Below are 71,739 nucleotides of genomic sequence, written 5' to 3'. Positions count from 1 at the left end.
GGCAGTGTCAAAGAATACCAGGATGAGTGTCTGTAAGAATAACAAAGTGTCTCTCTCAGGATAGGCTGTTGAAGCACTTCATTCTCAGCTGTGTCCTGTAGACTACGTGGGTAATTGATGCCAAGAGGGATACTCTCCTGGTCATATATCATGGTCTCAGTTACTTTGTACTTGAACACACGTGACTAGGGATTCAAGATGTTAAACAGTTTGGACTCAAGAACTTACCTGCCTCACATCATACATTAGCTTAGAAGGTCCTCGAATTCTTCTTCTTTAGGCCAGCTTTAGAATTTCAGTGCAGAAGAATGGCTGTAGGAGGTGTGGTCTATATCTATGACGGCATATGTCACAATATGGCTATGATGGTGGGGAACAGGGACTGAGCTGAGTTCAGCTTAAAGATAGCTTTCTTGCTCCATCAGGGATTCACTCTATCTGTAGAAATGTTCATCCTCAGACTTCTGTTTTAGACTAAGCATAGTTTTTCTTGACACTATGTCCACATATATGCCTGTTTACTGGTGTTTATCTACCTACAGAGTCTGATCAGAAGGCATCATCCCAACCCTCCACGACACCTGTTGAGGAGGAGAGAATGAAGCGTTTGGAGAACCTCAAAATTGCCCTCCACAAGATGCAAAAGGAGAGAGATGAACTCAGGAGAATCCTGGCGGATTACCCAGGAAAGAATTTAAATGACAGGTAGTCACAGTGCAAGTTCTGTTAAATCCACATTTCCTCACATCACAGTAGGCTACAACTCCAGGGTGGGCTCATGGTCAAAATCACTTTCCTGATTGCATCAGAATGTGAAGATCAGATGGGAATGAGATGGTGGCACAGGCTATTTTAATTCCTACAAACGTAAATCATAGCCTGTGGCCTCAATTACATACTGGGAATGAGGGTAGTAGTGTGTGAGCTCTCAGTGTGTGGTTTAAGTAGCCTGGACAGTTGTTGGGTTGTGGGAATTTCTAAGTGCTCTGGTTATGAGCAATCATTGTTGTAATTGACGTGGAGGTGCTTTGGGTTCAATAGGTCCTGTGAAGAGCTGGAGGGACCTAATCCCTCTTGCTGCCTCACATGTCTGACTGCACTGTCAACAGGGGATCATTGCTTTTCTCAGATTTTATTGATTGTATTTTGAGATAATGCCACATTCTTGTATTTATTTGGCATTCTAATTGTATGAGAGAGAGAGAGAGAGAGAGAGAGAGAGAGAGAGAGAGAGTTTTGTGTGAGTTTGTGTGTGTGTATGCATGTGTGAGTGCGTTTTTGTGTATAACTTAAGATCTGGGTATCCTGTGTTCTGATTTGGCCTGAGAATTATCCTATGTCAATTTCCATGGCATGATAATGATGTGGCTGAGAGCCTCACTTTGAACAGTACAACATTTCACATCTGGTCAGGTGGACACACCTGGGAATCTCCTGGTGTGTGTTATAAATTCTTTTCCCTGTAAATACTGTCCATGTTCCTTTGGGTTTTCATGTAGCAATAGATTCTATGATTGAGAATTGTTACCTAAGAACAGGAGAATAGGCTTCATGGGTTTAAGTTGGAGCCTGGATGGTGGCACAGGACCCTCGAATGTTCTTGGCAAGCTAGTCTATTCCTTCAAACCCTGTCAGGGAGCTCAATCAAATCAGCTCCCTGCTTTTGTTTCCTGGCACTGCTGTCCCCGCGGCCATAATAATAAACTTAATAAATACCAAATGGACCCAGTACCAAGGAGCAAGGGTGTGGCATGTCCTAGGCTGGGGTAGTTCAGGATTCAGTCTAAATTCATATAATTCTTGTATCCTTCATTCATAATGTTATTTGATCCTTGGACCACGCCCTGCCACAGGAACAAGTTTGAGTCCGAGATGCTCATGATGCAGCACGAGGAAGTGATGACCGACATGAAGAAAATGAGCGAGCAGATCAATACCGCTTTGGTCAAATGTAAAAACCTTACACTGGAAAATGACTGGTACTGGTGAGTAACTTACAAGGTTGTGACCCCAGCACTAGGCAAGCATATGTCAGCCCATTCTTATCTTTGAAATAAAGTGAGGATCAGGCTTTATAGTGTTTGAAGCAGACCAGGAAGCCTGTCTCTAAGGAAGGCTCTAAGACATACAGGACACAGAAATATTGGCCTCCAAGGGACATTCTAATAAAAAGGACATATAAGCACACATAATGATTAAGTCCTCTTCTGGGAAAAACTTGAATCAATGGTGTCAGGTTTTTGAGAAGTGCCCTGAGTCTTCTGGAATGTTGCTCTTTTCTCCATTTGACCTGTCTCTAGGTTATGCTCCATGGCTACTGTGGACGTGGACTATAATCTGGGGCTCTCTTCGGATCAGGATCCTATAAGGAGGAATGGACTTGGAGAAGTGGGAGGAAGTTGGAGACTGGCTGGGATTCACCATTTTTTCTTTGTGTCTCAGCCGCAGCTTCTGCCCCCTCCTAACTGAGTGTTTTGAGCTGAAGAACAATGCCCAGAGAGCATGGAATGAGTACAAAGGGCTTCTAAGGGATCAGATTGCACTGGAAGAATCCACTAAGGAAACAACAAGGTTCTGTGGGGAAGCCAGTATGAAAATCCATGTAACAAGCAGCCTCAGGTAGGATGAATGAAGCATCAAGGGCAGGTTTTCCTGATATCTCAGCATAAACCAAGTCAAACCAATTTAACCTTTCTCTAACTTATCCAGACACTCTCCTAGGACTCATCCAGTTGTTCATTTCTTTGCCCATTTACAAAACTTTCTGTGATCCTAGCTTCATGCAAGAAACTGGAGGATTGACAACCAAGTCCTCCTGCTCAACTAGAAAATGCATTTCCTTAAGGGGGATCTGTTGATCACACATTGCACACTTACATGCCATTATGCTAGAGGGATGCCATGTGGTAGCCGTCTTTGTAGTGCACAGAACTGATTAGAGTTCAGTTCAATTGCCAAAAGAATGGCTCTCACTTTCAATTATGATGGGGCTTGTGGACTTTTTCTCCTTTTCCCTGTACATTGAAAATGGTCCCTTCTGCCTGTCCAAATCATGGTTTACAGTGACAGAGCTTGAGAAGCAGTGTGTCAGTCCTGTTCTATGTCAGTGTTTTAGTGTTCTTTCCTGTGTCTCATGTCCTGGAGCTGACTGGATGAACAGGGATGTAAGAAAGGCTTCTCTCAGGGTGAGGGTTTGTGTGAGATATGTGAGGGTTAGAGGGAAATTTTTCTCCAACTCTCTCAACCTCGTGTGCCCAAGAAGTGCATTCCCTACACAGGTTTACTCTATAACGGATGGATAGCAGTGTCTACGCTCTCACTTGACACATTTCCTTTGCCTAATCTGTATTCAACAACTGTGCTTCCAGAAGGATGGCCTCCTCATTCTTTTCTGCTTCTCACTTATGATTTCTGTCCTCTCTCTCTCTCTCTCTCTCCCCCTCCCTCCCTCCTTCCCTCCCTCCCCCTCTCCATTTCTCTCTGACTCTGTGTGTGTGTGTATGTGTGTGTGTGTGTTTGTGTCATTGGGCACAGATGTGTGAACATGGTTATGGCTATGGTACATATGTTACATTGGGAGTTGCTTGTTTTAAGTGTTTGAGGTATGGGTGCTTACATATAGAAGTGTGTGTATATGTGTGTTTGTGCATATGTGTGTGTGTGTGTGAACACAACAAGTTTCTGAACACAGACACATATTTATATATATTGTATTAGTCTATATGTACACATATAGAAATGTAAAAGAGAGAAGAAGAGGAAACACAATGTTTCCAATTAGGTTTAAACTGTTCTTAATGGGGTTTTGATTACTATTGAAATTATTACAGTGGGAAAACTATTCATCAACATTGACATTACTTGGAGAAATCTCAGGAATGGGGTACAGGGATGTGAGGAGAGGCTGCTGTGTGATGTCCATGTACCTGAGTGTGGAAACTGCTGACTCAGGGCTCTTCTGCCTCCTTTGCTCTCGGTGTACAGTAACACTGGAAGGTCATGTGCTTGTTGTGTCTTCTCAACATCCTGGTTATGTTAATAGTTACCTGCCACCACGTTCTGTCCAGAATCGCCTAAACTTGGTTGAATATACCTTGGCTTGGAGTTTGGTCTGGAATTTGTTAATTTAAAGATTAATTTGCTTAGAGTTGAATCTGCAAGCAGAAGATGTCCAGGAGTTATGCTGAGGTGTAATCACATTTTGCCTCAGACAGAAACTTAGGCTCAGAATAGTCCACAGCACTCACCCTGTGTTGGGTTGTGGCGCTCTTAACTATTGTTATTCAAAATCATTTGACTGAGTGAAAATCACCTATAAGGAGGGTTTAGAAAGTGATGACCCTCAGACATTGCTGGAGGTGTCAAATGGGTAGCCCTGTGAGAAGCCATGCACAACTTTTGTGCAAGTTCAACCTTTGACACAGCGATTCCAGAACAAGAAGTAGGTGTCAGCAGAGAAACTGTGGCACATTAGTGTGGTAGTGGTTCACCTCAGAGCAGCCATGAAGCAAAATTATCCAGAAGTCCACCAGTCAGAAAGTGAAAAGGTACAATGTTGTCCAGCCCTTCAATGGACTGTGTCTGAGTTTGATTATACCTGCCAGCATTTGACTTTGAATCAGTCAGCCTTATCTCACTCGAATTATATCTGATAGCATCCCATTAGAAGTTTTACCTTGGATTGTGGTTATGGAGATTTCCTAGCTGTTTGTGCTGGTAGTTTGACTCCCCTGTCAGGTACTGTATCCTAAATGGACCTCATATTGAAAAATGCAGCTCACTTTGCATGCACTGGGAAACAGTGAGCAGAGGACTGAAGAGGCTCACCTGCCCCCACCCAGTGCTCTGTTGCCTGAATCAGCCTCCTGTGCTCGGCCTTGTGACCTTGCTAAGCAGGCTTGGCTACCAGGACTAGATGTCACATTTCTAATTCCTGATTTTCAGGGGAATACACTTTATTGGCTGAGCTGTCTTTAGCCTATGCTCACTGTGTACTTACCCCATTCCAGGTTTTTTTTTTCTTATGCACAATAGTAGACCGGGTGATCCCTTCTATTATCATTAACTGGGAAACTAACCACATTCTTCAAAATACTCTGCTTGTCTGTGTGAACAAATATATTTGGGTGAGTTCAAAAGTGTGTATGTCTGGGTGTCTGTCTGTCTGTGTCTGTATACTTGCATGTCTCCATGGACAATATAATCTTCTACTGACCAGGATGAGGAGAGAATGGAGGAAAGTCTGCAGGACACACTGAATCAGAACAAACTGGTCACTGAGCAAAAGGCCTTGTCTGAGAAGATGCAGCATCATTTCGGTGTCACTGAGATGATTGAACGCACAGGATGAGAGGACCCAAGTAGATTCCCTGTGCTTATAAACTGTCTTATTGGGTGTGTGACTTTCTCCATAGTTCTCAGCATCTGTCAGCTAGGAGCAGCTCAGAATATTATTTCTGTCGATTTTAAAAGAAATTTCATCCATGAAATGTATGTGTACTGATCCCTCCAGTCTGAGCTCTCTTGTATTATCTGAGCCCAGTGACTTTAAGTCTCCCCACAAATAGTTTTACGATACCCATAAACAAAGGAGTGGTTTATTTTCTGCATGAGTATTTCCTTTAGAGTTCAATGCCTACCCTTGGCAAGATTTCCATGCAGCATATTCTTGCCAAATATAATATCACTTCAGTGTGCATGTACTTCTTGAGATGTTGTTTCTCTGGGTCTTTGCAGATATTGAGGTTTTAACTGGACCCCAGGCATATTCCTGCACTGGAGGAATAATGATAGTCTTCATTTCAGTGATGGACAGGCCTCCAAGGCCTTCCTATTGTTTTCTAGGTTGGTCACATCTCTCCTCATCTGACGTTGAGACATTGCTAAATGATTTTAAAATATAATATGTATAGACGTTTGGAATTATCTGCTGTTACTGTTCAATTTTTAGCAGTTTTAAAAGCTGGGAAAATATGCAGGCCTGTGGGATCTCTTACCCTTCTACCTGGCCATGAGAAAATGACCTCAGATGAAAGATCATCCTGGATTATCCTGCTGAATTGTGCGCTGTGTATGGGAGAAGTGACATGGCAGGTCCTCACCAGGTCTTTTCCACCCCTAGGTCTGAACACTCCAGCAGACGCTTGCCCATGGCCCAGACCAGGACTACAGCTCTCAGAGACAGACCTGTCCACCAGGAGCACTGAGGGAGCAAAGATTGACAACTCCTCCCGCATCTCAGTCCTTGTAACCATTCCAATCTTGGGCTGCATTTGAAAGACCTTGAGATGTGGCATGGAACATGCCTCACGTTTAACCCTTTGATGACTTGTCCATCAACAACCAACCACCCCAAATGAGGCGTCTACATTCCTCTTGAAGAGATTTTACCATCTTACCTGCCGTTGTGCTGTGTTTCCAAGGCCAGCAACAGGCTGGAGTTATATGTTGAAAAATCAGCAGGAATTGAATGCTGACTAATTTACTTGTTATATTTGGTTTTTAGTTTGAAGTTTGGTTGTTTTATGCATTTGGTTTTATTTGTATAAGTTTGAAGTTTTGTTATTCATTTGTTAACTTTAGTGTATTTAATTAATATTAATTAATCAATATTCCTAAGGCTACATACATTGAACTCATTGACTCCCCAATTTAAAATGTTCTTGAATAAATTAATGTTTGTCTATAAATAAAAATGTGACCTTTAACCCTTCACTCACAAGGCCGTCCTGAGTCGTGTGTGGTTCTTCCTCCTGTAACAGCCCAAGTGTAAGGCAACAGTGGTTTTCTGCAAGTCTCATGCAGCGTAGGGTTCATCATCAGTTCACAGCCAGCCAGAGCTGCACAGGAAACTGTGCTCTTGATGTAGACAGTGTGTCATACTCTGTGGAACCCCCTTCATGATGAAAAATATCCTTGCTTTATCCTTGTGCTCACAAATTTAGCTTCCTTCATAATGACAAACAAAGGAGAAACACAGAAGTATTTCTCTAATACATTAGAGGACATACAAACATTCAGTACGGGAATATAAAATGTTCAGGGCACACAGAGTTTGATGCCTGTGGATTCCTTGAAATATAGCATCAACTATGACTGAACATTTAATGAATTCCACCAATTGTAGAGGAATGAACATTTTTACTGTTTTTGTTGTTGGTTTGTTTCTTTTATTGATAATGATGTTTTGCTGAGTTCATTTTGATATATATCATAGCTTCTTTTGGGCAGAGGTCTTACAGTTTTGAATTATTTCTTTTTTTGCAATTTGTAGGGGATATTTTTATCTATATTTCAAATATTCTGTCCCTTTCCAGTTTCATCCCATACAATCCCTATTCTCTCCCCAGAATGCCTACCTCTATGTGGGTGCTACCCCACATGCCTGTCATCTCCCTCCCACCTCCCCATATTCGTTTTCATGCAATTCTGCCAGCGGCCAGCAGAGGGCAGTGGATTTCACTGGGATGTGATGTGACAGAGAATTGTTAATTGCCCCTTAGGTCCTCTGGGATTCAAATTCTGAAACAGATGAGCCATGTCTCCAGTCCCTGTCCTGGACTTTTGTAATGAATTCTATTATTTACAACTTGTCTGCCAATTCTGTGAGTTCATTGAGAGAGCATTTTCTAATTTGTCATTAATGATTTTTTTTTAAATGGCCATTTACAGAAATTGTTAAACATTATTTCCTTGTGCACATTCATTAATGGGCTTATATTTGAAACAGATTTGAAAAACTAAAACACTATATTTAAAAAAACGTAATTCAAATGGGCTATATACATAAGCATAATACAGTTGAAGAAACTTAAATGACTTAGAAACTCATATTAAATATTTATTATCCTTGGACACTACAGAAATGCCAATCAAAATTATTCTGAGATATTTTTTCATACCTTTCATAACTTAGTTTAGTAACACATAAGAGAATTCACTCCTACTGGCTTATGGAGCAAGGGGAACATTGAGATTCTCCTGGTGGCAATGCAAATTTCTGTAGCAACTTTGGAAACCAGTATGCTGTTTCTTCAGGAAGGTGGTAATGGGTAAACCTCAAGATACAACACCAAGGCATATATCCTAATGTTGACTCACCCTAGTATAGACACCCTTTCTCCACCATGTTCAGTGAAGCTCTCTTATAATATTCAGAATTTGGAAATATCCAAGTGGTCCCTTACGAGATGAGTGCATAAAGAAAGCATGGTGCATTTCCAGACAGGATTGCTGATCAATAACTACAAAAGGACAAGGGAAAGCATGTAATTTTCAGGACAATGAATGGGTCTTGTAAAATCATCCTGCATGAGGTGATCCAGATCAATGAGGACAAATGGGATACATATTCTGAATAATCTGAATGTTAATTGTTCGACCTGTGTAACTGTATGATCAGTTTAGTGTAAGGGTCAAGGGACGTGGGCCAGACTGTCCCCATTTTCGGTGCTGTTTGCCTTGATCATACATTTGTATGCCTTTCTGAAAGAGAAATGTATTCATTTTTATTTATATTGGTTAATTGTTCTTTGGCTGACTTTTGTCTGAGGTCTCTCTGCATGCATCTCTAAGTGGCCAGAGGAGGGCACGAGATATCCTGTTATAGATGATTGCTAAGCACCCTATAGGTCCTCTGAGTGAGCAGCAGATTTTGCATTGGGTTCTGTTGTTTATGGTTTGCCTCTCCCCAACTGGTTATCTCTGATGTTAACTGTCATGAGTGTCTCTGACTGGATCCAGCCTCATTGGAGGAATATAGAGCTCTGTGAGCTGGGCAACAGCTGATCTCCTGGGAGTCAGGTAGTACTGTCTCTGTTTCGGGTGGGCCTCCTGGGTCTCTGGTTTGAGCAGGCCTCCAGGGTCCCTGGAAGTACAAACCCACAGGCCTCAGAGAATTTTGAGAGAGTCTGTACTGTTATTTTCTAGCTTCCCTTCCCATTTCCTACATCTTCAATAGAGCACAGAGTTGACAACTATGAATTATATTTCCTAGGTGCCTCTCAAACCAAGAGTTTGCATGTGACTAAGTTTTGTTGAGAAACATATGAACAGAGTCCATAGGCAAAATGTCTGCCATTTTCTTCATGATATTTACCCTCCGTAGTACTGAGGATCAAATTCCCATATTCTTAAAGATAGTTGATTTATTCAATATCAAGAATGTATGTGGGGTTGGGGATTTAGCTCAGCGGTAGAGCGCTTGCCTAGCGAGCGCAAGGCCCTGGGTTCGGTCCCCAGCTCCGATAAAAAAAATGCTGACCCCTAACACTGTGTATAAAAATACAAAATGTAAATAAACAATACAAACAAATTTTCCTTTAAAAAAAAAAGAATGTATGTGTAAAGTATCAATATCCGGTGTTCATAATTGTCTTATTTTGACTCCAAAAAGCTGCACTTCCAGACCTGAGGGTCCCTGAGGGCTCCGAGTTGCCATTGCCAATGTTTGGACAGAAAGACAGAAGGACAGGGCAAGGGATTGGGAGGGAGTGGAGGATGAAGGGAATCACCATGATCCAGACTTAGAAGGGTCAGAGTAAGAGCTACAGGAGAGAAAGCAGCCTACAATGTAGGTGGAAGGGAATAGGACCCTATTGGGGGAGTGGGGTGTTTCCCAGAAGGTAACAGGCAGCAAAGAGAAAACATAGATTTAAAAGGTGTTAATCCTGGGATGCTGGGTGGAAGGGAGGTGTATCGTAGCTGTCAGGAGGATTAGAAATGTCCAAACATTGACCGTGTGTGTGCCTGTGTGTGTGTGTTTCATTCTCAAAATCAGAGAACTCTTGGGCAGATGCCATGACTGCACTAAGGAGCCAAAGCTGTTTAATTAATTCACTGCTACAGTCTGGTACATTGAGGTACCAGGTGAGGGTCATATTAAACTGGACTCGGGGTATACAGCCCAGTCAGCCAATGCACAGTTTATTGAGTTTCATTTCTGTTAAAGACAAAACAGGATAAAAGTTCCCACTGTTTCTAGTTCTCTCCAGAAGCTGTTTCCCTAGCCATAGCATATCTTGGATCTTAGTGACCCAAACCTCCTTGCAGACTGAGAAACATGTCAGCCGTCCAACTCTTAGACGTGTTAGAGGTGCTGCTGTCTAATTAAGCTATAAAGAAAGTTACTTTCTCGTGAGAAAATGACCATGAAGTCCACGTCCTCAGGTTTGCAGCTTCCTTGGCAGACAGAGCACCAGGATCCTCTGCTTGAGGACGTTCACCTCCTCTGTATCTCAGTGTGGTGAGAGTGACCGAACCATCCCAGGGTGCCCTGCCTCTGGAAAACTAGGAACAGTCGCCTCACGGCATTTCTCTACAGTACAGTAAAATAGTGTCACCCCTAATCCCTAGAGAATGGCTCAGCAGACAGAGGGACCTGTGGCCCTCAATAGCCGGAGAAATGCTGCCCTCTGTGGATTGGCTGCCTAATTTTGGGCTATCACAGGCAAGGGAAAAGTCTCAATATTTGCATCAGATCCAGGCTTTTCCAATAGTTTGGCCCTAAGTAATTTTAGAACACAATACTTTTAGTATTAGTAATTTAATCCACATTTCATCTACCTAATCCAGACTGTACCTAAATCGGGGAAAATGAAAGGAAGTAAATTCTTAGTCATCTCAGATGTCAGAGTCAGGGACTTAGAGAATTATACAACCTTTGTTGTGTGACTAAACCTTCAAGAAGTTCCTCTTAAGCCTTGAGTGTGACCAAGCAAGACTAAGCCAGAAAGCAACATTCTGGTTCACTTTTATACCAGACTCAAGGACAATCATACACAACACACAGTCAGTCAGACATTTTATGTCCTCTCCTGCTCACATGGGAAGCCATGGAGCCAGAAACTGAGATGATAAACTTCAGTGCAAACACAAGAAGCCAATTACAATATCAACCACAATAAAGAACCCTGGTGTGGTGGCACACACCTTTGCTGGGGGAGACAGAGACTCCATGTCCTCCCTAGCCAGCCAGCCCAGCTGACCTGTCCTATTCCGAGGCAATGAAAACTCCCGTTTTATAAAAATGGTGGACGGCACCTGAAGTGTAACACCCAAGGTTGTCCTCCGGCCCCCACACATGCAAGCTGGATTCTGGATGGTGTTTCCTTCTCCTCTGGAAGACACAGGAAACTCTACCATTCAGCTCCTCCAAGGCTTCAGGCATCTGCATGGAAGGCACAGCAAGAGGAGAGACAGTGTCAGTGCATCCACTGCTCCACCATAGTCTGCTTTCTCATTAGTAAACAAAAGGCCTCCCAGGAATTCTGAGGCCTGCAAAGAAGGAGGTAGAAACAGCTTTTGAATGACTCAAAAGTGTTTTTAAAAAATCTATTGAGTGGGTTCTCATTTGAAGTTCATAGAACACTCACTTCCTAGTTTGAAAATTGGTATTTGAGGAGCAAATTAAACATCGAACCTTTTTAAAAATGTATCTTAAGGAAACCAAAAAGGTCCAAATGATGACTGTTCTACTGTATAGAAGACTGTTAATTAAGAATATGGAAAGCAAGACAGAATCAGAAAAGCCCACATTCTGTAATTCCTATTAAATTCAGCAATTTAGTTACTATGTTGAATTCTAATTAAAATGTTTAGTTGTTGGGACATAAGAAAGTCACGTAGGACCAAAAGTAACACTGCAGAGATTGCTTTCTTGTGGTTGGTGGTGAGAGAGGGGCTAAGGGATTAGTGACAGCTCAGACTGGACCAACGAGCTCATCAGGTAAAGGAGATTGCCACCAAGCCTGGTGACTTGAGTGTGATCCCTGGAATCAGGTCCAAAGGAGAGAACTCCTCCCAAAAGTTACACTTTACTACATAGTACACAGTGGCAATCATGTACACAAGTGCGCGCACACACAAACACACACACAGACACACACACACACACACACACACACACAGAGAGAGAGAGAGAGAGAGAGAGAGAGAGAGAGAGAGAGAGAGAGAGAGAGGGAGAGGGAGAGAGAGAGAGAGAGAGAGAGAGAGAGAGAGAGAGAGAGAGAGGTGAATAAACATAATATATTTTGTAAAGGTTCAAACGTCACAATTCCCAAGAATGAATCTTAGCATCCAGTCAGTGTTGCAGAACAGAAGAGAGAAGCAGGCCATTCAGCAGGAGCTGCAGGCCAAGTCTTCAGCAAGCGAGCAAGTTTCTAAGAAGGTGGGTCCTGAGGCAAAAACGATTGGGAACCAGGCTGTATCCCAACAAATGGACCATCAAAGGATTTTTTGAGAACTCGATGCAGACATTTGCATTTGTACCAGAATTATTGTTAATGCTGGCATTCATTCTACACTCCACCCAGCAGTTACCTAGCAACAGCCAGGTAGGCCTGGCTTGCTATAAAAGAGAGTCTTTAGCCTCTCATGTTCCCTGACTCTCTAACCCCTTTGCTTTCCCTGACCCCTTCCCCCTTTTCTTCCCCTGCCCCATTGCTCCTCACATGCTTGATGCTCTAGAAAGCCAAAGAGGGCATCAGATCCTGTCAGTTGTGAGTTGACAGGTTCTTGCTAGAATTGAACTTTGATTCTCTGAAAAAAAGTCCAATGCTCTCAACCACTGAGTCAAGCTCCATGGGTAAGCCATCCCCAAATAGGAGTTGAAGTGTCATTTCCACATCTAGATACCAGGATAAAGAGTCCCACCTCTAAATCCCATCTGTGAGTTCAGAGCATTCCAGGGGGATCTGAAAAGATCTTCCCAGTACAGGCCCAATACCTCTGAGACTTTCTCATGCTCTCCCCACCCCAGCTTTAATCTCCTTGATGGTGGCCTGGGCCCTTGAAAACGAAAGAAGTAAAAAGTTCTTGAGAAGCTGTAGCTTTTTGTTTAGCTTCTGATTCTTGGTGGCTTTGAGGAAAAGCTGGATTATAGGAAAAAGATTTTGCACATGAATTTGGGATCCTAGAATTCACATCCAACAAACTGGCGAGACTGGGCTCAGAGCTGGAGAGGGGAGACTCAGGTGGAACTGAGAACTGTGCAAAGCTGCATCCCATTTCCCTTTGCCACTGCAAGAGCCAGAGAGACCCATTTCACAGTTGTGCTGTGTTGTGCTGTACTAGGCTTGGTAATGAGGCAGCACAGGGCCTCCCTTTGTAGCCTCAGACTCCAGGCTCTGCTGTCTCAGTTCCCCAAGCATCAGGAGGGCAGGTGTGGGCTGCCACAGCGCTAGCAGGAACAGGAAGATTTCTGTGTTCTGTTCTCTTCTTCATGGGCTGAGGCTGAGCCTGGAGTCTCCATGTCAGTAGCATCCTTCAAGGCTGTTCCTCTGCAGCTCTGAAACCTTTTTTTTTTTTTTTTTCAACGTAAACCAACTTTATTTTTTTCCTTTGAAATAGTGTTCATATAGCACTACAGCTAGGTAAACAATGTGACATAGTATAAGTCTTCTCAAAAGTCAGAGTTTTGTTTTCTTTGCTGTTTTTTAGTGAGCTTTTTAAAAGATGCAGCCTACTGTAACAGGATAAATATTTTTAACCATTTCACTTTGAGTTAATGAAGGCTCACAAATGAGCAACACTCCTCATTGAGGAAAACAAAGAGCTGTTGTCCACAAGGGACAGCTCACTCACACAAACAAAAAGAGCTGTGTAAAAATCACTAACTGTTCCCCTATTAAACCTTGACCCCTGGGGAGATGCCTGGGGAGGTTCACTGTCAGAATATTCAAGTCCTGGGGCTCCCTCTAGAGGAACAACTTGAAAACCTTCAAAACTTCATTTGGAAAGAACAAGAAAAATCTGATTTTACCTAAGCTATAAAATTTTAAAGCTCAGAGGTAGCATTTGAACATTTTTAGTTGGAAACCTCTCCAGAAGGTGTCTTGCTCTAAAGCATCCATGAAATGGGCGCAGCCACTGTCTTTGCTGCTCTTACAGTCCTTTCTGCACAGCAACACAGGGACAATCATCTCCAGTTTCTGAACTGCAGTCAGCTGTGAGCATTGCTCCAGTGTGGGACAGCTAGCTTTCCTCCACTCCTTAGGGATAGCATTATTCACATTTGAATGCCTGCAGCATCTCTCACCTTTGGCCCTTCTTCCTCCCTCCTTCCTGTCCTTCTATTTGTCTGTGCTAGACAAGCTTCTGCCATTAGACTGTCACCCCACATCTGAGTTTTTCACAGGATTAAACCACCAAATCATATAAAGTGACATCCCCTGAGATGACAGCTTGTTTCCTTGTCACTTCCTTGTGACTGTTCTCTTGAGAAAGGCTCTCAATGCACAGCCCAGGCTTAACACAACCAAGAGACCCTCCTGCCTCTGCTCCCAGTCCACATCGCTTTCTTCTTAAATGAGATTCAAAGCTCAAATTTCAACATATCTCCCTAGTACTGGGAACTTTCTCTCTTGAAGACGGTCTGATAATTTAGTGGGCCAGCATTGATTTGAATCAGTTTGGCTTTGGGTTGGTAAAAATTTTCACTGACTTCATGGACTTCATTTCTTCTCTTTGAGAGTCTCTGAGAACCTGGTTCTTATTTTGTTCTTCAGGGCCCAAGAGTCCAGAGATTAGAAATATTGCAAAGGTGAAGATTCTAGTAAGAAACCTTGCCCCCGGGCTGGACAGATGGCTCAGCAGTTAAGAGCAGTGAATGCTCTTCCACAGGTCCTGAGTTCAATTCCCAGCAACCACATGTTGGCTCACAACCATCTGTAATGGGATCTGATACCCTCTTCTGGTGTGTCTGAATTTACAGTGTTCTCATATACACTGTAAAAATATATAAAGATTTATTTATTTATAAAATAAATAAATATATCTTTAAAAAAAGAAACCTTGTCCCATAAACTCAGGCTTAAACGAAAGGCAAAGGAATTAGGAGTAAAGACAACGTATTTTTACACTCTGTTCATGGGGAGAATAAAAATCAGTAAGATAGAGAGAAAGAGGACACTAAAGAAAACAGAGCCCTGCCCATGAGACCTTACAGGTACCTGTTGGTTGGGGTTCTCTGTGAGCTTCTAGCCCCAACATCATCTCACCTGGATGTTCTACTAACATCATGCCTGGTTGAGTTACAGTTGTTTAAGATCAGACATAGTACCAGTGTCGTAGTCAATGTTCTATTGCTATGAAGAGACACCATGACCATGACAACTCTTATGAAGGGAAACTTTAAATTGGGACTGGCTTAACATTTTCAGGGCTCCAGTCTTTTATTGTCATGGGGAGTGGGGGGTGGGGCACACAGGAAGTCATGGTACTGGAGAGACAGCTGAGAATTCTACAGTCTAGTCAGCAGGCAGCAGGAAGGGAGCAAAGACATTGGGCCAAGCTTGTCATTGTCATTTTCTCTTTTTGATCATCAAGAAACAAATAGATTTAGATCTGTGGAGTTTTCCTGTTTCAGGCAAATGTGGTGGTTAGGCCCTGTAATTCTAACACCCTGGAGACAGAGAATCAGTCATGGTGAAGACCAACTTCAGCCCATAGTGAGACCCTGTCTCAAAGAAACACACACACACACACAGACACATAGACACAGACACACACAGACACACAGACACACACACACACAGACACACACACACACACACACACACACACAAGAAAAACAAGAAAACAAGAGCCTGAGGAAATGGACCACACCTTGATTATATAACCTTCTGGATACCCTGAGGGATTACTGGGATCAGGCTAGTTGCACAATAAATCTTAACAGTGAACAGCACTGATCAATCAATAGGCCTTGACTGAATATGAAGAGAAAGGGGGTAGAGCATAAGCATTCATTGATCTCTGCGTTCTCAGGGTGGATACCATATAGACAGCTGCTCAACCTGTCGTGGTGGACTGTGGCCTCCAATTGCTTGCCAACATACACCCCTTCATTAAGTTGATTCTCAGGCATGTGTTTTAGGAATGGGGAAGGAATTCATGTGGTAGGACATGTACAAATCAATGTGAAAAGGCAAGCATGTTAAAAGTAGGGAAAGGATCCAGAGGAAGCTTCATAAACAAAAAAATCTCGAAATTGCAGTCCTTAAGTATACTGTATGTACAACACCAACATTAACAAGTAAAACACATCCATATTTCAAGGACAGAAATTCTAGTCATGTTGGCACATGTGTGTAATCCCAGCACTTGTGAAGATGAGGCAGGAGGATCTCTGTGAGTTTGGGTCAGCCAGGACTACATAGTCAGTTCAAAGCCACCTTATAGTTTGTCTAAAATGAAATTTTTTTCAGTGAGATAGCAAGTCCAGAATAGATAAACAGAAACGTCCAGCAATAGAAGTGTTACTGAGGACGCAGACTGATAGGAAGCACCCAAAATCCTGGGATGTGGTGTAAGTTGGAAAACATTTTTATGCCAATAAAACTAGGTGTGCCCATACCCTGTGATCCTGAAGTCACAGGCCTGTGTACACTGCATTAGAGGATCTGCCTTCTCAGACCCAAAACCTGCATTTCAAGATGCAGGAAGCAGAGCCACACTGGCTGCAGGGTGAGTCTGCAGGGTGAGTCCGCAGCCATAAGTGTTGTGGATACCCCTCAGTCCTGCAATTCTTGAGGGAACCAGCTACTAATGGTCCAGATTTGGCTCCTCAACCCTTGGTTAAGTTGTTAGTGGGAGCAGGCTATGTAGTCTCTGGGGCCTGGAAAACATTTGACTGTCATTCTTGGAATTAATCTGCTGTGCTTGGCTAAAACATCTTCACCCAGTAACTACTAGCCGATATCTTGGTGACATTAAACATGTACTCTTTGCCTGGAGATTCCCCGGGGTGACCTTAGATTGGTCCCATTTCTAGCTGATAGAATTGGAGGTAGAGCTTAGATTGGCTATGAGCTCCCTGCTTCTGTTCTTTTGGATCATCAGGGTTTCATGTCTTTCCTACAAAAAAAGACAACATAAGAAAACTACAGTTTATTGAGGTTGGAAGCCCACTCTGGCTGGCATCATTGCCATGGCACCATTCTGTGAATGGCATATAAAACTGGGCTCTAGCATTCATGTGGTAATTTGTGCTAAACCAAGTTTGCTGAGTGATCAAGACAAGAGAGATGAAGAAGTAGAAAATATTTGGTAACTTAACATACGATTTTATAGTTTTTAGCTTGGAAAGTTGTTATAATCATACCAATACTATTTTAAAATGTTTTATGTGTTCAAACATGTATGAATTAATTAAACGATTAGTGAAACATAAATCTAAAGAAAATAAGAAGACTATCATTATAAGAACTGTGTCTGTGTTGTCTTTAGTGTGTTAGAGACTCTGGTGGTGACCTATATTCTGTAGCCCCGTTTAGCTGGGTGTGGTGACAGTGGGTGCTGAGGACCACAATGTATGGGCTTTCACTGTTGGTTTCAAGCTCTGTCTCAGATCCTCTCTGTCCACATAAGGTTTCTAGTCTGGAACATTTGGTCAAGCTCAGACATGAGCAAGGGTTCAGCCTTGTGAATAGTCCTCTGGATCTGTTGCAGGGTCTCCAAGAATGTGATGGGGGAACGGCTAGTAACGTTTACCTAGTGACCATCTCAATATGGGGGGCATCTGACCCTTAGGAGGTTAGCCTAATTTTCATTGGTCTCATGGACACATTTATTTTACTGTTCCTGAGTTTTGCAGCTTCTAGGCACAATGTAATTTTAGATAAACATTTAGGGCCTTTGCCAGATTTAGGGGAAACTTTGGTCATGAAGGTGAGGGCGTTGTCAAATCTCAGAGGTAGAGCCAACCCATATACAGAATTTTTTGTCTTCTGAGTATGTGTCTCTTGTTCAACAAGAACTGCCATCCATTTGCCTCCTGTTTCTTTTTGTCACTTGGTTTCCTCCTGTCTTCTTTCTGTCAAGGTGAGGAGTCCCTTCTCTCTAAAAAGGGCCCATGGACACTGGCATTGGCAAATGCATGTCAACTGTTTGCAGTATGCATGTCTTTGCCCTTCTCCCAGCAAAATGAATGGGATGAAGCCAGAAGGTCAGCCCTTTGTGCTGAAGTCCATTGGCTGAGGGACTGGGCCTGTACCATCCTGTGTCGGTGACCACTGCAACCTAGTGTACCTGATTCCATGTTGAAGAAAACTGCTCCATATAAACCTCTCCATGTGTGACATTGGACCGCATCAGTCACTTTTAGGAAGGGCAGAATGCAGTGCAGTGGAGCCCAGAGTGGAAGCCAGAGGCTCCAGCCAGCCCCAGAGCAGAGCAGGATGCAGCGGCCACAACTGCAGAGGTAGCAGCAATCAGACCTGGGTTCCTGCTTAAGACGGGAGATGAAACTGCTCACATCCACGTTCTACCACAGCTATGGTTGTTTCTGTATTGTCAGACCCTGCCGGCAGGATCTGAGCTTTGAGCTCCTGTTGATCAGAACTGGAGGGGCCAGAGCCAGAGCAGTTCCTGGAGTTCATTTCCCCTCATGAGGGTTGTTATTGGGCCTCTCCACATCCACGGCTATGTCCCTCCTCTGTTCGGTGGAGTCTGATGACCTGAACTTGGCTGCTGTCTTGGAGTGGCTCCATTGGGTTATCATGTGGTAATGGGCTGGCTGGGCTGACGGCTGTCGTTTTTTTTAAGTCAGATATGGGTCTGGCCCAGAAGACGTGCCTCATAATGGGTTATTTCAATGTCATGCATCCACTTCCTGCGGTTCTCCTCAGGAGGATGATGAAGGTGTAAGTTAATAACAGTTCCTGGCACAAAGTCAATGTATTTATTAGTGTGGTTGTAGCCACAACAGCTCAGAAAAAAGCAGGCCAAACAGGATCAAGTCTTTTGAATAGAGAGGCTATCACTAGCCTCCTCCAGGATCACAGTGCCTGAGACATCCATCATAGCCATCCTACTCCATAAAACCCCTTCTGGGCCTGTGTCCATCACCCACAATACTACTCAGGAGCTCCTACTGCTAGCGTCATCATAGCAACAGTAGCACCGGCTTGCAGCCACAGTTGCTGCCAGAAGAGGGGTACAGCATGGATGGGCCAGCATGACCTATGAGCCTATGGGAAGTTGTGAATCATCCCAGGGGCAGCAGTAGCTGTTGTCCTAGGAGGGCTCACTTCCCTTCTTTTTTAGATCTTTGTCTCCAATCCATAGAAGTGACAGAAATATACAGAGAGATAGATACATAGAGAAAATTATTACGGTCTCATTCATACATTCATGCACCTGAAGAGACCATATGGATCCCAGTCATAGATCCTCACCACCTGCATCTCATTGGCCTCCTAAACAGAAGGTGCCTTAACCAGACTTAACTCTAGAGGTGACTAACCAGACAACGTTCAATTTTGATCCTTTTTTGGACTGGAGGTGTCAGATTCTTTTAAAGCATTGGCCATCAAAGAGATTTCATGAGGAACATCTCAGGTTGTACAACTCTTGGAGTTCTTTCTTTCTAGCTCCAGAGGACTCCAAGACAACCAGTGTTTCAGGGTCTGGACCAGAGATGGCAGTGTGTTACTGGGAGTGGATTTTGAGGTTGCAAAGGCCCCCACCATTCTCAGTTGGCATTTGTTTCTTCTACTTCTTCATCAACACTGGAAGTCTCAGCTGTTCATGCCACATTTTCTTGCTCTAAAACTCTGAAATTGCAAGTCCCCAATTAAATATGTCGTTCTATATGTCGCCTGAGTCACCTGTTTAGTCCTTCTTAGTTTTAGCATTCTGTTAATAGAAATAACAACAAAAATCAAGCTTTCTGAATTTTTTAGATTCTTTGCCAGGGCATGGTAAGACCTAGCTACCTTCATTGCGATGATTTTCAAGACTATAGTGATTTCTAAATCTTGCTTTTCTCAAGACTGGATTGGTCACCTTGTCAATAACAGATGGGGCCTGCTGATTCTTTTTACTAAGTCAGGTAATTGTGAAGGGCAGGAAAAGGAAGCCCCAAACACCCAACTGCAATTAGCTGTGAACTTAGCTTTGCTGCACCTGGAGGCCATTCTGGGAAGGGAAAGCCATCTATTCCAGGCCGTCCAATGAGAGGAGGTGATTGGCTTCATCCAGAGAATAGGTTGAGTAGAGTTAAAATTTGCATTTCTGAGAATTCCCAGGTAATGAAGCTACTGATGCTTGTCCAGGTCACAGTTTCAGAAGTGTTGGTCTAGCATGCCTGACTGGTAAGTGAGGAGGTTGTTCAGGTTTTGATATTTATGGAATTTCTACTTTCCTGAACTTCTAGGAATACATGGCAAGTAGGCTTGAGTCTAAATGAAGAACTCGTCTTCATAGTTTGCATGGTGGTTAGTGTTTGTTGATCATCAACTTGACAGCACCTGGAATCTCCCTGGAGACACAGCTCTAGGCACCCAAGTGGAAGATCATTTGATTATTAGCTCTATTATATAAGGCATTACTAGATGTAGGTTAGCCTCGGGACATGCTGTGCAGAACTCTTCTGATTAGACTGATTGAAGTGGGAAGACCCACCCTCTGTGGTTGACTGGGACAGTGGACTGGATAAGAGGGATGAAGTGATCTGAAGACCAGCATCTTCCTCTGCTCTCTGCCTGCAGTCAGTACAACAGCTCTCAGGCTCCTGCTGTCCTGACTTTCCACTGTGGTGCATCTTGCAACTATAAAACAAAGTAAACTTCTCTCCCTTAACTGTTGCTATTGTACACATACTTAATCACAGCAACAGAGAAGTGACAAAGCCAATCAACTGTCACTTAAGCTCCTGAAAACCCACAGGAATCTCAGCCAGGAGTCATAACCTATTGTCCAGGAAAACAGGAAAGTTAGGGGGAAGAGACACTCTTTCACAGTGCTTCTCCATTCATAAGCATTTTATGGGAACACAGACACTCAGAGACAAAAAGTGGTCAAATGCAATGGAACTTAAAAGACACAGACTCCAATGACATGGTGGATCCCATGAGTCACATGGTACATCCCATGAGTCACATGGTACATCCCATGAGTCACATGGTACATCCCATTGTTCACATGGTGGTTCCCATGAATCAGATGGTAGATCCCATTAGCTCTGCTTCCTAAGCCACTGTGTACTCAACTCCTTTTCCCCTGCTACCTGAATCCAGCTCCATCTTGCCTGAATCTTTCTGCCATGTGTCATGGTATTACCACTTTGATTTCCCATGATTCTGTGCTCTTCCCTTTGTATTCTGATGGCCATGGTGCTTGTTCAAAAACCACCAGCTGTGATGGATTTCCTCCTGGTGCTATACTATAGCCACATAGTTGAATTCAATCATTACCCTTAGTGCTTTGAATTCTGCTGTGCCTAACACTAGTTTTTGTTCACATTTAGAGGACAGAGCCTTTGACTCCTTTTTATCTTTGAGGGGAGTCTTTCAACTAGACTTCTCTGCCCCTGCACATAGAGTCTCTATGTCCCCTTTCAGTACATAAATCATAAAATACCCCTCCCTCTGATTCGGTGGGTTTCATAGCATGAAAAACCAGGGCCAGGCTCTTTACAGATTCATTACTTCCTTACCTTGTCCAGTACAAAGACTGCAGCACTGTATCAGGTGTGACACATGCTCTCATGCTCCCTGGTGCCTCTGCCCTCCCTGGTCAGAGTCTACATCCTAGGGTGAGCCCCCAACTCCATCTATCAAACCGCCCTCATTTCAAAGCCCCCAGTTATAAAAAGGCAGGGCCTGCCAGTACTCTAGCTCCTACTGCTGACCCACCCATCACTCCCCAGTGTGGAAACTGTCACTCTTGCAGGCCTTCTCTGTGAGGTTTGGGTCATGAATCCACATTTGGGACAAGATGAAGCTCCTAAGCCTGCTGCCCTCATTCATGCCTGCCTGCCTCTGCACATTCTGATGCCTCAGACCCAACGCTCACCCTGAGTACCTTTTCCTCCTATTTTCTCAGTTTAGTTCTAGACACTTTTTCAAATACATTTTCATGTAAAAGGAATACTTATCCTCTCAAATCTTGGAAAACATAAAGAATTATGGACAAGAGCAACTGTGATTCATGCTTTCGATTTATTTTTGCAAGACATTTTCTTTGTAGACATTTATTATTCCCATCTGTAAGTAGTTTGTATATAAATGTGTGTTTGAATTTGTTTGTTTAGTCCTTATCCTGGTAGTATCTTTCATTTCTTTCTTTTCTTCTACTTAACATAGGGCTACAATTTTTAAAAATGTAATTTTGACAATATCTTTAGTTCTTCTTTTGGAATGAAATTTCAGGTTGAAAATGCTGGCACCCTAGGTCTTTTTAGGCTCTTAGTGTATCTGTAGCAAGGCTGTTATCAAGGAAGGATGTAGAAATTGAGAAACTTCCCAGAGGATCATGAATATTTACATCTCAATAACCTCCCTGTAAGTCACAGAGTTTTGCTTGGTCGTCCATCATTTAATTCAGCGTCTGTATTTCTGTGATTAGGCTGCATGGTTTTCTACATTTCTCAAGGATATGTGTTCCTTCTTCTGTGCACTGTCTTTGAATGTCCTGTCAGTTTTCAGTTGTCCTGTGTAGCCATTCTCAGTGCTTTAAGGAAACACCTGCTCCCTGAGAAGTTCTTCAGACAGGTTTGCTCTGCTGGGGACATCTTAGCACTGCAGGAGCCCATGGCTACTGAGAATCCCATTTGCATTACAACCATTGAGTCTTGTCTCCCTCTAGTGGACAAGGAGCAAAGTGCACCCAGCCAACTGCTGTGCATGAGGTCTGTGACAGGGATTTAATACTTTACTGATCAACCAGTGAGGATCCCTGCCCAGTGGGCTGTAACTGGACATGCCTGTCATCAGAGCAGTTTATCAGCATTTCATGTAAAACAAACAGGAACACTAAGCTCTTGGATAAGCCTAGGAAATTTTGTTGAGGTAGTATTAAGACCTACTTTGGAAAATCCACACTTGCATAGCTAGAGATTGAAATATTGATGCCAATTATTTGCTCATAGAAACAATATCAGATGCTTTTCTTTTACATCGAAAAGCATCATTCTTTGAAAACCTTATAAAATTACATTTATGGATTCATCTGGCGCTTTATCAAATTCTCTAGCAATTACCATAGCACACCTTCTAACAGTAGAACACAAAAAGATACACCTACTAAGACACGAAGAAAGATTCATCTTTTACATTAAACATAGACACACGAGTTAAACCAAAACCAAGAACTTTTGTCAACTGTGCTATACTCTCAAGTTATTTTTCCTTTTTCCTAGTTTGGGTTTTTCAGTTTTGCTATAAGTATGTACATACATACACACATATATACATTCAAACAAACATACATACACACAAACAAACATAAATACATACAAACAGACATACATACATTCAAACATACATACTTAATACATACATACATACATACATACATACATACATACATACATACATACATTAGTTAAGTTAATACTGTCACTGAGGTTTCAGGCCAACCAGAGTTGAGAACATTGCTTTTCTGCTGAACTGGAAGAGGGAGCTCATCCTGTCTGTGGAAGAGATTGCCGGCTGCAGCCTTAAGACCGGTTCAGCATCTGAGTGTCAGGATGCTCAAGGACTCAAAAACTCTATCTTATCCCCACCTCTTGATTTAGAAATGCTGAAAGCTCTTGCTGTGATCTCTAGCTAGAACTTTCTCTCCCAGTGCAGGGGCAGCCCATGCTCCACTTTCTCTTTGGACCACACATAGTGTTGCTGACCCTTGAGATCTCATAAGTGAGCAATTACAGTGCCCTCAGTGTCCTTCTGAGCCACGCTGTGCTCTCGTTCTGCTAGCAGAGCTCACAGGAGCCCCAGGTACCATTTTATTTCCTCCTCTAACAGCAGACCGGAGCTGTACTATGCAGCTGTGAGGACCATTGCCATGACCCTCCACAGAGGTTACATCCTGAGTGGGCCTCTCACTGTGCTAAATGCCCTATGAGTTCACACGGCTGAAATTGGTAAATAATCCAGCTCTTTGGTGAGTCACACACCAGTGTTCTCCCAAGAAGCATAAATCCTCTTCCTCAAAGAATTCATCAATGTGAAAATGAAGGTTTCCTGAATTGAAAATTGTAGACTCATCATGCAAATTATTGACCCCCTTCCCCACCACGCCTGCCTCCAGAGCAGACTTCAAAAGATCAGTTTCCTTGCATCCACTTTGAGTTGTTGGTCCTACTCACATGTTGCCTCATTTAACTCCATGGGAGTTGTAGGTCTTCACCTGTGGCCGTGAGCCTCTGAAATGGTCACTCCAAAGGCCTCACCTGGTCTAGTTTCCCAATTCATTCCTCCGAAATGTGTCTGTAACTCAGATTATTCTTAGGTCATTTGTCAAAAACAGACAAACAAACAAAACAAAACAAAACAAAACAAGAAAAAGGATACAAACTAAGTTAGGCTTTACTGTAAAAACATGGGAGCCATTGCTAGGTTTGTTCAAAAATTCCCACCTCAACATTACAAGCATATAATGAAACTGTGTTGTTTCTATGGTATTTTAATAAAAACCCATAGGTCTTAAGACTGCTCTAAACATTTAGAACTATCAGTTACAAATGTGGAGGCAATTAAAATCATTTCTATAAAACTGTTAACATTGTTTACAGCATACAAGTTTTAATGCCTCTTAATAGTACACTTTTTTAAATAGAACAAAAGGGTTTATGGAGACAGAGTGACGGCATATTGTTAAGTTGGTACTTTTAAAAGTAGATGTCTTAATTATGGGAGATATTTTAAATTTAATTACTTTTACGTCTCTCTCTCTCTCTCTCTCTCTGTGTGTGTGTGTGTGTGTGTGTGTGTGTGTGTGTGTGTGTGTGTATGCTCACATGTGGTTACATGCACATGAGTACAGGTGTTTATGGAGCCCAGTGGTGTCAGATACCCTGGAGCGGGAGTTACAGAGGTTGTGAGGCACCTGAAGTGGGTGCTGGGAATCAATCTCTGGTCCTCTGGATGAAAAGTAAGTTCTCTTCAGGGCCGATGCATCTCTCTAGCTCCCCATGGGAGGTATTTTTTTAAGGATTTAAGTTGAAAGTCTTTTTCTACCATGATTCTTTGCCTGATGTTTGCTGTATTTTCAGATTACCAGAACATGCAAAGCCATGACAAAGTGGATTCCATGTTGGCTCGCCAGGAAAGGCTACACCAGTTTCTGTAGATTAGAGGTCTTGGGAAAAACTTGTGAAATAAAGTGCAGAATACTGAAGTCCTGAAAATGATGAAGATCCAGGGGTCCACGTTGGAAATCACAGACAGAAAACGCAAGGCTTGGAAGTTTTCTTCAGCTCTGTCCACAAGTTTAAAGGTTTTATAGTAAGCACGGTACTGTTGGGGAGAAAAATCATCCCACAGATAAAGATAAAGGCTTTCAGAAGGAAGGAATTCCATTACTTTGTTTGTCTTCTCCTGAAATTTTCACCCTGTGGCTGATGGATATGGACAAGGAGCCTGTAAAGAGAAGCCTGAGGAACATATGGGAGACGAAGCTTACTGACTCCCTCGAGGCCTGCATTCTCAGATCAAAGATCCCAGGCTTCCCCACACACATCTTTTGATTTTATATTTTTCCTTTTGTATTGGTTACTTTATTTACATTTCTAATGTTATCTCCCATCCTGGTTTCCCCTCCACAAGCCCCATCCCACCCTTTAGCCCCATGCCCCTGCTCCCCCACCCACCCACCCTCTTCTGCCTCACGCTCTAGCATTCTCCTACCTTGGCCCCTCAAACCCACACAAAATCTTTAGCTAGTGTCCTCATATGCATACTTTATTCAGTCCTGTTTAGCTTCTATCCACTATTATTAATTAGTTTGCTTAAAAGTAACTAGCAGACACATGGACACACCAGTGAATTGGGTTTTTGAGTAGAAGTAAAAAGACAGGAAATATGATCATTAAAATTTAGGAGGTGATCAGATGAAAGACCTGGCCATCTCATGTGAATTAGTCTTTTGCTTAAGGTAGACTCTATATAAGGTGGGAGTAGGAGGTACCCTAAAGATAGACCCCTACTTTCCTGTGTCAGCCTCCATCTATGCCCTCATGTCACTTGTGTCCCTGTAATTTCCTCAGAGCTCTGTGAGGTGCCTCAAATCATGACTCTCTCTGCTGCCTTTCAGGTCACATTGCTACCTAGATCAGAACAACCCCAGACCACTATTCTGAGACTAGATACTTTTTCTTACGGCCTTAGACCTCCCATACCTACTAGATTCTAAATCCACAATGAAACAAATTGACCCTAATGGGACACAAACTTCAGAAATCATTATCAGTAGGAGTAACTGTGGTTAAGAGCACAGAAGGCCACCCAGGAACATCTCTCAGAAAAGACACACATTCCTAGAAGGAATCTCCTTAGCCTCTGCCTCCAATCTCCACAGCAGTCAGTGTCTTGGTTACTTCAATCCAGAGCATGAGGAACTTGACTTCCATTAGACTCATCTCTCACCTGTCACTGCTGTGTGGACACCGTCTCTCATTCCTGCTTCACGATGCCAACAGTAATAGTGGTGACCGTGACCACTTAGACCCTTCACTTCCCTGGCACAGTCCTATGGCTTTTAACGTTTTCATGTTCTTCTTACAAAAGACTCAGTCATTGTCTTCATTTGACAAACCTAGAAATGGGTTAAACAGCCAAACAGCACTGTCCTTCAAGTCAGCTTAAATATCACCCTTTTTAGGAGTCTCTTTGAGATGGTGCCTAAAGGTCTAAGCATCTAGGTTAGAATCCTCTCTTCAGAGTCGTGGCTTTCAGGGAAGATGGAGACATCTACATCCAGTTTTCCTAGTTTTATGGGAAAGTCACTGCTCCTGCTTTCCATGATTCTCAAGCCGGAATGGGATGGAGTGAAGAAAGCTTCAAACACAGGTTCTGGGATATTATAAACACTTGATAATTAACTCATGTATCATTTGCTCAGCAGGAGGTGCCCCTTTAATCTGCCAAGCTCTCCTTTAGCCTTAATCATTCTTCTCCCTTACAGTCTGTGCAGATGCATAGGATGTTTTTCTCATTGTGGATCTCACTCAGCTAAAGTGTGCTGGATGAGGTAGGTAGGATGAGGTCCTATATCTACCAAATGACTATGACTCAGACCACGACCTTAAATTGATTTAGAGTCAAACATTTGATGTTGTATACATTACAGATGTAGTATATTTTTCTTGGTTTTGTCCTCAGAGAGAAGTGTGGTGAAATGTAATTCCAACCAAAATTCCAACCATGCAAGAATGCTTCATAAATTAATGGTTCCTGTATAATTAAAAGAAACACTATACTTTTAATTTTAAATTTATTTATTTTATATGTTTAGGGTTAGAGGCATCACTGTAAACATGTGGAAGTCAGAAGTTAACTCATGGGAGTTTTTTCTCTCCTTTCTACATGTGCATTTTCAAATCGTGTGTACATGTCTTTGTGTGTGTGTGTGTGTGTGCCCGTAAATTTGAGCACACTCATACATATGCATGTAATTAATACTATTCTGAATATAAAAAGAGCATTTATTTGAGACAGTGCCCTATGGTGGGTTCAGCACTTATTGAGTAAAAGTTTTTGTTGTCAACTTGATGATGCTTTACAAGGATGATGGGGATTCAAACTCTGGTCCTCACATTTGCATGACAAGAGATTCCCTAACTGCGCCTTCTCCCCAGTACCCTACAACTACATTTCATAAGCTTCCTATGTTTACTATATGATTAGTAGACAGATTCAGGTACTATTCATTTAGATTAAGTTGTATGTGTCTTAGTGATTTTTGAGAACATGAAGAGGTCCTTAGATGCCTGCAGTTGTGGCTCATCTCTTCAATCCCAGCACTCGGGAGGCAGAGGCAAGTGGATCTCTGAGTTTCAGGCCAGCCTCGACTATGACCTTGTCTTCAAAACAAAACAAAAGAAAGAAAGAGAGAAAAAAAAGGAAAGAAAAAAGAGGTCGTCAGAAACAAGTCTGCAGACTGCTGCCTTCGGCTAGCATGAAGTCTCCTGAGGAGATCAGACTCCTGATAATTTGCTATAATCACGAGGTACTAATAATAAACGAGAGCCACTGTTAGTAACCATGCTGATATTAATTAGTGAAGCCAAGCACTGGGTTCTGTGGTGTACATATACACAAGCACACAGGCATGCACATACACTCACACGCTCATAGGTGAACAAATACATATTTACTCCTAATTGTTTGGAACTAGAAAACCTTTTATTTTTCCCCAAAATGTGGAATATGTGCATACCCAGGAGACCTGGTAGAACAGAACCCTCCTGGAAGTGTCCCAAGGAAGCTTTGGAGACATTGGACACTTGCATGGTGCAGCCCAGCTCCCCCTTACTCTGGTGTCAGGAAGGTGCAGGCCAGCTAAGCTGGGCATCTGCATCTTGTGCATGCAGGCCAGTTCCACAGATGGTTCAGCTAGTTCTGGCCATGCATTCTTCTTGGCCTGAATGCTTTTTGGAGAACTGGTCTTCCATGGAGTTAGTGCTCCCAGGGACCTCCATCAGCCACTCCTCAGAATCATCCCGGTAAGGCTTGTAGCCACAAGGGCATCACTACTGGCCATTCACCTCGTCCTACATGAGGTTGGTCCTCTTCTTGGGATGGATGCCCTTAAAGCTCAACAACTGCTACCAGCAAGTGAGAGCCCTTGGCCAGGCAGTGGCTTCCTGCGGGGAAGGCCTGTGACAGGGTCCTGCAAGCACACTACCACCGCCTCCTCCATGCCTTGATCAGCAGCTTCCACACCTGGTTGATGAGATGCTCTGGGTTTTCCCACTCCAGGGCACGCAGCTCGGCCTCCAGCAAGGCCGTGGTCTGGCACAGCACCATCGGGGGTTGCTGTCAGAAGTCAGCAGGTTGCCCAGGTCGAACTCCAGTTCTAGCTCCTTGTGCACCATGATGTGCTACAGCTTCTCTGCTTCCTCCTGCTCTTCCTTGGCCAGCAGCACCTCTGCATTCTGCCCCTCCATGGCTCTCGCTTGGGTCTCAGGTCCCTCACTTTTGGGGATTTTAACTTTTAAAAATGGACAGAAAGTTTACAATTTGATGTTTGCCCTAGATGTGAGCACCTATGTTGCCAGGAAAAGTGAGGTTCCATTGCACAAAATGGGGTTGTAAGACAGAGATTTCAGGAAAAAACATGGGTGAATATATTGAAACCATTCCTCTTCCAAGGCACACTCCATGAAACAACATTCTCCAACTTGCATACATTTAAAGGTGTAGGAAAAGAAATATTGGCCTCTAGGGAACAGAAAAAATTGTGGGAATTGGATTATATGTCACATGCATGGACCCTGGATCCTGGGTTTATACATTTCAGGAAGAAGAATATTCATCATCCAAGGTCTTTAGATCTTTGGCTGTTAACAAATATGTTCTATCCATTTCAAGGCCTGATACAACTCTCCCTCTCCTCAGCAACTGAGTTGTAATGAAGCAGTGAGAACTCTGAAGCTCTGGAAGGAGAGTGTGCGAATGGGTGTTCCCTCGCTCAAAAGTGAGTCTCTGGAAAAGCCACTGCAGAACCTGGTCAGTCTGGGTGGAGGTAGTTAGCAAGTAAGCTATGGTATTTCCCAGTAACATCACCGGTAGTGTCTTCCCTGGAAATTCTCTTGTATCCAGGAGACACTAGAATGTTCTGTGATGTCAGCAGTGTTGTGGTGACACCAACTGCCTGAGCGATTTCCCTTCATTTCCTAATGGGTTCCCGAGGAGGCATGTTCTCCAGGATCCTCAGTCTCTTTCGGAGGGACAATCATATCCATGTAGAGACCAGACCAAGGCAGAGGGAGGCCAGCCTTCTATCACGTTGGAGAACAAGACGAATGGAAAGGTCCTTGAGGAGGTCAAGTGAGTACTGGGCAGGGCAAGGGGAGCTTCCTGGAGGAGGTTGGCTTGAGCTGGTCCTTCCAGGAGTAGGACGTATGATTTAGAGCCTCAGTCTTCCTAAATGGCTGACCCAGACACAACAATTTCTGATCATTAGTTTGACAGAGAACCAAGAACTGTTATATGTCAAGGGGCTTTCCTTGGATCTCTTTAGTGTCATGAGCAGTGTCAAAGAATACCAGGATGTGCCTGTGTAAGAATAACAAAGTGTCTCTCTCAGGATAGGCTGTTGAAGCACTTCATTCTCAGCTGTGTCCTGTAGACTACGTGGGTAATTGATGCCAAGAGGGATACTCTCCTGGTCATATATCATGGTCACAGTTACTTTGTACTTGAACACACGTGACTAGGGATTCAAGATGTTAAACAGTTTGGACTCAAGGACTTACCTGCCTCACATCAGACATTAGCTTAGAAGGTCCTCGAATTCTTCTTGTTTAGGCCAGCTTTAGAATTTCAGTGCAGAAGGATGGCTATAGGATGTGTGGTCTATATCTATGATGGCATATGTCACCATATGTCTATGATGGTGGGGAACAGGGACTGAGCTGAGTTCAGCTTAAAGATAGCTTTCTTGTTCTGTCAGGGAGTCACTGTATCTGTAGAACTGTTCATCCTCAGACTTCTGTTTTAGAGTAAGCATAGTTTTTCTTGACATTATGTCCCCATATATGCCTGTTTACTGGTGTTTATCTACCTACAGAGTCTGATCAGAAGGCATCATCCCAACCCTCCACGACACCTGTTGAGGAGGAGAGAATGAAGCGTTTGGAGAACCTCAAAATTGCCCTCCACAAGATGCAAAAGGAGAGAGATGAACTCAGGAGAATCCTGGCGGATTACCCTGGAAAGAATTTAAATGACAGGTAGTCACAGTGCAAGTGCTGTTTAAATCCACATTTCCTCACATCACAGTAGGCTACAACTCCAGGATGGGCTCATGGTCAAAATCACTTTCCTGATTGCATCAGAATGTGAAGATCAGATGGGAATGAGATGGTGGCACAGGCTATTTTGATTCCTACAAACGTAAATCATAGCCTGTGGCCTGAATTACAGTCTGGGAATAAGGGTAGTAGAGTGTGTGCTCTCATTGTGTTGTTTAAGTAGCCTGGACAGTTGTTGGGTTGTGGGAATTTCTAGGTGCTCTGATTATGAGCAATCATTGTTGAAATTGACGTGGAGGTGCTTTGGGTTCAATAGGTCCTGTGAAGAGCTGGAGGGGCCTAATCCCTCTTGCTGCCTCACAGTGTGTGACTGCACTGTCAACAGGGTATCATTGCTTTTCTCTGATTTTTTTGATTGTATTTTGAGATAATGCCACATTCTTGTATTTATTTGGCATTCTAATTGTATGAGAGAGAGAGAGAGAGAGAGAGAGAGAGAGAGAGAGAGTGAGAGAGAGAGAGAGAGAGTGTTTTGTGTGAGTTTGTGTGTGTGTATGCATGTGTGAGTGCGTTTGTGTGTATAACTTAAGATCTGGGTATTCTGTGTTCTGATTTGGCCTGAGAATTATCCTATGTCAATTTCCATGGCATGATAATGATGTGGCTGAGAGCCTCACTTTGAACAGTACAACATTTCACATCTGCTCAGGTGGACACACATGGCAATCTCCTGGTGTGTGTTATAATTTCTTTTCCCTGTAAATACTGTCCATGTTCCTGTGGGTTTTCATGTAGCAATAGATTCTATGATTGAGAATTGTTACCTAAGAACAGGAGAATAGGCTTCATGGGTTTAAGTTGGAGCCTGGATGGTGGCACAGGACCCTCGAATGTTCCTGGCAAGCTAGTCTATTCCTTCAAACCCTGTCAGGGAGCTCAATCAAATCAGCTCCCTGCTTTTGTTTCCTGGCACTGCTGTCCCCGCGGCCATAATAATAAACTTAATAAATACCAAATGGACCCAAAACCAAGGAGCAAGGGTGTGGCATGTCCTAGGCTTGGGTAGTTCAGGATTCAGTCTAAATTCATATAATTCTTGTATCCTTCATTCATAATGTTATTTGATCCTTGGACCACGCCCTGCCACAGGAACAAGTTTGAGTCTGAGATGCTCATGATGCAGCACGAGGAAGTGATGACCGACATGAAGAAAATGAGCGAGCAGATCAATACCGCTTTGGTCAAATGTAAAAACCTTACACTGGAAAATGACTGTTACTGGTGAGTAACTTACAAGGTTGTGACCCCAGCACTAGGCAAGCATATGTCAGCCCATTCTTATCTTTGAAATAAAGTGAGGATCAGGCTTTATAGTGTTTGAAGCATACCAGGAAGCCTGTCTCTAAGGAAGGCTCTAGGATTTTTACCTCTTGTAGATAGTTTGAACAAATGGAAAGAGACTGTGAGATTCATCAGTCATTGTCCTTCCCAAATAGGGATCCTGTACATAGAAAATGTGTGAACAATGATGGAGTCATCAATCAATCCTGATGCTCTGGGGCTCTGACAGGACACACACAGCACACACACACACACACACACACACACACACACACACACACAGGACACATAGAAAGATTGGCCTCCAAGGGACATTCTAATAAAAAGGACATATAAGTACACACAGGGATTAAGTCCTCTTCTAGGAAAAACTTGAATCAATGGTGTCAGGTTTTTGAGAAGTGCCCTGAGTCTTCTGGAATGTTGCTCTTTTCTCCCTTTGACCTGTCTCTAGGTTATGCTCCATGGCTACTGTGGACTTGGACTATAATCTGGGGCTCTCTTCTGATCAGGACCCTAGAACGAGGAATGGACTTGGAGAAGTGGGAGGAAGTTGGAGACTGGCTGGGATTCACCATTTTTTCTTTGTGTCTCAGCCGCAGCTTCTACCCCCTCCTAACTGAGTGTTTTGAGCTGAAGAACAATGCCCAGAGAGCATGGAATGAGTACAAGAGGCTTCTAAGGGATCAGATTGCACTGGAAGAATCCATTAAGGAAACAACAAGGTTCTGTGGGGAAGCCAGTATGAAAATCCGAGTAACAAGCAGCCTCAGGTAGGATGAATGAAGCATCAAGGGCAGGTTTTCCTGATATCTAAGCAGAAACCAAGTCAAACCAATTTAACCTTTCTCCAAATTATCCAGAAACTCTCCTAGGTCTCATCCAGTTGTTCATTTCTTTGACCATTTACAAAACTTTCTGTGATTCTAGCTTCATGCAAGAAACTGGAGGATTGACAATAAATCCTCCTGCTCAACTAGAAAATGCATTTCCTTAAGGGGGATCTGTTGATCACACATTGCCCACTTACATGCCATTATGCTAGAGGGATGCCATGTGGTAGCCGTCTTTGTAGTGCACAGAACTGATTAGAGTTCAGTTCAATTGCTAAAAGAATGGCTCTCATTGTCAATCATGATGGGGCCTGTGGACTTTCTCTCCTTTTCCCCGTACATTGAAAATGGTCCCTTCTGCCTGTCCAAATCGTGGTTCATAGTGACAGAGCTTGAGAAGCAGTGTGTCAGTCCTGTTCTATGTCAGTGTTTTGGTGTTCTTTCCTGGGGCTTCTGTCCTGGAGCTGACTGGATGAACAGGGATGTAAGAAAGGCTTCTCTCAGGGTGAGGGTTTGTGTGAGATATGTGAGGGTTAGAGGGAAATTTTTCTCCAACTCTCTCAACCTCGTGTGCCCAAGAAGTGCATTCCCCACACAGGTTTACTCTATAAGGGATGGAGAGCAGTGTCTACGCTCTCACTGACACATTTCCTTTGCCTAATCTGTATGCAACAACTGTGCTTCCAGAAGGATGGCCTCCCCATTCTTTTCTGCTTCTCACTTATGATCTCTCTCTCTCTCTCTCTCTCTCTCTCTCTCTCTCTCTCCCCGCACCCCTCCCTCCTTCCCTCCCTCCCCCTCTCCATTTCTCTCTGACTCTGTGTGTGTGTGTGTATGTGTGTGTGTGTGTTTGTGTCGTTGGGCACAGATGTGTGAACATGGTTATGGCTATGGTACATATGTTACATTGGGAGTTGCTTGTTTTAAGTGTTTGCGGTATGGGTGCTTACATATAGAAGTGTGTGTATATGTTAGTTTGTGCATATGTGTGTGTGTGTGTGAACACAACAAGTTTCTGAACACAGACACATATTTATATATATATTGTATTAGTCTATATGTACACATATAGAAATGTAAAAGAGAGAAGAAGAGGAAACACAATGTTTCCAATTAGTTTTAAACTGTTCTTAATGGGGTTTTGATTACTATTGAAATTATTACAGTGGGAAAACTATTCATCAACATTGACATTACTTGGAGAAAAACTCAGGAATAGGGTACAGGGATTTGAGGAGAGTCTGCTGTGTGAAATCCATGTACCTGAGTGTGGAAACTGCTGACTCAGGGCTCTTTTGCCTTCTTTGCTCTCGGTGTAAAGTAACACTGGAAGGTCATGTGCTTGTTGTCTCTTCTCAACATCCTGGTTATGTTAATCATTACCTGCCACCACTTTCTTTCCAGATTGTCCTAAACTTGGTTGAATATACATTGGCTTTGGAGTTTGCTCTGGAATTTGTTAATTGAAAGATTAATTTGCTTAGAGTTGAATCTGCAGGCAGAAGATGTCCAGGAGTTATGCTGAGGTGGAATCACATCTTTGCTACAGAGAGAAACTTAGGCTCAACATAGTCCACAGCACCCACCCTGTGTTGGGTCTGTAGCACTCTTAACTATTGTTATTCAAAATCATTTGTTCTGAGTGAAAATCATCTGTAAGGAGGGTTTAGAAAAGTGATGACCCTAAGGCATTGCTGGAGGTGTCAAATGGGTAGCCCTGTGAGAAGCCATGCACAACTCTTGTGAAAGTTCAACCTTTGACATGCGATTCCAGAACAAGAAGTAGGTGTCAGCAGAGAAACTGTGGCACATTAGTGTGGTAGTGGTTCACCTCAGAGCAGCCTTGAAGCAAAAGTATCCAGATGTCCATCAGTCAGAAAGTGAAAAGGTACAATGTTGTCCAGCATTTCCATGGACTGTGGCTGAGTTTGATTATACCTGCTAGCATTTGACTTTGAATCAGTCAGCCTTATCTCACTCGAATTATATCTGATAGCATCCCAGTCCAAGTTTTACCTTGGATTGTGGTTATGGAGATTTCCTAGCTGTTTGTGCTGGTAGTTTGGCTGCCCTGTCAGGTACTGTATCCTAAAGGGTCCTCATATTGAAAAATGCAGCTCACTTTGCATGCACTGGGAAACAGTGAGCAGAGGACAGAAGAGGCTCACCTGCCCCCACCCAGTGCTCTCTTGCCTGAAATCAGCCTCCTGTGCACAGCCTTGTGACCTTGCTAAGCAGTCTTGGCTAAAGGCCTAGATGTCACATTTCTAATTTATGATTTTCAGGGGAATACACTTTATTGGCTGAGCTGTCTTTAGCCTATGCTCACTGTGTACTTACCCCATTCCAGGTTTTTTTTTCTTATGCCACAATAGTAGACTGGGTGATCTCTTCTATTACCATTAACTGGGAAACTAAGCACATTCTGCAAAATACTCTGCCTGTATGTGTGAACAAATATATTTGGGTGAGATCAAAGGTGTGTATGTCTGTCTGTCTGTCTGTCTGTCTGTCTGTCTGTCTCTGTATACATGCCTGTCTCCATGGACAATATCATCTTCTAATGACCAGGATGAGGAGAGAATGTAGGAAAGTCTGTAGGACGCCCTGAATCAGAACAAACTGTTCACTGAGCAAAAGGCCTTGTCTGAGAAGATGCGGCATCATTTCGGTGTCACTGAGATGATTTGAAAGCACAGGATGAGAGGACCCAAGTAGATTACCTGTACTTATAAACTGTCTTATTGGGTGTGTGACTTTCATCATAGTTATCAGCATCTGTCAGCTAGGAGCAGCTCAGAATATTATTCCTGTCCATTTTAAAAGAAATTCCATCCATGAAGTGTATGTGATCCATAGAGATTCTGGCTATTGTGTACTGATCCCTCCAGTCTGAGCTCTCTTGTATTATCTGAGCCCAGTGCCTTTAAGTCTCCCCACAAAGAGTTTTATGATAACCATAAACAAAGGAGTGGTATAGATTATTTTCTGCATGAGTATCTCCTTTAGAGTTCAATGCCTACCCTTGGCAAGATTTCCATGCAGTATATTCTTGCCAAATATAATATCACTTCAGTGTGCATGTACTTCTTGAGATATTGTTTCTCTGGGTCTTTGCAGATATCGAGGTTGTATTTGGACCCCAGGCATATTCCTGCAGTGGAGGAATAATGATAGTCTTCATTTCAGTGATGGACAGGCCTCCAAGGCCTTCCTATTGTTTTCTAGGTTGTTCACATCTCTCCTCAACTGACGTTGAGACATTGCTACATGGTTTTAAAATATAATATATATGGACGATTGGAATTATCTGCTGTTCACTGTTCAATTTTTAGCAGTTTTAAAGCTGGGAAAATATGCAGGCCTGTGGGATCTCTTACCCTTCTGTCCTGGGCATGAGAAAATGACCTCAGATGAAAGATCATCCTGGATTTTCCTGCTGAATTGTGCGCTGTGTATGGGAGAAGTGACATGGCAGGTCCTCACCAGGCCTTTTCCACCCCTAGGTCTGAACACTCCAGCAGACGCTTGCCCATGGCCCAGACCAGGACTACAGCCTTCAGAGACAGACCTGTCCAGCAGGAGCACTGAGGGTGCAAAGATTGACAACACCTCCCGCATCTCAGTCCTTGTAACCTTTCCAATCTTGGGCTGAATTTGAAAGACCTTGAGATGTGGCATGGAACACGCCTCACGTTTAACCCTTTGACGACTTGTCCATCAACAACCAACCACCCTGTATGAGGCAGGTCTACATTCCTCTTGAAGAGATTTTACCATCTTACCTGCCGTTCTGCTGTGTTTGCAAGGCCAGCAACAGGCTGGAGTTACATGTTGAAAAATCAGCATGAATTGAATGCTGACTAATTCACTTGTTATATTTGGTTTTTAGTTTGAAGTTTGGTTGTTTTATGAATTTGTTTTTATTTGTTTAAGTTTGAAGTTTTTTTATTCATTTGTTAACTTTAGTGTATATAATTAATATTAATTAATTAATATTCCTAAGGCTATATACATTGAACTCATTGACTCCCCAATTTAAAATGTTCTTGAATAAATTAATGTTTGTTTATAAATAAAAATGTGACCTTTAACCCTTCACTCACAAGGCCGTCCTGAGTCGTGTGTGGTTCTTCCTCCTGTAACAGCACAAGTGTAAGGCAACAGTGGTTTTTTGCAAGTCTCATGCAGCGTAGGCTTCATCATCAGTTCACAGCCAGCCAGAGCTGTGCAGGAAACTGTGCTCTTGATGTAGACTGTGTGTCATGCTCTGTGGAACATCCCTTCATGATGAAATATATCCTTGCTTTATCCCTGTGCTCACAAATTTAGCTTCCTTTATAATGACAAACAAAGGAGAAACACAGAAGTATTTCTCTAATACATTAGAGGAAATAAAACAATTCAGTATGGGAATGTAAAATGTTCAGGACACACAGACTTTGATGCCTGTGGATTCCTTGAAATATAGCATCAACTATGACTGCACATTTAATGAATTCCACCAATTGTAGAGGAATGAACATTTTTACTATTTTTGTTGTTGGTTTGTTTGTTGTTATTGATAATGATGTTTTGCTGAGTTCATTTTGATATATATCATAGCTTCTTTTGGGCGGAGGTCTTACAGTTTTGAATTATTTCTTTTTTGCAATTTGTAGTGGATATTTTTATCTATATTTCAAATATTCTGTCCCTTTCCAGTTTCATCCCATAAAATCCCTATTCTCTCCCCACAATGCCTACCTCTATGTGGGTGCTAACCCACATGCCTGTTGTCTCCCTCCCACCTCCCCATATTCGTTTTCATGCAATTCTGCCAGCGGCCAGCAGAGGGCAGTGGATTTCACTGGGATGTGATGTGACAGAGAATTGTTAATTGCCCCTTAGGTCCTCTGGGATTCAAATTCTCAAACAGATGAGCCATGGCTCCAGTCCCTGTCCTGGACTTTTGCAATGAATTCTATTATTTACAACTTGTCTGCCAATTCTGTGAGTTCATTGAGAGAGCATTTTCTAATTTGTCATTAATGATTTTTTTTAATGACCATTTACAGAAATTGTTAAACATTATTTCCCTGTGCACATTCACTAATGGGCTTATATTTGAAACAGATTTGAAAAACTAAAACACTATATTTAAAAAAACGTAATTCAAATGGGCTATATACATAAGCATAATACAGTTGAAGAAACTTAAATGACTTAGAAACTCATATTAAATATTTATTATCCTTGGACACTACAGAAATGCCAATCAAAATTATTCTGAGATATTTTTTCATACCTTTCATAACTTAGTTTAATAACACATAAGAGAATTCCCTCCTACTGGCTTATGGAGCAAGGGGAACATTGAGAGTCTCCTGTAGATTTGCAATGCAAATTTCTGTAGCAACTTTGGAAATCAGAATGCAGTTTCTTCAGGAAGGTGGTAATGGGTAAACCTCAAGATACAACATCAAGGCATATATCCTAATGTTGACTCATCCTAGTATAGACACCCTTTCTCCACCATGTTCAGTGAAGCTCTCTTATAATATTCAGAATTTGGAAATATTCAAGTGGTCCCTTACGAGATGAGTGCATAAAGAAAGCATGGTGCATTTCCAGACAGGATTGCTGATCAATAACTACAAAAGGAAAAAGGAAGGCATGTAATTTTCAGGACAATGAATGGATCTTGTAAAATCATCCTGGATGAAGTGATCCAGATCAATGAGGACAAATGGGATACATATTCACTGTAATCTGAATGTTAATTGTTGGACCTGTGTAACTGTATGATCAGTTTAGTGTAAGGGTCAAGGGACGTGGGCCAGACTGTCCCCATTTTGGGTGTTGTTTGCCTTGATCATACATTTGTATGCCTTTATGAAAGAGAAATGTATTCATTTTTATTTATATTGGTGAATTGTTCTTTGCCTGACTTTTGTCTGAGGTCCCTCTGCATGCAGTTCTCTCAGTGGCCAGAAGAGGGCACGAGATATCCTGTTATAGATGATATCTAAGAGCCCTATAGGTCCTCTGAGTGAGCAGCAGATTTTGCATTGGGTTCTGTTGTTTATGGTTTGCCTCTCCCCAACTGGTTATCTCTGATGTTAACTGTCATGAGTGTCTCTGACTGGATCCAGCCTCATTGGAGGAATATAGAGCTCTATGAGCTGGGCAACAGCTGATCTCCTGGGAGTCAGGTAGTACTGTCTCTGTTTAGGGTGGGCCTCCTGGGTCTCTGGTTTGAGCAGGCCTCCAGGGTCCCTGGAAGTACAAACCCACAGGCCTCATAGAATTTTGAGAGAGTCTGTATTGTTATTTTCTAGCTTCCCTTCCCATTTCCTACATCTTCAATAGAGCACAGAGTTGACAACTATGAATTATATTTCCTAGGTGCCTCTCAAACCAAGAGTTTGCATGTGACTAAGTTTTGTTGAGAAACATATGAACAGAGTCCATAGGCAAAATGTCTGCCATTTTCTTCATGATGTTTACCCTCCGTAGTACTGAGGATCAAATTCCCATATTCTTAAAGTTAGTTGATTTATTCAATATCAAGAATGTATGTGTAAGGTATCAATATCCGGTGTTCATAATTGTCCTTTTTTTGGCTCCCAAAAAGCTGCACTTCCAGACCTGAGGGTCCCTGAGGGCTTCGAGTTGCCATTGCCAATGTTTGGACAGAAAGACAGAAGGACAGGGCAAGGGATTGGGAGGGAGTGGAGGATGAAGGGAATCACCATGATCCAGACTTAGAAGGATCAGAGTTAAGAGCTACAGAAGAGAAAGCAGCCTACAATGTAGGTGGAAGGGAATAGGACCCTATTGGGGGAGTGGGTTGTTTCCCAGAAGGCAACAGGCAGCAAAGATAAAACATAGATTTAAAAGGTGTTAATCCTGGGATGCTGGGTGGAAGGGAGGTGTATGGTAGCTGTCAGGAGGATTAGAAATGTCCAGACATTGACCGTGTGTGTGCCTGTGTGTGTGTGTTTCATTCTCAAAATCAGAGAACTCTTTGGCAGGTGCCATGACTGCACTAAGGAGCCAAAGCTGTTTAATTAATTCACTGCTACAGTCTGGTACATTGAGGTACCAGGTGAGGGTCATATTAAACTGGACACGGGGTACACAGCCCAGTCAGCCAATGCACAGTTTATTCAGTTTCGTTTCTGTTAAAGACAAAGCAGGATAAAAGTTTCCCACTGTTTCTAGTCTCTCCAGAAGCTCTTTCCCTAGCCATAGCATATCTTGGATCTTAGTGACCCAAACCACCTTGCAGAATGAGAAACATGTCAGCTATCCAACTCTTAGACGTGTTAGAGGTGCTGCTGTCTAATTAAGCTATAAAGAAAGTTACTTTCTCGTGAGAAAATGACCATGAAGTCCACGTCCTCAGGTTTGCAGCTTCCTTGGCAGACAGAGCACCAGGATCCTCTGCTTGAGGACGTTCACCTCCTCTGTATCTCAGTGTGGTGAGAGTGAGCGAACCATCCTAGGGTGCCCTGCCTCTGGAAAACTAGGAACAGTCGCCTCACGGCATTTCTCTACAGTACAGTAAAATAGTGTCACCCCTAATCCCTAGAGAATGGCTCAGCAGACAGAGGGACCTGTGGCCCTCAATAGCCGGAGAAATGCTGCCCTCTGTGGATTGGCTGCCTAATTTTGGGCTATCACAGGCAAGGGAAAAGTCTCAATATTTGCATCAGATCCAGCCTTTTCCAATAGTTTGGCCCTAAGTAATTTTAGAACACAATACTTTTAGTATTAGTAATTTATTCCACATTTTATCTACCTAATCCAGACTGTACCTAAATCGGGGAAAATGAAAGGAAGTAAATTCTTAGTCATCTCAGATGTCAGAGTCAGGGACTTACAGAATTATACAACCTTTGTTGTGTGACTAAACCTTCAAGAAGTTCCTCTTAAGCCTTGAGTGTGACCAAGCAGGACTAAGCCAGAAAGCAACATTCTGGTTCACTTTTATACCAGACTCAAGGACAATCATACACAACACACAGTCAGTCAGATATTTCATGTCCTCTCCTGCTCACATGGGAAGCCATGGAGCCAGAAAATCAGACGATAAACTTCAGTCCAAACAAAAGAAGCCAATTAAACAACAACAATAAAGAAACCTGGTTTGGTGGCACACAGCTTTGCTGCGGAGACAGAGACTCCATGTCCTCCCTAGCCAGCCAGCCCAGCTGAGCTGTCCTATTCCGAGGCAATGAAAACTCCCGTTTTATAAAAATGGTGGACGGCACCTGAAGAGTAACAACCAAGGTTGTCCTCCGGCCCCCACAAATGCAAGCTGGATTCTGGATGGTGTTTTCTTCTCCTCTGGAAGACACAGGAAACTCTACCATTCAGCTCCTCCAAGGCTTCAGGCATCTGCATGGATGGCACAGCAAGAGGAGAGACAGTGTCAGTGCATCCACTGCTCCACCACAGTCTGCTTTCTCATTAGTAAACAAAAGGCCTCCCAGGAATTCTGAGGCCTGTAAAGAAGGAGGTAGAAACAGCTTTTGAATGACTCAAAAGTGTTTTTAAAAAATCTATTGAGTGGGTTCTCATTTGAAGTTCATAGAACACTCACTTCCTAGTTTGAAAATTGGTATTTGAGGAGCAAATTAAACATCGAAGCTTTTTAAAAATGTATCTTAAGGAAACCAAAAAGGTCCAAATGATGACTGTTCTACTGTATAGAAGACTGTTAATTAAGAATATGGAAAGCAAGACAGAATCAGAAAAGCCCACATTCTGTAATTCCTATTAAATTCAGCAATTTAGTTACTATGTTGAATTCTAATTAAAATGTTCAGTTGTTGGGACATAAGAAAGTCACATAGGACCAAAAGTAACACTGCAGAGATTGCTTTCTTGTGGTTGGTGGTGAGAGAGGGGCTAAGGGATCAGTGACAGCTCAGACTGGACCAACAAGCTCATCAGGTAAAGGAGATTGCCACCAAGCCTGGTGACTTGAGTGTGATCCCTGGAATCAGGTCCAAAGGAGAGAACTCCTCCCAAAAGTTACACTTTACTACATAGTACACAGTGGCAATCATGTACACAATTGCACACACACACACACACACACACACACACACACACAGAGAGAGAGAGAGAGAGAGAGAGAGGTGAATAAAAATAATATATTTTGTAAAGGTTCAAACGTCACAATGCCTAAGACTGAATCTTAGCATCCAATAAGTGTTGCAGAACAGAAGGGAGAAGCAGGCCATTCAGCAGGAGCAGTAGGCCAAGTCTTCAGCAAGCAAGCAAGTTTCTAAGAAGGTGGGTCTTGAGGCAAAAACGATTGGGAACCAGGCTGTGTCCCAACAAATGGACCATCAAAGGATTTTTTGAGAACTCGATGCAGACATTTGCATTTGTACCAGAATTATTGTTAATGTTGGCATTCATTCTACACTCCACCCAGCAGTTACCTAGCAACAGCCAGGTAGGCCTGGCTTGCTATAAAAGAGACTCTTTAGCCTCTCATGTTCCCTGACTCTCTAACCCCTTTGCTTTCCCTGACCCCATTCCCCTTTTCTTCCCCTGCCCCATTGCTCTTCACATGCCTGATGCTCTAGAAAGCCAAAGAGGGCATCAGATCCTGTCAGTTGTGAGTTGACAGGTTCTTGCTAGAATAGAACTTGGATTCTCTGAAAAAAAGTCCAATGCTCTCAACCACTGAGTCAAGCTCCCTGGGTAAGCCATCCCCAAATAGGAGTTGAAGTGTCATTTCCACATCTAGATACCAGGATAAAGAGTGCGACCTCTAAATCCCATCTGTGAGTTCAGAGCATTCCAGGGGGATCTGAAAAGATCTTCCCAGTACAGGCCCAATACCTCTGAGACTTTCTCATGCTCTTCCCACCCCAGCTTTAGTCTCCTTGATGTTGGCCTGGGCCCTTGAAAACGAAAGAAGTAAAAAGTCCTTGAGAAGCTGTGGCTTTTTGTTTAGCTTCTGATTCTTGGTGGCTTTGAGGAAAAGCTGGATTATAGGAAAAAGATTTTGCACATGAATTTGGGATCCTAGAATTCACATCCAGCAAAGTGGCGAGACTAGGCTCAGAGCTGGAGAGGGGAGACTCAGGTGGAACTTGAGAACTGTGCAAAGCTGCATCCCATTTCCCTTTGCAACTGCAAGAGCGGGAGAGACCCATTTCACAGTTGTGCTGTGTTGTGCTGTGTTGTGCTGTACTAGGCTTGGTAATGAGAAAACACAGGGCCTCCCTTTGTAGCCTCAGACTCCAGCCTCTGCTGTCTCAGTTCCCCAAGCATCAGGAGGGCAGGTGTGGGCTGCCACAGCGCTAGCAGGAACAGGAAGATTTCTGTGTTCTGTTCTCTTCTTCATGGGCTGAGGCTGAGCCTGGAGTCTCCATGTCAGTAGCATCCTTCAAGGCTGTTCCTCTGCAGCTCTGAAACCTTTTTTTTTTTCAATGTAAACAAAGTTTTTTTTTTCCTTTGAAATAGTGTTCATATAGCACTACAGCTAGGTAAACAATGTGACATAGTATAAGTCATCTCAAAAGCCAGAGTTTTGTTTTCTTTGCTGTTTTTTAGTGAGCTTTTTAAAAGATGCAGCCTATTCTAACAGGATAAATATTTTTAACCATTTCACTTTGAGTTAATGATGGCTCACAAATGAGCAACACTCCTCATTGAGGAAAACAAAGAGCTGTTGTCCACAAGGGACAGCTCACTCACCCAAACAAAAAGAGTTGTGTAAAAATCACTAACTGTTCCCATATTAAACCTTGACCCCTGGGGAGATGCCTGGGGAGGTTCACTGTCAGAATATTCAAGTCCTGGGGCTCCCTCTAGAGGAACGACTTGAAAACCTTCAAAACTTCATTTGGAAATAACAAGAAAAATCTGACTTTACCTAAGCTATAAAATTTTAAAGCTGAGAGGTAACATTTGAACATTTTTAGTTGGAAACCTCTCCGGAAGGTGTCATGCTCTAAAGCACCCATGAAATGGGCACAGCCAGTGTCCTTGCTACTCTTCTAGTCCTTTCTGCACAGCAACACAGGGACAATCATCTCCAGTTTCTGAATGCAGTCAGCTGTGAGCCTTGCTCCAGTCTGCAACAGCTAGCTTTCCTCAAGGTCTTAGGGAGAGCATTCTTAACATTTTCGCTCACCTTTGGCCCTTCTTCCTCCCTCCTTCCTGTCCTTCTATTTGTCTGTGCTAGACAAGGTTCTGCCATTAGACTGTCACCCCACATCTGAGTTTCTTTTCACAGGATTAAATCACCAAATCATATAAAGTGACATCCCCTGAGATGACAGCTTGTTTCCATGTCACTTCCTTGTGGCTGTTCTCTTGAGAAAGGCTCTCAATGCACAGCCCAGGCTTAACACAACCTACAGCCCTCCTGCCTCTGCCTCCCAGTCCATGCTGCTTTCATCTGAAAAGAGATTAAAAGCTCAAATTTCAACATTTCTCCCTAGTACTGAGAGCTTCTCTCTTGAGGATGCTCTGATAATTTACTGGACTAGGATTGATTCCAACCAGTTTGTCTTTGGGTTGGTAAAAATTTTCACTGAGTTCATGGACTTCATTTCTTCTCTTTGAGAGTCTCTGAGAACCTGTTTCTTATTTTGTTCTTCAGGGCCCAAGAGTCCAGAGATTAGAAATGTACCAAAGGTATAGATTGTAGCAAGAAACCTTGTCCCATAAACTCAGGCCTTAAAGGAAAGGCTAAGGATGACTTAGAAGTAAAGTATTTTTACACCCTCTTCATGGGGAGAATAAAAATCAGTAAGATAGACGGAAAGAAGACACTAAAGAAAACAGAGACCTGCCCATGAACCTTACAGGTACCTGTTGGTTGGGGTTCTCTGTGAGCTTCTAGCCCCAACATCATCTCACCTGGATGTTCTACTAACATCATGCCTGGTTGAGTTACAGTTGTTTAAGATCAGACATAGTACCAGTGTCGTAGTCAATGTTCTATTGCTATGAAGAGACACCATGACCATGACAACTCTTACGAAGGAAAACTTTAAATTGGGACTGGCTTAACATTTTCAGGGGTCTAGTCTATTATTGTCATGGTGAGGGGCATTCAGGAAGCCATGGTACTAGAGAGATAGCTGAGATTTCTACAGTCCAATCAGCAAGCAGCAGGAAGGGAGCAAAGACATTGGCCTAACCTGACCATTGTCAGATTCTCCTTTTGATCCCAAGAAACAAATAGATTTAGGTCTGTGGAGATTTCCAGACAAATGTGGTGGTTAGACCCTGTAATTCTAAGACCCTGGAGACAGAGAATCTGTCATGGTGAAGACCACCTTCAGCCCACAGTGAGACCCTCAAACACACACACACATACACACACACACACACACACACACACACACACACAACTAAATAAAAAACCACAAGAGCCTGAAGAAATGGACCACACCTTGATTATATAACCTTCTGGATACCCTGAGGGATTACTGGGGTCAGGCTTGTTGCACAATAAATCTTAATAGTGAACAGCACTGATCAATCAATAGGCCTTGACTGAATATAAAGAGAAAGGGGGTGGAGCATAAGCATTCATTGCTCTCTGTGTTCTCAGGGTGGATACCATATGGACAGCTGCTCAACCTGTCATGGTGGACTGTGGCCTCCAATTGTTGGCCAACATACACCCCTTCATTAAGTTGATTCTCCGGCATGTGTTTTAGTAATGGAGAAGGAACTCATGTGGTAGGACATGTACAAATCAGTGTGAAAAGGCAAGCATGTTAAAAGTAGGGAAAGGGTCCAGAGGAAGCTTCATAAACAAGAAAATCTCCAAATTGCAGTCCTTAAGTATACTGTATGTACAACACCAACATTAACAAGTAAAACACACCCAAATTTCAAGGAGAGACATTCTAGGCATGTTGGCACATGTGTGTAATCCCAGCACATGGGAATATGAAGCAGGAGGATCCCTCTGAGTTTGGGTCAGCCAGGATACATAGTCAGTTCAAAGCCAGCTTAGAGTTTGTCTAAAAAGAGGGTTTTTTTTCAGTGAGATAGCAAGTCCAGAATAGATAAACAGAAACGTCCAACAATAGAAGTGTTACTGAGGATGCAGACTGATAGGAAGCTCCCAAAATCCTGGGATGTGGTGTAAGTTGGAAAACATTTTTATGCCAATAAAACTAGGTGTGCCCATCCTCTGTGATCCCAAAGTCACACGGCTGTGTGCACTGCATTAGAGGATCTGCCTTCTCAGACCCAAATCCTGCATTTCAAGATGCAGGAAGCAGAGCCACACTGGCTGCAGGTTGAGTCTGCAGGGTGAGTCCACAGCCATCAGTGTTGGGGATCCCCCTCCGTCCTGCAATTCTTGAGGGAACCAGCTACTAATGTTCCACATTTGGCTCCTCAACACTTGGTTAAATTGTTAGTGAGAACAGGGTGTGGAGTCTCTGGGGCCTGAAAAACATTTGACTGTCATTCTTGGAATTAATCTGCTGTGCACGGCTGAAAGCATCTTCACCCAGGAACTACTAGCCGGTATCTGGGTGACATTAAACATGTACCCTTTGCCTGGAGATTCCCCGGGGTGACCTTAGATTGGTCCCATTTCTAGGAGATAGAATTGGAGGTAGAGCTTAGATTGGCTATGAGCTCCCTGCTTCTGTTCTTTTGGATCATCAGGGTTTCATGTCTTTCCTACAAAAAAAGACAACATAAGAAAACTACAGTTTATTGAGGTTGGAAGCCCACTCTGGCTGGCATCATTGCCATGGCACCATTCTGTGAATGGCATCTAAAACTGGGCTCCAGCATTCATGTGGTAATTTGTGCCAAAACAAGTTTGCTGAGTGATCAAGACAAGCGAGATGAAGAAATAGAAAATATTTGGTAATTTAACATACGATTTTATAGTTTTATGCTTGGAAAGTTGTTATAAACATACAAATATTATTTTAAAATGTTTTATGTGTTCAAACACGTATGGATTAATGAAACAATTAGTGAAACATAAATCTAAATAAAATAAGAAAACTATCAGTATAAGAACTGTGTCTGTTTTGTCTTTAGTGTGTTAGAGACTCTGGGGATGACCTATATTCTGTAGCCCCGTTTAGCTGGGTGTGGTGACAGTGGGTGCTGAGGACCACAATGTATGGACTTTCACTGTTGGTTTCAAGCTCTGTGTCAGGATCCTCTCTGTCCACATAAGGTTTCCAGTCTGGAATATTTGGTCAAGCTCAGACATGAGCAAGGGTTCAGCCTTGTGAATAGTCCTCTGGGTCTGTTGCAGGGTCTCCAAGAATGTGATGGGGGATCGGCTAGTAACGTTTACCTAGTACACATCTCAATATGGGGAGCATCTGACCCTTAGGAGGGCAAAAGGTAGGAGGTTAGCCTAATTTTCATTGGTCTCATGGACACATTTATTTTACAGTTCATGAGTTTTGCAGCCTCTATGCACAACGTAATTTTAGATGAACATTTAGGGCCTTTGCCAGATTTAGGGGAAGCTTTGGTCATGAAGGTGAGGGCGTTTTCAAAATTCAGAGGTAGAGGCAACCCATATACAGAATTTTTTGTCTTCTGATAACAGCAGAGTATGGGTCTTTTGTTTAACAAGAACTGCCATCCATTTGCCTCCTGTTTCTTTTTGTCACTTCATTTCTTCCTGTGTTCTTCTGTGAAGGTGAGGGGTCCCCTCTCTCTAAAGAGGGCCCATGGACACTGGTATTGGCAAATGCATGTCAACTGTTCATAGTGTGCATGTCTTTGCCCTTCTCCCAGTAAAATGAATGGGATGAGGCCAGAAGGTCAGCCCTTTGTGCTGAAGTCCATTGGCTGAGGGACTGGGCCTGTACCATCCTGGGTCGGTGACCCCTGCAACCTAGTGTACCTAATTCCAGGTTGAAGAAAACTGCTCCATATAAACCTCTCCATGTGTGACATTGGACGTCATCAATCACTTTCAGGAAGGGCAGAGTGCAGCCACAGTGGAGCCCAGAGTGGAGCCAGAGCCTCCAGCCAGCCCCAGAGCAGAGCAGGATGTAGCAGCCACAACTGCAGAGGTAGCAGCAATCAGGCCTGGGTTCCTGCTTAAGACGGGAGATGAAGCTGCTCACATCCACCTTCTACCACAGCTGTGGGTGTTTCTGTATTGCCAGCCCTGCCTGCAGGATCTGAGCTTTGAGCTCCTGTTGATCAGAACTGGAGGAGCCAGAAACTGGGGAGTTCCTGGAGTACATTTCACCTTATGAGGGTTGGTAGGGTTCTATCCACATCCACGGCTATGTCCCTCCTCTGTTCGGGGGAGTCTGATGACCTGAACTTGGCTGCTGTCTTGGAGTGGCTCCTTTGGGTTATCATCTGGTAGTGGGCTGGCTGGGCTGACGGCTATCATTTTATTAAGTCAGATATAGGTCTGGCCCAGAAGACCTGCCTCATAATGGGTTATTTCAATGTCATGCATCCACTTACTCCAGCTCCCCTCAGGAGGTCCATTACAATGATGGAGATGTAAGTTAATAACAGTTCCTGGCACAAAGTCAATGTATTTATTAGTGTGGTTGTAGCCCCAACTGCTCACAAAAAAGGAGGCCTAACAGCATCAAGTCTTTTGGGTAAATAGGCCACTAGCCTCCTCCAGGGTCACAGTGCCGGAGACATCCATCAAAGCTATCCTACTGCACAAAACTCCTTCTGGGCCTGTGTCCATCACCCACAATACTACTCAGGAGTCCTTGCTGCCTCCATCACCATAGCAACAGTAGCACCGACCTGCAGCCACAGTTGATGCCAGAAGAGGGGTACAGCATGAATGGGCCAGCATGATCAGTGAGCCTATGGGAAGTTGTGTATCATCCCAGGGGCACCAGTAGCTGTTGTCCCAGGAGGGCTCACTTCCCTTCTTTTTTAGATCTTTGACTCGAATCAGTAGAAGTGACAGAAATATACAGAGAGATAAATACATAGAGAAGATTATCAGGGTCCCAACATACATTCATGCACCTGAAGAGACCATAAGGACCTCAGTCATACATCCTCACCTCCTGCATCACATTGGTCCCCTAAACAGAAGGTGCCTTCACCAGACTTAACTCTAGAGGTGACAAACCAGGCAACTTTCAATTTTGTTCCTTTTGTGGAGTGGAGGTGTCAGATTCTTCAGAAGCATGGGCAGCAAACCATCAAAGGGAATTCATGAGTTTCTGGAACGTCTCAGGTTGTACAACAATCGGAGTTCTTGACCTTTACATCCTTTCCAGCTCCAGGGGACTCCCAGACCACCAGAGCTTTAAGGTCTGGAGGCAAGATGGACGTGTGTTAGTGGGAGTGGATTTTGAGGCGTCAAAGGCCCCCACCATTCCCAGTTAGCATTTGTTTCTTCTACTTCTTCATCAACACTGGAACTCTCAGCTGTTCATCCCACATCTTCTTGCTCTAAAACTCTGAAATTGAAAGTCCCCATTTAAATATGTTGTTCTATATGTCACCTGGGTCACCTGTTTAGTCCTTCTCAGTTTTAGCATTCTGGTAATAGGAATAACAACAAAAACCAAGCTTTCTGAATTTTGTAGATTGTTTGCAGGGCATGGTAAGACCTAGCTACCTTCTATGTGATGATTTTCAAGACTAAAGTGATTTCTAAATCTTGCTTTTCTCAAGACTGGGTTGGTCAACTTGTCAATAACAGATGGGGCCTGCTGATTCTTTTTACAAAGTCAGGTAATTGTGAAGGGCAGGAAAAGGAAGCCCCAAACACACAACTGCAAGTTGCTGTGAACTTAGCTTTGCTGCACCTGGAGGCCATTCTGGGAAGCGAAAGCATCCATTCCAGGCAGTCCAATGAGAGGAGGTGATTGGCTTCATCCAGGGAATAGGTTGAGTAGAGTTAAAATTTGCATTTCTGAGAATTCCCAGGTAATGAAGCTACAGGTGCTTGTCCAGGTCACAGTTTCAGAAGTGTTGGTCTAGCATGCCTGACTGGTAAGTTAGGAGGTTGTTCAGGTTTTGATATTTATGGAATTTCTACTTTCCTGAACTTCTAGGAGTACATTGCAAGAAGGCTTGAGTCTAAATGAAGAACTCGTCTTCATAGTTTGCATGGTGATTAGTGTTTGTTGATCATCAACTTGACAGCACCTGGAATCTCCCTGGACACACAGCTCTAGGCACCCAAGTGGAAGATCATTTGATTATTAGCTCTATTATATAAGGCATTACTAGATGTAGGTTAGCCTCGGGACATGCTGTGCAGAACTCTTCTGATTAGACTGATTGAAGTGGGAAGACCCACCCTCTGTGGTTGACTGGGATAGTGGACTGGATAAGAGGGATGATCTGAATACCAGCGTCTTCCTCTGCTCTCTGCCTGCAGTCAGTACAACAGCTCTCAAGCTCCTGCTGGCTTGACTTTCCAGTGTGGTGCATCTTGCAACTATAAAACAAAGTAAACTTCTCTCCCTTAACTGTTGCTTTTGTACACATATTTAATCACAGCAACAGAAAAGTGACAAAGCCAATCAACTGTCACTTAAGGTCCTGAAAATCCACAGGAATCTCAGCCAGGAGTTATACCCTATTGTCCAGGAAAACTGGAAATTTAGGGGGAAGAGACACTCTTTCACCATGCTTCTCCATTCACAAGCATTTTATGGGAACACAGACACTCAGAGACAAAAAGTAGTCAACTGCAATGGAACTTAAAGGACAGAGACCCCAATGACATGGTGGTTCCAATGAGTCAGATGGTAGATCCCATTAGCTCTGCTTCCTAAGCCACTGTGTACTTATATCCTTTTTCTCTGCTACCTGAATCCAGCTCCATCTTGCCTGAATCTTTCTACCATGTGTCATGGTATTACCATTTTGATTTCCCTTGATTCTGTGCTTTTCCCTTTGTATTCTGATGGCCATGGTGCTTGCTCAAAAACCACCAGCTGTGATGGATTTACTCCTGGTGCTATCCTATAGCCACATAGTTGAATTCAATCATTAACTTTAGTGATTTGAATTCTGCTGTGCCTAACATTAGCTCTTGTTCACATTCAGAGGACAGAGCCTTTGACTCCTTTCTATCTTTGAGGGGAGCCTTTCAACTAGGCTTCTCTGCCCCTGCACATAGAGTATCTATGTCCCCTTTCAAGTACATAAATTCTATAATAACCCTCCCTCCAATTCAGTTGGTTTCATAGCATGAAAAACCAGGGCCAGGCTCTTTACAGATTCATTACTTCCTTACCTTGTCCAGTACAAAGACTGCAGCACTGTATCAGGTGTGACACATGCTCTCATGCTCCCTGGTGCCCCTGCCCTCCCCAGTCATAGTCCACATCCCAGTGTGAGCCCCCAACTCCATCTATCAGACTGCCCTCATTTCAAAGTCCCCAGTTATAAACTGCCAGAACTCTAGCTCCTACTGCTGACCCACCCATTACTCCCCAGTGTGGAAACTGCCACTCTTGCAGCGCCTTCTCTGTGAGGTTTGGGTCATGAATCCCACACTTGGGACAAGATGAAGCTCCTAAGCCTGCTGCCCTCCTTCATGCCTGCCTGCCTCTGCACATTCTGATGCTTCAGACCCAAAGCTCACCCTGGGTGCCTTTTCCTCCTATTTTCTCAGTTTAGTTCTCAAGACTTTTTCAAATATACTTTCCTGTAAAAGGAATACTTATCATCTCAAATCTTGGAAAACATAAAGAATCATGGACAAGAGCAACTGTGATTAATGGCTTCTTCTGATTTATTTTTGCAAGAAATTTCTATGTGGATATATTCAGTAGTCACAACTGTAAGTAGTTTGTATATAAATGTGTGTTTGAATTTGTTTATTTAGTCCTTATCCTGGTAGTACCTTTCGTTTCTTTCTTTTCTTCTAATTAACGTAAGACTACAATATTTTAAAATGTAATTTTGACAATATCTCTAGTTCTTCTTTTGGGATGGAATTTCAGGTTGGAAATGCTGGCACCCTAGGTCTTTTTAGGCTCTTAGTGTATCTGTAGCAAGGCTGTTATCCAGGAAGGATGTAGAAATTGACAAACTTCCCAGAGGATCATGAATATTTACATCTCAATAACCTCCATGTAAGTCACAGAGTTTTGTTTGGCCGTCCATCATTTAATTCAGCGTCTGTATTTCTGTGATTAGGCTGCATGGTTTTCTACATTTCTCAAGGATATGTGTTCCTTCTTCTGTGCACTGTCTTTGAATGTCCTGTCAGTTTTCAGTTGTCCTGTGTAGCCATTCTCAGTGCTTTAAGGAAACACCTGCTCCCTGAGAAGTTCTTCAGACAGGTTTGCTCTGCTGGGGACATCTTAGCACTGCAGGAGCCCATTGCTACTGAGAATCTCCATTTACATTAAACCGTTCAGTCTTGTCTCCCTCTAGTGGACAAGGAGCAAAGTGCACCCAGCCAACTGCTGTGCATGAGGTCTGTGCCAGGGATTTAATACTTTACTGATCCACCAATGAGGATCCCTGCCCAGTGGACTGTAACTGGACATGGCTATCATCAGAGCAGTTTGTCAGCATTTCATGTAAAACAAACAGGGACTCTAAGCTCTTGGATAAGCCTAGGGAATTTTGTTGAGGTAATATTAAGACCTACTTTGGAAAATCCACACTTGCATAGCTAGAGATTGAAATATTGATGAAATTATTTGCTCATAGAAACAATATCAGATGCTTTTCTTTTACATCAAAAACATCATTCTTTGAAAACCTTAAAAAATTACATTTATGGATTCATCTGGAGCTTTATCAAATTCTCTAGCAAATACCATAGCGCACCTTCTAACAGTAGAACACAAAAAGATACACCTACTAAGACACGAAGAAAGATTCATCTTTTACATTAAACATAGACACACGAGTTAAACCAAAACCAAGAACTTTTGTCAACTGTGCTATACTCTCAAGTTATTTTTCCTTTTTCCTAGTTTGGGTTTTTCAGTTTTGCTATAAGTATGTATATACATACACACATACATACATTCAAACAAACATACATACACACAAACAAACATAAATACATACAAACAGACATACATACATTCAAACATACATACTTAATACATACATACATACATACATACATACATACATACATACATACATACGTTAAGTTAATACTGTCACTGAGGTTTCAGGCCAACTAGAGTTGAGAACATTGCTTTTCTGCTGAACTGGAAGAGGGAGCTCATTCTGTCTGTGGAAGAGATTGCCGGCTGCAGCCTTAAGACCGGTTCAGCATCTGAGTGTCAGGATGCTCAAGGACTCAAAAACTCTATCTTATCCCCACCTCTTGATTTAGAAATGCTGAAAGCTCTTGCTGTGATCTCTAGCTAGAACTTTCTCTCCCAGTGCAGGGGCAGCCCATGCTCCACTTTCTCTTTGGACCACACATAGCGTTGCTGACCCTTGAGATCTCATAAGTGAGCAATCACAGTGCCCTCAGTGTCCTTCTGAGCCACGCTGTGCTCTGGTTCTGCTAGCAGAGCTCACAGGAGCCCCAGGTACCATTTTATTTCCTCCTCTAACAGCAGACCGGAGCTGTACTATGCAGCTGTGAGGACCATTGCCATGACCCTCCACACAGGTTACATCCTGAGTGGGCCTCTCACTGTGCTAAGTGCCCTATGAGTTCACACGGCTGAAATTGGTAAATAATCCAGCTCTTTGGTGAGTCACACACCAGTGTTCTCCCAAGAAACATAAATCCTCTTCTTCAAAAATCCATCAATGTGAATATGAAGGTTTCCTGAATTGAAAATTGTAGACTCAGCATGCAAATTATTGACCCCCTCCCCCACCACCCCTGCCTCCAGAGCAGACTTCAAAAGATCAGTTTCCTTGCATCCACTTTGAGTTGTTGGTCCTACTCACATGTTGCCTCATTTAACTCCATGGGAGTTGTAGGTCTTCACCTGTGGCTGTGAGCCTCTGAAATGGTCACTCCAAAGGCCTCACCTGGTCTAGTTTCCCAATTCATTCCTCCGAAATGTGTCTGTAACTCAGATTATTCTTAGGTCATTTGGCAAAAACAGACAAACAAACAAAACAAAACAACAAGAAAAAGGATACAAACTAAGTTAGGCTTTACTGTAAAAACATGGGAGCCATTGCTAGGTTTGTTCAAAAATTCCCACCTCAACATTACAAGCATATAATGAAACTGTGTTGTTTCTATGGTATTTTAATAAAAACCCATAGGTCTTAAGACTGCTCTAAACATTTAGAACTCTCAGTTACAAATGTGGAGGCAATTAAAATCATTTCTATAAAACTGTTAACATTGTTTACAGCATACAAGTTTTAATGCCTCTTAATAGTACATTTTTTTAAATAGAACAAAAGGGTTTATGGAGACAGAGTGACGGCATATTGTTAAGTTGGTACTTTTAAAAGTAGATGTCTTAATTATGGGAGATATTTTAAATTTAATTACTTTTACGTCTCTCTCTCTCTCTCTCTCTCTCTGTGTGTGTGTGTGTGTGTGTGTGTGTGTGTGTGTGTGTATGCTCACATGTGGTTACATGCACATGAGTACAGGTGTTTATGGAGCCCAGTGGTGTCAGATACCCTGGAGCGGGAGTTACAGAGGTTGTGAGGCACCTGAAGTGGGTGCTGGTCCTCTGGATGAAAAGTAAGTTCTCTTCAGGGCCGATGCATCTCTCTAGCTCCCCATGGGAGGTATTTTTTTTAAGGATTTAAGTTGAAAGTCTTTTTCTACCATGATTCTTTGCCTGATGTTTGCTGTATTTTCAGATTACCAGAACATGCAAAGCCATGACAAAGTGGATTCCATGTTGGCTCGCCAGGAAAGGCTACACCAGTTTCTGTAGATTAGAGGTCTCGGGAAAAACTTGTGAAATAAAGTGCAGAATACTGAAGTCCTGAAAATGATGAAGATCCAGGGGTCCACGTTGGAAATCACAGACAGAAAACGCAAGGCTTGGAAGTTTTCTTCAGCTCTGTCCACAAGTTTAAAGGTTTCATAGTAAGCACGGTAATGTTGGGGAGAAAAATCATCCCACAGATAAAGATAAAGGCTTTCAGAAGGAAGGAATCCCATTATTTTGTTTGTCTTCTCCTGAAATTTTCACCCTGTGGCTGATGGATATGGACAAGGAGCCTGTAAAGAGAAGCCTGAGGAACATCAGGGAGACGCAGCTTAGTGACTCCCTCGAGGCCTGCATTCTCAGATCAAAGATCCCAGGCTTCCCCACACACATCTTTTGATTTTATATTTTTCCTTTTGTATTGGTTACTTTATTTACATTTCTAATGTTATCTCCCATCCTGGTTTCCCCTCCACAAGCCCCATCCCACCCTTTAGCCCCATGCCCCTGCTCCCCCACCCACCCACCCTCTTCTGCTTCACTCTCTAGCATTCTCCTAGCTTGGCCCCTCAAACCCACACAAAATCTTTAGCTAGTGTCCTCATATGCATACTTTATTCAGTCCTGTTTAGCTTCTACCCACTATTATTAGTTTGCTTAAAAGTAACTAGCAGACACATGGACACACCAGTGAATTGGGGTTTTGAGTAGAAGTAAAAAGACAGGAAATATGATCATTAAAATTTAGGAGGTGATCAGATGAAAGACCTGGCCATCACATGTGAATTAGTCTTTTGCTTAAGGTAGACTCTATATAAGGTGGGAGTAGGAGGTACCCTAAAGATAGACCCCTACTTTCCTGTGTCAGCCTCCATCTATGCCCTCATGTCACTTGTGTCCCTGTAGTTTCCTCAGAGCTCTGTGAGGTGCCTCAAATCATGACTCTCTCTGCTGCTGCCTTTCAGGTCACATTGCTACCTAGATCAGAACAACCCCAGACCACTATTCTGAGACTAGATACTTTTTCTTACGGCCTTAGACCTCCCATACCTACTAGATTCTAAATCCACAATGAAACAAATTGACCCTAATGGGACACAAACTTCAGAAATCATTATCAGTAGGAGTAACTGTGGTTAAGAGCACAGAAGGCCACCCAGGAACATCTCTCAGAAAAGACACACATTCCTAGAAGGAATCTCCTTAGCCTCTGCCTCCAATCTCCACAGCAGTCAGTGTCTTGGTTACTTCAATCCAGAGCATGAGGAACTTGACTTCCATTAGACTCATCTCTCACCTGTCACTGCTGTGTGGACACCGTCTCTCATTCCTGCTTCACGATGCCAACAGTAATAGTGGTGACCATGACCACTTAGACCCTTCACTTCCCTGGCACAGTCCTATGGCTTTTAACGTTTTCATGTTCTTCTTACAAAAGACTCAGTCATTGTCTTCATTTGACAAACCTAGAAATGGGTTAAACAGCCAAACAGCACTGTCCTTCAAGTCAGCTTAAATATCACCCTTTTTAGGAGTCTCTTTGAGATGGTGCCTAAAGGTCTAAGCATCCAGGTTAGAATCCTCTCTTCAGAGTCGTGGCTTTCAGGGAAGATGGAGACATCTACATCCAGTTTTCCTAGTTTTATGGGAAAGTCACTGCTCCTGCTTTCCATGATTCTCAAGCCGGAATGGGATGGAGTGAAGAAAGCTTCAAACACAGGTTCTGGGATATTATAAACACTTGATAATTAACTCATGTATCATTTGCTCAGCAGGAGGTGCCCCTTTAATCTGCCAAGCTCTCCTTTAGCCTTAATCATTCTTCTCCCTTACATTCTGTGCAGATGCATAGGATGTTTTTCTCATTGTGGATCTCACTCAGCTAAAGTGTGCTGGATGAGGTAGGTAGGATGAGGTCCTATATCTACCAAATGACTATGACTCAGACCACGACCTTAAATTGATTTACAGTCAAACATTTGATGTTGTATACATTACAGATGTAGTATATTTTTCTTGGTTTTGTCCTCAGAGAGAAGTGTGGTGAAATGTAATACCAACCAAAATTCCAACCATGCAAGAATGCTTCATAAATTAATGGTTCCTGTATAATTAAAAGAAACACTATACTTTTCAATTAAAATTTATTTATTTTATATGTTTAGGGTTAGAGGCATCACTGTAAACATGTGGAAGTCAGAAGTTAACTCATGGGAGTTTTTTCTCTCCTTTCTACATGTGCATTTTCAAATCGTGTGTACATGTCTTTGTGTGTGTGTGTGTGTGTGTGTGTGTGTGTGTGTGTGTGCGCGCGCCCGTAAATTTGAGCACACTCATACATATGCATGTAATTAATACTATTCTGAATATAAAAAGAGCATTTATTTGAGACAGTTCAGCACTTATTGAGTAAAAGTTTTTGTTGTCAACTTGATGATGCTTTACAAGGATGATGGGGATTCAAACTCTGGTCCTCACATTTGCATGACAAGAGATTCCCTAACTGCCCCTTCTCCCCAATACCCTACAACTACATTTCATAAGCTTCTTGTGTTTACTATATGATTAGTAGATAGAGATTCAGATTCTATCCATTTAGATTAAGTTGTATGTGTCTTAGTGATTTTTGAGAATATGAAGAGGTCCTTAGATGCCTGCAGTTTTGACTCATCTCTTTAATCCCAGCACTCGGGAGGCAGAGGCAAGTGGATCTCTGACTTTCAGGCAGCCTGGTCTATGACCTTGTCTTCAAAAACAAAAGCAAAGCAAAGAAAGACAGAAAGAAAGAGGAAAGAAAAAAGGGGTCGTCAGAAACAAGTCTGCGGACTGCTGCCTTAGGCTAGCATGAAGTCTCCTGAGGAGATCAGACTCCTGATAATTTGCTATAATCACGAGGTACTAATAATAAACGAGAGCCACTGTTAGTAACCATGCTGATATTAATTAGTGAGGCCAACACTGCGTTCTGTGGTGTACATATACACAAGCACACAGGCGTGCATATACACTCACACGCTCATAGGTGAACAAATACATATTTGCTCCAAATTGTTTGGAACTAGAAAACCTTTTATTTTTCCCCAGAATGTGGAATATGTGCATACCCAGGAGACCTGGTAGAACAGAACCCTCCTGGAAGTGTCCCAAGGAAGCTTTGGAGACATTGGACACTTGCATGGTGCAGCCCAGCTCCCCCTTACTCTGGTGTCAGGAAGGTGCAGGCCAGCCAAGCTGGGCATCTGCATCTTGTGCATGCAGACTAGTTGCACAGATGGTTCAGCTAGTTCTTGTACATGCATTCTTCTTGGCCTAAATCCTTTTTGGAGAACTGGTCTTCCATGGAGTTTGCACACCCAGGCACCTCAATCAGCCACTCCTCAGTGTCATCCAGGGAGGGCTTGTAGCTACAAGGGCATCACTACTGGCCATTCACCTCGTCCCACATGAGGTTGGTCCTCTTCATGGAATGGATGCTCTTAAAGCTCACCAACTTCTACCAGCAAGAGAGAGCCCTTGGCCAGGCAGTGGCTTCCTGCGGGGAAGGCCTGTGTCAGGCTCCTGCAAGCACACTACCACTGCCTCCTCCATGCCCTTGGTCAGCAGTTCCACAGCTGGTTGTTGAGATGTTCTGGGTTTTCCCACTCCGGGGCACACAGCTCGGCCTCCAGCAAGGCCCTGGCCTGGCACAGCACCATTGAGGGGTTGCTGTCAGGAGCCAGCAGGTTGCCCAGGTGGAACTCCAGTTCTAGCTCCCTGTACACCATGATGTGCTACAGCTTCTGTGCTTCCTCCTGCTCTTCCTTGGCCAGCAGCACCTCTGCATTCTGCCCCTCCTTGGCTCTCGCTTGGGTCTCAGTTCCCTCACTTTTGGGGATTTTAACTTTAAGAATAGACAGAACGTTTACAACTTGATGTTTGCCCTATACCTGAGCACTTTGTTGCCTGGAAACAGGAGTTTCCATTGCACAAAATGGGATTGTAAAACAGAGATTTCAGGAAAAAACATGGGTGAATATATTGAAACCATGCCCCCTCCCAAGGAACAGTCCATGAAACAATATGCTCCAACTTGCATACATTTAAAGGTGTAGGAAAAAAAATATTGGCCTCCTGGGAACAGTAAAAACTGTGGGAATTGGACTATATGTCACATGCATGGACCCTGGGTTTATACATTTCAGGGAGAAGAATCTCCCTCACCAAGCATATTTAGATTTTTGGCTGTTAACAAAGATGTTCTGTCCATATCAAGGCTTTAACCAACTCTCCCTCTCCTCAGCAACTGAGTTGTAATGAAGCAGTGAGAACTCTGAAGCTCTGGAAGGAGAGTGTGCGAATGGGTGTTCCCTCGCTCAAAAGTGAGTCTCTGGAAAAGTCACTGCAGAACCTGGTCAGTCTGGGTGGAGGTAGTTAGCAAGTAAGCTATGGCATTTCCCAGTAACATCACCGGTAGTGTCTTCCCTGGAAATTCTCTTGTATCCAGGAGACACTGGAATGTTCTGTGATGTCAGCAGTGTTGTGGTGACACCAACTGCCTGAGCCATTTTCCTTCATTTCCTAATGGGTTCCCGAGGAGGCATGTTCTCCAGGATCCTCAGTCTCTTTCGGAGGGACAATCATATCCATGCAGAGACCAGACCAAGGCAGAGGGAGGTGAGCCTTCTATCACGTTGGAGAACAAGACGAATGGAAAGGTCCTTGAGGAGGTCAAGTGAGTACTGGGCAGGGCAAGGGGAGCTTCCTGGAGGAGGTTGGCTTGAGCTGGTCCTTCCAGGATTAGGACGTATGATTTAGAGCCTTAGTCTTCCTAAATGGCTGACCCAGACACAACAATTTCTGATCATTAGTTTGACAGAGAACCAAGACCTGGTATATGTCAAGGGGCTTTCCTTGGATCTCTTTAATGTCATAGGCAGTGTCAAAGAATACCAGGATGTGCCTGTCTAAGAATAACAAAGTTTCTCTCTCAGGATAGGCTGTGGAAGCACTTCCTCTCAGCTGTGTAATGTAGACTACGTGGGTAATTGATGCCAAGAGGGATACTCTCCTGGTCATATATCATGGTCTCAGTTACTTTGTACTTGAACACACGTGACTAGGGATTCAAGATGTTAAACAGTTTGGACTCAAGGACTTGCCTGCCTCACATCAGACATTAGCTGAGAAGGTCCTCCAATTCTTCTTGTTTAGGCCAGCTTTAGAATTTCAGTGCAGAAGAATGGCTATAGGAGGTGTGGTCTATATCTATGATGGCATATGTCACCATATGTCTATGATGGTGGGGAACAGGGACTGAGCTGAGTTCAGCTTAAAGATAGCTTTCTTGCTCTGTCAGGAGGTCACTGTATCTGTAGAACTGTTCATCCTCAGACTTCTGTTTTAGAGTAAGCATAGTTTTTCTTGACACTATGTCCCCATATATGCCTGTTTACTGGTGTTTATCTACCTACAGAGTCTGATCAGAAGGCATCATCCCAACCCTCCACGACACCTGTTGAGGAGGAGAGAATGAAGCGTTTGGAGAACCTCAAAATTGCCCTCCACAAGATGCAAAAGGAGAGAGATGAACTCAGGAGAATCCTGGCGGATTACCCTGGAAAGAATTTAAATGACAGGTAGTCACAATGCAAGTGCTGTTTAAATCCACATTTCCTCACATCACAGTAGGCTACAACTCCAGGGTGTCCTCATGGTCAAAATCACTATCCTGATTGCATCAGAATGTGAAGTTCAGATGGGAATGAGATGGTGGCACAGGCTATTTTGATTCCTACAAACGTAAATCATAGCCTATGGCCTGAATTACAGTCTGGGAATAAGGGTAGTAGAGTGTGTGCTCTCATTGTGTTGTTTAAGTAGCCTGGACAGTTGTTGGGTTGTGGGAATTTCTAGGTGCTCTGATTATGAGCAATCATTGTTGTAATTGACGTGGAGGTGCTTTGGGTTCAATAGGTCCTGTGAAGAGCTGGAGGGACCTAATCCCTCTTGCTGCCTCACAGTGTGTGACCGGACTGACAACAGGGTATCATTGGTGTTCTCTGATTTTATTGATTGTATTTTGAGATAATGCCACATTCTTGTATTTATTTGGCATTCTAATTGTATGAGAGAGAGAGAGAGAGAGAGAGAGAGAGAGAGAGAGAGAGAGAGAGAGAGTTTTGTGTGAGTTTGTGTGTGTGTATGCATGTGTGAGTGCGTTTGTGTGTATAACTTAAGATCTGGGTATTCTGTGTTCTGATTTGGCCTGAGAATTATCCTGTGTCAATTTCCATGGCATGATAATGATGTGGCTGAGAGCCTCACTTTGAGCAGTAGAACATTTCACATCTGCTCAGGTGGACACACATGGGAATCTCCTGGTGTGTGTTATAAATTCTTTTCCCTGTAAATACTGTCCATGTTCCTTTGGGTTTTCATGTAGCAATAGATTCTATGATTGAGAATTGTTACCTAAGAACAGGAGAATAGTCTTCATGGGTTTAAGTTGGAGCCTGGATGGTGGCACAGGACCCTCGAATGTTCTTGGCAAGCTAGTCTATTCCTTCAAACCCTGTCAGGGAGCTCAATCAAATCAGCTCCCTGCTTTTGTTTCCTGGCACTGCTGTCCCCGCGGCCATAATAATAAACTTAATAAATACCAAATGGACCCAGTACCAACGAGCAAGGGTGTGGCATGTCCTAGGCTGGGGTAGTTCAGGATTCAGTCTAAATTCATGTAATTCTTGTATCCTTCATTCATAATGTTATTTGATCCTTGGACCACGCCCTGCCATTGGAACAACTTTGAGTCCGAGATGCTCATGATGCAGCACGAGGAAGTGATGACCGACATGAAGAAAATGAGCGAGCAGATCAATACCGCTTTGGTCAAATGTAAAAACCTTACACTGGAAAATGACTGGTACTGGTGAGTAACTTACAAGGTTGTGACCCAGCACTAGGCACAGCATGTGTCAGCCCATTCTTATCTTTGAAATAAAGTGAGGATCAGGCTTTATAGTGTTTGAAGCAGACCAGGAAGCTTGTCTCTAAGGAAGGCTCTAGGACATACAGGACACAGAAATATTGGCCTTCAAGGGACATTCTAATAAAAAGGACATATAAGCACACATAATGATTAAGTCCTCTTCTGGGAAAAACTTGAATCAATGGTGTCAGGTTTTTGAGAAGTGCCCTGAGTCTTCTGGAATGTTGCTCTTTTCACCATTTGACCTGTCTCTAGGTTATGCTCCATGGCTTCTGTGGACGTGGACTATAATCTGGGGCTCTCTTCGGATCAGGATCCTAAAGGAGGAATGGACTTGGAGAAGTGGGAGGAAGTTGGAGACTGGCTGGGATTCACCATTTTTTCTTTGTGTCTCAGCCGCAGCTTCTGCCCCCTCCTAACTGAGTGTTTTGAGCTGAAGAACAATGCCCAGAGAGCATGGAATGAGTACAAAGGGCTTCTAAGGGATCAGATTGCACTGGAAGAATCCATTAAGGAAACAACAAGGTTCTGTGGGGAAGCCAGTATGAAAATCCATGTAACAAGCAGCCTCAGGTAGGGTGAATGAAACATCAAGGGCAGGTTTTCCTGATATCTCAGCATAAACCAAGTCAAACCAATTTAACCTTTCTCTAACTTATCCAGACACTCTCCTAGGTCTCATCCAGTTGTTCATTTCTTTGCCCATTTACAAAACTTTCTGTGATTCTAGCTTCATGCAAGAAACTGGAGGATTGACAACCAAATCCTCCTGCTCAACTAGAAAATGCATATCCTTAAGGAGGATCTTTTGATCACACATTGCACACTTATATGCCATTATGCTAGAGGGATGCCATGTGGTAGCCATCTTTGTAGTGCACAGAACTGATTAGAGTTCAGTTCAATTGCCAAAAGAATGGCTCTCATTGTCAGTTATGATGGGGCTTGTGGACTTTCTCTCCTTTTCCCCGTACATTGAAAATGGTCCTTTCTGCCTTTCCAAATCGTGGTTTACAGTGACAGAGCTTGAGAAGCAGTGTGTCAGTCCTGTTCTATGTCAGTGTTTTAGTGTTCTTTCCTGGGCTTCTGTCCTGGAGCTGACTGGATGAACAGGGATGTAAGAAAGGCTTCTCTCAGGGTGAGGGTTTGTGTGAGATATGTGAGGGTTAGAGGGAAATTTTTCTCCAACTCTCTCAACCTCGTGTGCCCAAGAAGTGCATTCCCCATACAGGTTTACTCTATAAGGGATGGATAGCAGTGTCTACGCTCTCACTGACACATTTCCTTTGCCTAATCTGTATTCAACATCTGTGCTTCCAGAAGGATGGCCTCCTCATTCTTTTCTGCTTCTCACTTATGATTTCTGTTCTCTCTCTCTCTCTCTCTCTCTCTCTCTCTCTCTCTCTCTCTCTCTCCCTCCCTCCCTCCCTCCTTCCCTCCCTCCCCCTCTCCATTTTTCTCTGACTCCGTGTGTGAGTGTGTGTGTGTGTGTGTGTGTGTGTGTTTGTGTGTTTGTGTCTGTGGGTAGAGATGTGTGAGCATGTTTATGACTATGGTACATATTTTACATTGGGAGTTGTTTGTTTTAAGTGTTTGTGGTATGGGTGCTTACTGTAGAAGTGTGTATTTGTGTGTTCATGCATATGTGTGTGTGAACTCATTAAGTTTATGAACACAGACACATATATTTATATATATTGTATTAGACTATATGTACACATATAGAAACACGTAAAAGTATATATATGTATATATATATATATATATATATATATATAGAGAGAGAGAGAGAGAGAGAGAGAGAGAAGAAGAGGAAACACAATTTTTCCAATTACATTCAAACTGTTCTTAATGGGGTTTTGATTACTATTGAAATTATTACAGTGTGAAAACTATTTATGAACATTGACATTACCTGGAGAGATCTCAGGAATAGGGTACAGGGATGTGAGGAGAGGCTGCTGTGTGAAATCCATGTACCTGAGTGTGGAAAGTGCTGACTCAGGGCTCTTCTGCCTCCTTTGCTCTCGGTGTGCAGTAACACTGGAAGGTCATGTGCTTGTTGTGTCTTCTCAACATCCTGGTTATGTTAATCGTTACCTGCCACCACTTTCTTTCCAGATTGGCCTAAACTTGGTTGAATATACCTTGGCTTTGGAGTTTGCTCTGGAAATTGTTAATTGAAAGATTAATTTGCTTAGAGTTGAATCTGCAAGCAGAAGATGTCCAGGAGATATGCTGAGGTGTAATCACATTTTGCTTCAGACAGAAACTTAGGCTCAAAATAGTCCACAGCACTCACCCTGTGTTGGGTTGTGGCACTCTTAACTATTGTTATTCAAAATCATTTGTTCTGAGTGAAAATCATCTGTAAGGAGGGTTTAGAAAAGTGATGACTCTCAGGCATTGCTGGAGGTGTCAAATGGGTAGCCCTGTGAGAAGCCATGCATAACTCTTGTGCAAGTTCAACCTTTGACACAGCGATTCCAGAACAAGAAGTAGGTGTCAGCAGAGAAACTGTGGCACATTAGTGTTGTAGTGGTTCACCTCAGAGCAGCCATGAAGCAAAATTATCCAGAAGTCCACCAGTCAGAAAGTGAAAAGGTACAATGTTGTCCAGCCCTTCCATGGACTGTGGCTGAGTTTGATTATACCTGCTAGCATTTGACTTTGAATCAGTCAGCCTTATCTCACTCGAATTATATCTGATAGCATCCCATTACAAGTTTTACCTTGGATTGTGGTTATGGAGATTTCCTAGCTGTTTGTGCTGGTAGTTTGGCTCCCCGGTCAGGTACTGTATCCTAAAGGGACCTCATATTGAAAAATGCAGCTCACTTTGCATGCACTGGGAAACAGTGAGCAGAGGACAGAAGAGGCTCACCTGCCCCCACCCAGTGCTCTGTTGCCTGAAATCAGCCTCCTGTGCACAGCCTTGTGAACTTGCTAAGCAGGCTTGGCTAACAGGCCTAGATGTCACATTTCTAATTTCTGATTTTCACGGGAATACACGTTATTGGCTGAGCTGTCTTTAGCCTATGCTCACTGTGTACTTACCCCATTCCAGGTTTTTTTTCTTATGCCACAATAGTAGACTGGGTGATCTCTTCTATTACCATTAACTGGGAAACTAAGCACATTCTGCAAAATACTCTGCTTGTATGTGTGAACAAATATATTTGGGTGCGTTCAAAGGTCTGTCTGTCTGTCTGTCTGTCTGTCTCTGTATACATGCCTGTCTCCATGGACAATATAATCTTCTAATCACCCGGATGAGGAGAGAATGTAGGAAAGTCTGCAGGATGCCCTGAATCAGAACAAACTGTTCACTGAGCAAAAGGCCTTGGCTGAGAAGATGCGGCATCCTTTCGGTGTCACTGAGATGATTTGAAAGCACAGGATGAGAGGACCCAAGTAGATTCCCTGTGCTTATGAACTGTCTTATTGGGTGTGTGACTTTCATCATAGTTATCAGCATCTGTCAGCTAGGAGCAGCTCAGAATATTATTCCTGTCCATTTTAAAAGAAATTCCATCCATGAAGTGTATGTGATCCATAGAGATTCTGGCTATTGTGTACTGATCCCTCCAGTCTGAGCTCTCTTGTATTATCTGAGCCCAGTGCCTTTAAGTCTCCCCACAAAGAGTTTTATGATAACCATAAACAAAGGAGTAGTATAGTTTATTTTCTGCATGAGTATCTCCTTTAGAGTTCAATGCCTACCCTTGGCAAGATTTCCATGCAGTATATTCTTGCCAAATATAATATCACTTCAGTGTGCATGTACTTCTTGAGAATTTGTTTCTGTGGGTCTTTGCAGATACTGAGGTTGTAAGTGGACCCCAGGCATATTCCTGCACTGGAGGAATAATGATAGTCTTCATTTCAGTGATGGACAGGCCTCCAAGGCCTTCCTATTGTTTTCTAGGTTGTTCACATCTCTCCTCAACTGACGTTGAGACATTGCTACATGATTTAAAATATAATATATATGGACGATTGGAATTATCTGCTGTTCACTGTTCAATTTTTAGCAGTTTTAAAAGCTGGGAAAATATGCAGGCCTGTGGGATCTCTTACCCTTCTGTCTTGGGCATGAGAAAATGACCTCAGATGAAAGATCATCCTGGATTGTCCTGCTGAATTGTGCTGCTGTGTATGGGAGAAGTGACATGGCAGGTCCTCACCAGGCCTTTTCCACCCCTAGGTCTGAACACTCCAGCAGACGCTTGCCCATGGCCCAGACCAGGACTACAGCTCTCAGAGACAGACCTGTCCACCAGGAGCACTGAGGGTGCAAAGATTGACAACACCTCCCGCATCTCAGTCCTTGTAACCGTTCCAATGTTGGGCTGAATTTGAAAGACCTTGAGATGTGGCATGGAACACGCCTCACGTTTAACCCTTTGATGACTTGTCCATCAACAACCAACCACCCTGTATGAGGCAGGTCTACATTCCTCTTGAAGAGATTTTTACCATCTTCCCTGCCGTTCTGCTGTGTTTGCAAGGCCAGCAACAGGCTGGAGTTACATGTTGAAAAATCAGCAGGAATTGAATGCTGACTAATTTACTTGTTATATTTGGTTTTTAGTTTGAAATTTGGTTGTTTTATGCATTTGGTTTTATTTGTTTAAGTTTGAAGTTTTGTTATTCATTTGTTAACTTTAGTGTATGTAATTAATATTAATTAATTAATATTCCTAAGGCTATATACATTGAACTCATTGACTCCCCAATTTAAAATGTTCTCGAATAAATTAATGTTTGTCTATAAATAAATATGTGACCTTTAACCCTTCACTCACAAGGCCGTCCTGAGTCGTGTGTGGTTCTTCCTCCTGTAACAGCACAAGTGTAAGGCAACAGTGGTTTTTTGCAAGTCTCATGCAGTGTAGGCTTCATCATCAGTTCACAGCCAGCCAGAGCTGCACGGGAAACTGTGCTCTTGATGTAGAGAGTGTGTCATGCTCTGTGGAACCCCCTTAATGATGAAAAATATCCTTGCTTTATCCCTGTGCTCACAAATTTAGCTTCCTTTTTAATGACAAACAAAGGAGAAACACAGAAGTATTTCTCTAATACATTAGAGGAAATAAAACAATTCAGTATGGGAATGTAAAATGTTCAGGACACACAGAGTTTGATGCCTGTGGATTCCTTGAAATATAGCATCAACTATGACTGCACATTTAATGAATTCCACCAATTGTAGAGGAATGAACATTTTTACTATTTTTGTTGTTGGTTTGTTTGTTGTTAATGATAATGATGTTTTGCTGAGTTCATTTTGATATATATCATAGCTTCTTTTGGGCGGAGGTCTTACAGTTTTGAATTATTTCTTTTTTGCAATTTGTAGTGGATATTTTTATCTATATTTCAAATATTCTGTCCCTTTCCGGTTTCATCCCATAAAATCCCTGTTCTCTCCCCAGAATGCCTACCTCTATGTGGGTGCTACCCCACATGCCAGTCATCTCCCTCCCACCTCCCCATATTCGTTTTCATGCAATTCTGCCAGGGGCCAGCAGAGGGCAGTGGATTTCACTGGGATGTGATGTGACAGAGAATTGTTAATTGCCCCTTAGGTCCTCTGGGATTCAAATTCTGAAACAGATGAGCCATGTCTCCAGTTCCTGTCCTGGACTTTTGTAATGAATTCTATTATTTAAAACTTGTCTGCCAATTCTGTGAGTTCATTGAGAGAGCATTTTCTAATTTGTCATTAATTATTTTTTTTAATAACCACTTACAGAAATTGTTAAACATTATTTCCCTGTGCACATTCACTAATGGGCTTATATTTGAAACAGATTTGAAAAACTAAAACACTATATTTAAAAAAACGTAATTCAAATGGGCTATATACATAAGCATAATACAGTTGAAGAAACTTAAATGACTTAGAAACTCATATTAAATATTTATTATCCTTGGACACTACAGAAATCCAAATCAAAATTATTCTGAGATATTTTTTCATACCTTTCATAACTTAGTTTAGTAACACATAAGAGAATTCCCTCCTACTGGGTATGGAGCAAGGGGAACATTGAGAGTCTCCTGTAGATTTGCAATGCAAATTTCTGTAGCAACTTTGGAGATCAGAATGCAGTTTCTTCAGGAAGGTGGTAATGGGTAAACCTCAAGACACAACACCAAGGCATATATCCTAATGTTGACTCATCCTAGTATAGACACCCTTTCTCCACCATGTTCAGTGAAGCTCTCTTATAATATTCAGAATTTGGAAATATTCAAGTGGTCCCTTAGAGATGAGTGCATATAGAAAGCATGGTGCATTTTCAGACAGGATCGCTGATCAATAACTACAAAAGGGAAAAGGAAAGCATGTAATTTTCAGGACAATGAATGGATCTTGTAAAATCATCCTGGATGAGGTGATCCAGATCAATGAGGACAAATGTGATACATATTCACTGTAATCTGAATGTTAATTGTTCGACCTGTGTAACTGTATGATCAGTTTAGTGTAAGGGTCAAGGGACGTGGGCCAGACTGTCCCCATTTTCGGTGCTGTTTGCCTTGATCATACAGTCGTATGCCTTTGTGAAAGAGAAATGTATTCATTTTTATTTATATTGGTTAATTGTTCTTTGGCTGACTTTTGTCTGAGGTCCCTCTGCATGCAGTTCTCTCAGTGGCCAGAAGAGGGCAGGAGATATCCTGTTATAGATGATTTTTAAGAGCCCTATAGGTCCTGTGAGTGAGCAGCAGATTTTGCACTGGGTTCTGTTGTTTATGGTTTGCCTCTCCCCAACTGGTTATCTCTGGTGTTAATTTTCATGAGTGTCTCTGACTGGATCCAGCCTCATTGGAGGAATGTAGAGCTCTATGAGCTGGGGGACAGCTGGTCTCCTGGGAGTCAGGTAGTACTGTCTCTGTTTAGGGTGGGCCTCCTGGGTCTCTGGTTTGAGCAGGTCTCCAGGGTCCCTGGAAGTACAAACCCACAGGCCTCATAGAATTTTGAGAGAGTCTGTACTGTTATTTTCTAGCTTCCCTTCCCATTTCCTACATCTTCAATAGAGCACAGAGTTGACAACTGCGAATTATATTTCCTAGGTGCCTCTCAAACCAAGAGTTTGCATGTGACTAAGTTTTGTTCAGAAACATATGAACAGAGTCCATAGGCAAAATGTCTGCCATTTTCTTCATGATGTTTACCCTCCGTAGTACTGAGGATCAAATTCCCATATTCTTAAAGTTAGTTGATTTATTCAATATGAAGAATGTATGTGTAAGGTATCAATATCCAGTGTTCATAATTGTCTTATTTGGCTCCCAAAAAGCTGCACTTCCAGACCTGAGGGTCCCTGAGGGCTTCGAGTTGCCATTGCCAATGTTTGGACAGAAAGACAGAAGGACAGGGCAAGGGATTGGGAGGGAGTGGAGGATGAAGGGAATCACCATGATCCAGACTTAGAAGGATCAGAGTTAAGAGCTACAGGAGAGAAAACAGCCTACAATGTAGGTGGAAGGGAATAGGACCCTACTGGGGGAGTGGGTTGTTTCCCAGAAGGCAACAGGCAGCAAAGATAAAACATAGATTTAAAAGGTGTTAATCCTGGGATGCTGGGTGGAAGGGAGGTGTATGGTAGCTGTCAGGAGGATTAGAAATGTCCAGACATTGACCGTGTGTGTGCCTGCGTGTGTGTGTTTCATTCTCAAAATCAGAGAACTCTTTGGCAGGTGCCATGACTGCACTAAGGAGCCAAAGCTGTTTAATTAATTCACTGCTACAGTCTGGTACATTGGGGTCCCATGTTAGGGAGGTATTAACCTGGACACGGGGTACACAGCCCAGTCAGCCAATGCACAGTTTATTCAGTTTCAACTTCTTTTAAAGACAAAGCAGGATAAAAGTTTCCCACTGTTTCTAGTTCTCTCCAGAAGCTGTTTCCCTAGTCATAGCATATCTTGGATCTTAGTGACCCAAACCTCCTTGCAGACTGAGAAACATGTCACCCGTCCAACTCTTAGACGTGTTAGAGGTGCTTCTGTCTAATTAAGCTATAAAGAAAGATACTTTCTCATGAGAAAATGACCATGAAGTCCATGTCCTCAGGTTTGCAGCTTCCTTGGCAGACAGAGCACCAGGATCCTCTGCTTGAGGACGTTCACCTCCTCTGTATCTCAGTGTGGTGAGAGTGAGCAAACCATCCTAGGGTGCCCTGCCTCTGGAAAACTAGGAACAGTCGCCTCACGGCATTTCTCTACAGTACAGTAAAATAGTGTCACCCCTAATCCCTAGAGGATGGCTCAGCAGATAGAGGGACCTTTGGCCCTCAATAGCCGGAGAAATGCTGCCCTCTGTGGATTGGCTGCCTAATTTTGGGCTATCACAGGCAAGGGAAAAGTCTCAATATTTGCATCAGATCCAGCCTTTTCCAATAGTTTGGCCCTAAGTAATTTTAGAACACAATACTTTTAGTATTAGTAATTTATTCCACATTTTATCTACCTAATCCAGACTGTACCTAAATCGGGGAAAATGAAAGGAAGTAAATTCTTAGTCATCTCAGATGTCAGAGTCAGGGACTTACAGAATTATACAACCTTTGTTGTGTGACTAAACCTTCAAGAAGTTCCTCTTAAGCCTTGAGTGTGACCAAGCAAGACTAAGCCAGAAAGCAACATTCTGGTTCACTTTTATACCAGACTCAAGGACAATCATACACAACACACAGTCAGTCAGACATTTTATGTCCTCTCCTGCTCACATGGGAAGCCATGGAGCCAGAAACTGAGATGATAAACTTCAGTGCAAACACAAGAAGCCAATTACAATATCAACAACAATAAAGAACCCTGGTGTGGTGGCACACACCTTTGCTGGGGAGACAGAGACTCCATGTCCTCCCTAGCCAGCCAGCCCAGCTGACCTGTCCTATTCCGAGGCAATGAAAACTCCCGTTTTATAAAAATGGTGGACGGCACCTGAAGTGTAACACCCAAGGTTGTCCTCGGCCCCCACACATGCAAGCTGGATTCTGGATGGTGTTTCCTTCTCCTCTGGAAGACACAGGAAACTCTACCATTCAGCTCCTCCAAGGCTTCAGGCATCTGCATGGATGGCACAGCAAGAGGAGAGACAGTGTCAGTGCATCCACTGCTCCACCACAGTCTTCTTTCTCATTAGTAAACAAAAGGCCTCCCAGGAATTCTGAGGCCTGCAAAGAAGGAGGTAGAAACAGCTTTTGAATGACTCAAAAGTGTTTTTAAAAAATCTATTGAGTGGGTTCTCATTTGAAGTTCATAGAACACTCACTTCCTAGTTTGAAAATTGGTATTTGAGGAGCAAATTAAACATCGAAGCTTTTTAAAAATGTATCTTAAGGAAACCAAAAAGGTCCAAATGATGACTGTTCTACTGTATAGAAGACTGTTAATTAAGAATATGGAAAGCAAGACAGAATCAGAAAAGCCCACATTCTGTAATTCCTATTAAATTCCGCAATTTAGTTACTATGTTGAATTCTAATTAAAATGTTTAGTTGTTGGGACATAAGAAAGTCACATAGGACCAAAAGTAACACTGCAGAGATTGCTTTCTTGTGGTTGGTGGTGAGAGAGGGGCTAAGGGATCAGTGAAAGCTCAGACTGGACCAACAAGCTCATCAGGTAAAGGAGATTGCCACCAAGCCTGGTGACTCGAGTGTGATCCCTGGAATCAGGTCCAAAGGAGAGAACTCCTCCCAAAAGTTAGACTTTACTACATAGTACAGAGTGACATTCATGACACACACACACACACACACACACACACACACACACACACACACACACACACAGAAAGAGAGAGAGAGAGAGAGAGAGAGAGAGAGAGAGAGAGAGAGAGAGAGGTGAATAAACATAATATATTTTGTAAAGGTTCGAACGTCACAATGCCTAAGAATGAATCTTAGCATCCAATCAGTGTTGCAGAACAGAAGGGAGAAGCAGGCCATTCAGCAGGAGCAGCAGGCCAAGTCTTCAGCAAGCCAGCAAGTTTCTAAGAAGGTGGGTCCTGAGGCAAAAACGATTGGGAACCAGGCTGTGTCCCAACAAATGGACCATCAAAGG

General features: G+C 42.9%; 3 protein-coding genes across 9 annotated transcripts in view; all 3 read left to right on the top strand.

Moving 5' to 3' along the window:
- LOC120093162 (disks large homolog 5-like) overlaps positions 1–9,322 on the top strand; it is a 12,730-nt gene extending 3,408 nt beyond the window's left edge. For 6 of the 7 annotated variants that reach the window (XM_087584827.1, XM_087584822.1, XM_087584824.1 and 3 more), the window contains exons 4-7: positions 543–705; positions 1,854–1,985; positions 2,443–2,619; positions 6,122–9,322. In XM_087584827.1, coding sequence (XP_087440953.1) covers positions 543–705; positions 1,854–1,985; positions 2,443–2,619; positions 6,122–6,206 — 557 coding nt within the window. In that variant the 3' untranslated portion in view covers positions 6,207–9,322. 7 annotated transcript variants of the gene reach the window in all.
- A 21,496-nt stretch (positions 9,323–30,818) lies between these two features.
- Positions 30,819–36,979, top strand: LOC134481952 (disks large homolog 5-like). Its single transcript, XM_087586821.1, has 3 exons — positions 30,819–31,981; positions 32,638–32,814; positions 36,381–36,979. The coding sequence occupies exons 1-3, from the start codon at positions 31,815–31,817 to the stop codon at positions 36,463–36,465; spliced, it is 429 nt and encodes a 142-aa protein (XP_087442947.1). The 5' UTR covers positions 30,819–31,814; the 3' UTR covers positions 36,466–36,979.
- Positions 36,980–59,245: 22,266 nt separating this feature from the next.
- On the top strand, positions 59,246–65,945 carry LOC148000883 (disks large homolog 5-like). The gene is made up of 5 exons (XM_087587191.1): positions 59,246–59,397; positions 60,139–60,300; positions 61,461–61,593; positions 62,050–62,226; positions 65,861–65,945. Exons 1-5 carry the CDS (start codon positions 59,247–59,249, stop codon positions 65,943–65,945), a joined length of 708 nt encoding a protein of 235 aa, XP_087443317.1. The 5' UTR covers position 59,246.
- The last annotated feature ends 5,794 nt before the right edge of the window (positions 65,946–71,739 follow it).

The sequence above is a fragment of the Rattus norvegicus genome, chromosome 15 (assembly GCF_021556685.1).
Source record: "Rattus norvegicus strain SHRSP/BbbUtx chromosome 15, alternate assembly SHRSP_T2T, whole genome shotgun sequence".
Taxonomy (NCBI): Eukaryota; Metazoa; Chordata; class Mammalia; order Rodentia; family Muridae; genus Rattus; species Rattus norvegicus.
This window is presented reverse-complemented; position numbering and strand designations above follow the sequence as displayed.

Coding starts and splice junctions, on each gene's coding strand:
- LOC134481952 (XM_087586821.1), top strand. CDS start 31,815: ATGTTATTTGATCCTTGGACCACGCCCTGCCACAGGAACAAGTTTGAG. Junction 31,982..32,637: donor CTGGAAAATGACTGTTACTG/GTGAGTAACTTA, acceptor TTTGTGTCTCAG/CCGCAGCTTCTACCCCCTCC. Junction 32,815..36,380: donor CGAGTAACAAGCAGCCTCAG/GTAGGATGAATG, acceptor TTCCACCCCTAG/GTCTGAACACTCCAGCAGAC.
- LOC148000883 (XM_087587191.1), top strand. CDS start 59,247: ATGGGTTCCCGAGGAGGCATGTTCTCCAGGATCCTCAGTCTCTTTCGG. Junction 59,398..60,138: donor AAGGTCCTTGAGGAGGTCAA/GTGAGTACTGGG, acceptor ATCTACCTACAG/AGTCTGATCAGAAGGCATCA. Junction 61,594..62,049: donor CTGGAAAATGACTGGTACTG/GTGAGTAACTTA, acceptor TTTGTGTCTCAG/CCGCAGCTTCTGCCCCCTCC.